Below are 72,089 nucleotides of genomic sequence, written 5' to 3'. Positions count from 1 at the left end.
ATGCCTCCATACCATGCCCCAACCACACAGACAGACCACACCTCCAGGTCACACCCAGATAACACATCAAGCCACACCTCCATACCGTGCCCGAACCCCATTGGCAGACCACACCTCCAGGTCACACCCAGATAACACATCTAGCCACGCCTCCATACCATGCCCGAACCACACAGGCAGACCACACCTCCAGGTCACACCCAGATAACACATCTAGACACGCCTCCATACCATGCTTGAACCACACAGGCAGACCACACCTCCAGGTCACACCAGATAACACATCTAGCCACACCTCCATACCATGCCCGAACCACCCAGGCAGACCACACCTCCAGGTCACACCCAGATAACACATCTAGCCATGCCTCTATACCATGCCCAAACCACACACGCAGACCACACCTCCAGGTCACACCCAGATAACACATCTAGCCATGCCTCCATACCGTGCCGAACCACATGCAGACCATACCTCCAGGTCACACCCAGATAACAAATCAAGCCACGCCTCCATACGTGCCCAAACCACACAGGCAGACCACACCTCCAGGTCACACCCAGATAACACATCAAGCCATGCCTCCATATCATGCCCGAACCACACATGCAGACCACACCCAAAATGCCAGTGTTCAGCACCTTGATGGCATCTGCTGAGACAAATGTTATAAAATATTTAGTGATTGTGTCCATTCACAGATCCTGTTTTACAAACATGTTTCATAAGTGCTGAAGTTGCAGTTATTATTTTTCTCAGTTGATAATGGTTTTAATTTGCTGTGAGATATATAAGGTACTGGAACAGTTACCACAACAACTTTATATGTTAATATGAGGAATGCCCACAGACGATAGGTAAGATAAGTGAAATGAGCTTCTATACATTTTGAAAATTAGCTCATCTAAACAACAAATCCCCTCAGCAGCCTAACAAGTGTTCATGAACCTATCCCCAGAGCCCTAATTCTCCTCAGTCTCCTCTCTGGCATACTGCCTTCCCTAACATACCTCCCTATTTCTCTGATACCCCTCCCTCTATGGTACACCTTACCCTTTTGCTATTATCCTGATGGCTTTGTGTTGAGTCACTCTGCCACACCTGAATCTGTTCCTCTCACCTGAGTCTGTTCCTCTAACCTAATTCTGTTCCTCTCACCTGAGTATGTTCCACTCACCTGAGTCTGTTCCTCTCACCTGAGTCTGTTCCTCTCACCTGAGTATGTTCCTCTCACCCGAGACTCTCTTCTGATGTCCATCTCTCACACCTCAGTATATTCCTATCTCTCTCACACCTGAGTCTGTTTCTCTCACCTGAGTCTGTTCCTCTCACCTGAGTCTGTTTCTCTAACCTGAGTCTGTTCCTCTCACCTGAATCTGTTTCTCTCACCTGAGTCTGTTCCTCTCACCTGAGTCTGTTTCTCTCATCTGAATCTATTCCTCTCACCTGAGTCTGTTCCTCTCACCTGGGTCTGTTCCTCTCACCTGTGCCTTTTTCTCTCACCTGTGTCTTTTTCTCTCACCTGTGTCTGTACCTCTCACCTGTGTCTGTTCCTCTCACCTGAGTCTGTTTCTCTCACCTGAATCTATTCCTCTCACCTATGTCTGTTCCTCTCACCTGTGTCTGTTCCTCGCACCTGTGTCTTTTTCTCACGCCTGTGTCTTTTTCTCTCACCTGTGCCTGTTCCCCTCACCTGAGTCTGTTCCTCTCACCTGAGTCTGTTCCTCTCACCTGAGTCTGTTTCTCTCACCTGAATCTATTCCTCTCACTTGAGTCTGTTCCTCTCACCTGGGTCTGTTCCTCTCACCTGTGTCTTTTTCTCACACCTGTGCCTTTTTCTCTCACCTGAGTCTGTTCCTCCCACCTGAGTCTGTTCCTCTCACCTGTGTCTGTTCCTCTCACCTGAGTCTGTTCCTCTCACCTGAATCTATTCCTCTCACCTGAATCTATTCCTCTCACCTGAATCTATTCCTCTCACCTATGTCTGTTCCTCTCACCTGTGTCTTTTTCTCACACCTGTGTCTTTTTCTCTCACCTATGTCTGTTCCCCTCACCTGAGTCTGTTCCTCTCACCTGAGTCTGTTCCTCTCACCTGGGTCTCTTTCTTCCTTACACACAGCCCGTTTCTACATATTCATGTTTATTGTGTTCTTTTTCTCACGCACCTATTCACTTTCTCTCACATATGACCTTCTCTCTTCCTTTCTCACCCATCTACTTCAGGTCTATTATCCCCACTGTGCTCTGTCTTTCCTGATCACTGACAATTCTGAGGGGTTGCTGGTGGTGATACGCACCCACATTCTTTACTCTAGCACCCCAATACCCCAAAGGTGACAGCTACCCTGTATTTGCAATGTAGTACTGTTTTAAAGGGATATTAAAGTCAAGTTGAGTGCAGTAATTTACGACTGGGAGCTAGATGAGCAAATCTGGGGAGCCAATGACAAGAGGCATATATGTGGAGCCACCAATCACCAGCTAACCCCTAGAAGTGCATTGCTGTTCCTAAGCCTACCTAGGTATACTTTTGGCAAAAGATACCAAGAGAGTGAAGTCAATTTGATAATAAAAGTAAAATGAAAAGAGACAGTAAACACCACAAATATTATTGTATTAAAAGATAGATAATCCCTTTATTTACCATTCCTCAGTTTTGCATAAACAACACTGTTATAGAAATATACTTTTTCCTCTGTGATTACCTTGTATCTAAGCTTCTGCTGACTGCCATCTTATCTCATTTCTTTTGACAGATTTGCATTTCAGGCAATTAGTGCTGGCTCTTAAATAACTTCACAGGCGTGATCACAATGTTATCTATAAACACATGAACTAATGCCCTCTAGCTGTGAAAAACTGTCAAATGCATTCAGATAAGAAGCGGCCTTCAGGGGCTTAGAAATTAGCATATGAGCCTACCTAGGTTTAACTTTCAACTAAGAATAACAAGAAAACAAATTTGATGATAAAAGTAAATTAGAAAGTTGTTTAAAAATCGCATGCCCTATCTAAACAATGAAAGTTTAATTTGGACTATCCCTTTTAAATTGTATCTCTCTCAGCTTTTAATTAAGTTTAATTTTGTCTATAATGTTGTTTTAAAGGTCCAGTGCTCTACTCAAAGCAAATTTAAGGTGAGGGACTAAATAATAAAATATAAAGGCAGGAATAATGTCTTCCACTGATACAGAGTTGCCAGGTGTCCAGTATTTAACTGGACAGCCGAGTATTTCAGCAGTCCGTCCATTAAAATCTTCACAAAAATACTGGACACTTTAAAGTCAAGTCTCATAAGATTACAGGCTATTGCCACAACACATTACAAATACGGAGCATAAAAAAGTGAGGGTCACTAAAGGGGGTAAAATCACTTATTTTGATCTGTGGTACTAGCAGCCAAAGAGGTAAAGTTATTGTTGTTGTTTTTTGTTACTGGCAGCCAAAGGGTAAAATGACTGCTCAACTGTGAAAACATTTTCATGGTGGGTTCAAAATTGATGGCTAAGGTATAGCTTTCATTGAGGCATTGTGTGATTCCACCTACTACCGTGCCCACTCACCAATAGATCATCAAGTATTTTTTTTTGAAGGGCGTCTGGCAACCCTACACCAATATGCCTTTCACCATTCATATTTAGCTTTGGGTTTTTTGCATTCCCGGATTACCCTTCCTCTCACAGACTAGTCTCTTTCCCCCCACACTCACAGTTTCCTGTTATCTCCCCAGCAAAAGTCAGATTCCTGTCTTTATATTCCTTTTGTGCCCCTCTCCCCCTTACTCCCCACCTTTTTTGTTATTTTTCCATATTTTCCCCATCCCTTCATCTCTCTCTGATCCTTCCTCCTCTAAGCCTTCTCCCCCTCGTTCTCCCCCTACGGCTCTCTCACGGGCACCTCACTGCTTTCGTCTACTGTTTGGCATTGTTACAGCCTACAGCTGGCATTCTGAGATAACAGGCTAATTAAATTGGCATTGTGTGAACGGCCCGGTGATGACAAAGTGAGCGTAACACATGCCATTCAGTGCCATGATGTGTCAGGGTATAAGGGAAACGCATAGTGCCTGCGTTGTGCCAATGAGCCGTTGTGCCCATTTCTCTTCTGCCCTGGCTCACATACCTCCTGTCATGGTAACTCCCTTTTTGTGTACTTAATAAATGAGACTTTATCATTTTATACTTGGTACTTTTATGACTAAACAAGGATGAAATGTACTTAAATACAGGGTTCACACCTTCAGCCAAATGCAGCATTAGACACATTTGAACTTTTTTTTATATTTTCCTGGATGGTGTTTGTATAGAAGCTGTACCTGGGCTTGTAAATAGAATATAATGAACATGTGGTGTCTAGTTACCTAAATGTCACTGTATGATAATTATATGAACGGTTGAACAAACTGACTATATAGATATAGGGAGAGGTTATAGGGGCAGTTAAAGGGTGGGGTTAAAGGGACAGTTATTAAAAATGTTATAGGGGGCTATAGGGGCAGTTATTAAACAGGTTAGGGAGAGGTTATAGTGGGAGTTAAGGAATTATATAGGAGCAGTTAGTGGAGGCGTTATAGGGGGAACTATTGGAGTAGTTATGGAAGGGGTTATATGGATATGCTATAGGGCAGTTATGTAATTGGTTATAAGAAGAGGGAATAGGGCAGTTTTGTGAGAGGTTATAGGGAAATACTGTAGGGGCAGTTATGGGAAGGGTTATGGAGCATTTACTGGAGAGGTTATAAATAAAGCTTTTTGGGAGGGGTTATAGGAAGATACTATAGGGGAAGTTATGAGAGGGGTTATATGAATAGGTTATAGTGGTAGTTGTGGGAGGGGCTAGGGAGATAAATTCGTTTTTTTATGGGAGAGATTATAGGGAAGGATATAGGGGTATATGGTAGGGTTTATAGGGGAGGATATAGGAGTATATAGAAGGGGTTATAGGGCAGGATATAGGAGTATATGGGAGGGGTTATAGGTAGGCTTACCAGAAGTCCCACTTTTACTGGGATTGTCCCTGTTTGGAGGTGCTGTCCCAGTGTCCCACCCGGTTGTTCATTCTGTCCCAGTAGGGTTGCCACCTCCGGGTTTCAAATCATGTGTCTGGGTTTCAGACCACCTGAAACCCGGACACATTATTCAAAATGACTGCACTGTGACTCTCCAGCATAGTTGGATGCTGGTACTTTGTTACATACAGCCCTTCTTAGCTTAACGTTCGTGTCCTTCAAAAATTACAATTAATAATACAGACTGAGTGAGCAGCATAGGTTTTTTTTTAATTTTGTAGTACTACTTGGTTTATTTTTCTAAGAAGTTAACACCCCCCCCCCGACCCCTGGTGACATCACCGGTGATACACGTTCAGGGGAATCATATGGGTATGACTAGGAAGTACAGACAGGTAGGATTTTTGGCGTGGATCTTGCTTTACTTCAGTCAGGATAGCATTTTGGCTGTAAACTTCCTGCGTTATGGTATAGCGTAGCCTCTTAAACAGCTTTAGCAGGTATGTGTTTCTTTTTGACTTATTACATTCAATGTTGTATTTATGCCTTATCAGTATTTGGTTCTGTTCCTTAAAGTGAAGGTAAACTTATCTTCATGTCTATCTCTAATATAATTCTTTGTTTAAAATCAATAGCACTTTAATTCATCAATTTTCTTAAATTGTAATGTAAATCAAGTTATCGCTGTTTTAACTCACTTTTTTAATGTCCACAAATTCAACCCGTTATTTATTTATTTTTTTCGTTCTTGATGCCAATTGAAAATCTGGCCGTTAGGCGGCTGTCACACCACGTCACCCGCCTACTTGATGTTATGCGCATGCTCTACAATTTATTTCTTATCTGGTTCCATGAGCGCTCCCGTTTCGTGCATGCGTACTTGGATCATTTAGGAAATGAGGGGCGTTCCTGTTTGCTCCGTCTACACTGCAGCTGGAGTGACCCGGAGAAACAAACAGACTGACAGCCGGAGCTATCCCGGGCGCAACATGTGCGGGGAACTAAGGAGACCGGATGAACACAGCTGAGCCAGGAGCGTGCAACACTAGAGGAAAGCTGAGCTCCCACTGCACCCGATGCTATCAGCCTGTACCCCAGCTGCTTGACCTTCCATTACACATCACTGCACCTCTGTCCTGCACACATTACTCCAGCATTGCACCCCCTCCTTGTAGGCAGTACAGCCCCCAACACTCTGTAAAAATATTTTATCTGACAGTATAGTAGGCAATAAATATAGTAATTCATTGACTACTGTCTGTCATCGGCAATTGGCGCATGCGCAGTTGGAGTCAATTTCGTGAACGCGCTTTGGAGGGACCAAAGACGTCACACTCAGGATTACAAGGAAGTAGCGGATGCAATAACTGTTAAATTAACCTTCACTTTAATTAGACACATAAAACACATATTACCCTGCAGATATTAAATTGTGGGATGTATATGCTTGTCACTATTTTATGAAAATTGATAATTATGCTTGATATTTGGCATTATTTAGAATCTGAGATTTAGATGAATGATTTATTTGTTGTGTATGGGTTGCCATGACATGTAATGGTGCCTTTTTCACTAGGGGTGGTGTTATGGTCTATTTAAACTGTGTGATTCACTTGTTGTTTGACTGAGGAAGGGTAGAGTATCCACAAAACATTACGCACATAAAAGCTACTACTTTTAAATGGACCGGTAATCGCCACTCCCCTTGACCACATCCCTGACTACACCCCCACTGGCACCGCACCAGGTGGTCCCAGTTTCACCTTTAAAAATTATGGTAAACCTAGTTATAGGGCAGGATATATGGGGTTTTATAAGAGAGATTAAAGGGCAGGATATAGGAGTATATGGGAGGGGTTATGGGGCAGGATATATGGGGTTTTATAAGAGAGATTAAAGGGGAGTATATAGGAGTATATGGGAGGGGTTATAGGGGAGGATATAGGATTTTTATGGTTGGGATTATAGGGGAGTATATAGGGCATATGGGTGGCTTCTATTCAAACATTTCATAGAAAAACTAATATGTGGTTATATTTCAATATACAGTATATGGTATATTTTCAGTGAACTTCCTTTACTCCAGTCTTATTCAAATGGCACATTCACCTGCTGTCTTCTGTTATTATTAATAGGTTAAATAAAACTCTAAACTGTCACTGTAAATCAAGAGCGTATTCATCTGGTTACATTGCTCCTAGGGCTTACAGGGTTAAAACATAAATTCCTAATGGAACCCACTTAGCACAGCAATATCATGCTCTGCTGCCCCTCAGCTGGGACCCTCTGCAGGCTCCTCACCCCCCTCAAGCTCTTATCTTATGCTCTGTCTTTGAGCGAGAGACAGATAGAAGGAGAAAGAGACTGAGACAGAGAGGGGAATGAAGAGTAGAGTGAGGAATGAAGAGCAGAGTGAGGAATGAAGAGCAGAGAGAGGAATAAAGAGTAGAGTGAGGAAAGAGCAGAGTGAGGAATGATGAGCAGAGAGAGAAATGAAGAGCAGAGTGAGGAATGAAGAGCAGAGAGAGAAATGAAGAGCAGAGGTAGGAATGAAGAGCAGAGGTAGGAATGAAGAGCAGAGGTAGGAATGAAGAGCAGAGTGAGGAATGAAGAGAAAAGAGAGGAATAAAGAGTAGAGTGAGGAATGAAGAGCAGAGTGAGGAATGAAGAGCAGAGTGAGGAATGAAGAGCAGAGCGAGGAATGAAGAGCAGAGAGAGAGATGAAGAGCAGAGAGAGGAATGAAGAGCACAGTGAGGAATGAAGAGCAGAGAGATAAAAGAAGAACAGAGAGAGGAATGAAGAGCAGTGATAGGAATGAAGAGCAGAGAGAGGAATGAAGAGAAGAGAGAGGAATAAAGAGCAGAGAGATGAATGAAGAGCTGAGTGAAGAATGAAGAGCAGAGAGAGAAATGAAGAGCAGAAAGAAGAATGAAGAGCAGAGAGAGGAATGAAGAGCAGGCAGAGGAATGAAGAACTGAGTGAGGAATGAAGAGCAGAGAGAGAAATGAAGAGCAGAGAGAGGAATGAAGAGTAGAGAGAGGAATTAAGAGCAGAGAAATGAATAAAGAGCAGAGAGAGGAATGAAGAGCAGAGAGAGAAATGAAGAGCAGAGGGAAGAATGAAGAGCAGAGAGAGGAATGAAGAGCAGACAGAGGAATGAAGAGTAGAGAGAGGAATGAAGGCTGATAGAGGAACGAAGAGCAGAGAGAGGCATGAAGAGTAGAGTGAGGAATGAAGAGTAGAGAGATGAATTAAGAGCAGAGAGAGGAATGAAGAGGAGAGAGAGGAATGAAGAGCAGAATGAGGAATGAAGAGCAGAGAGAGGAATGAAGAGTAGAGTGAGGAATGATTAGCAGAGAGAGGAATGACTAACACAGAGAGAGAGAGACTGTAACCGAGAAAGGAATGAAGACTAGAGAGAGGAAAGAAGAGCAGCAAGAGGAATGAAGAGCAGATAGCGGAATGACGAGCAGAGAGATAGAAACTGAGACAGAGAGAGGAATGAGGAGCAGAGAAAGGAATGAAGAGTAGGGAGAGGAATGATGAGCAGAGAGAGAAATGACGAGTAGAGAGAGGAATGACGAGCAGAGCGAAAGAGAATGAGACAGAGAGAGGAATGAACAGCAGAGAGAGGAATTAAGAGCAGAGAGAGATAGAGACGGAGACAGAGAGAGGAATGAAGAGCAGAGAAAGGAATGAAGAGTAGGGAGAGGAATGACGAGCAGAGAGAGGAATGATGAGCAGAGAGAGGAATGACGAGCAGAGAGAGAAATGACGAGCAGAGAGAGGAATGACGAGCAGAGAGAGAGAGAATGAGACAGAGAGAGGAATGAAGAGCAGGGAGAGGAATGAAGAGCAGAGAGAGATAGAGACTGAGACAGAGAGAGGAATAAAGAGCAGAGAGATGAATGAAGAGTAGAGAGAGGAATGATGAGCAGAGAGAGGAATGAAGAGCAGAGAGAGAATGAGACAGAGAGAGGAATGGAGAGCAGATAGAGGAATAAAGAGCAGAGAGATTAATGAAGAGTAGAGAGAAGAATGCAGAGCAGAGAGAGTAATGACGAACAGAGAGAGAGAGACTGAGAAAGAGAGAGGAATTAAGAGCAGAGGGAGGAATGAAGAGTAGAGAGAGGAATTATGAGCAGATAGAGGAATGAAGAGCAGTGAGAGAGAGAGAGAGAGAGAGAGAGAGAGAGAGAGAGACTGAGAATGAGAGAGAGGAATGAAGAGCAGAGAGAGGAATAACAAGCAGAGAGAGAGAGAAAGAGAGAGAGAGAGAGAGACTGAGACCTAAAAAGGAATGAAGAACAGATAGAGGAATACAGAGCAGAGAGAGGAATGAAGAGTAGAGAGAAGAATAACGAGCAGAGAGAGGAATGACAAGCAGAGAGAGAGAGACTGAGACAGAGAGAGGAATGAAGAGGAGAGAGAGGAATGAAGAGCAGAGTAATTAATAAAGAGCAGAGAAAGCAATGAAGAGCAGAGAGAGGAATGAAGAGAAGATAGAGGAATGAAGAACAGAGAGAGGAATGAAGAGCAGAGTGAGGAATGAAGAGTAAAGAGAGGAATGAAGAGCAAAGAGATGAATGAAGAGGAGAGAGAGGAATGAAGAGCAGAGTGAGGAATGAATAGCAGAGAGAGGAATGAAGAGTAGAGTGAGGAATGAAGAGCAGAGAGAAGAATGACTAACACAGAGAGAGATTGAGACAGAGAAAGGAATGAAGAGTAGAGAGAGGAATGACGACAAGCGAGAGGAATGAAGAGCAGTGAGAGGAATGAAGAGTAGAGAGAGGAATGACAAGCAGAAAGAGGAATGAAGAGCAGAGAGAGAGAGAGAATGAGACAGAGAGAGGAATGAAGAGCAGAGAGAGGAATGAAGAGCAGAGAGAGATAGAGACTGAGACAGATAGAGGAATAAAGAGCAGAGAGATTAATGAAGAGTAGAGAGAGGAATGATGAGTAGAGAAAGGAATGACGAGCAGAGAGAGAGAAACTGAGACAGAGAGGAATGAAGAGCAGAGAGAGGAATGACTAGCAGAGAGAGGAATGAAGAGCAGAGAGAGAATGAGACAGAGAGAGGAATGGAGAGCAGATAGAGGAATAAAGAGCAGAGAGATTAATGAAGAGTAGAGAGAAGAATGCCGAGCAGAGAGAGTAATGACGAACAGAGAGAGAGAGACTGAGAAAGAGAGAGGAATTAAGAGGAGAGGGAGGAATGAAGAGTAGAGAGAGGAATTATGAGCAGATAGAGGAATGAAGAGCAGTGAGAGAGAGAGAGAGACTGAGAATGAGAGAGAGGAATGAAGAGCAGAGAGAGGAATAACAAGCAGAGAGAGAGAGAGAGAGAGAGAGAGACCTAAAAAGGAATGAAGAACAGATAGAGGAATACAGAGCAGAGAGAGGAATGAAGAGTAGAGAGAAGAATAACGAGCAGAGAGAGGAATGACAAGCAGAGAGAGAGAGACTGAGACAGAGAGAGGAATGAAGAGGAGAGAGAGGAATGAAGAGCAGAGTAATTAATAAAGAGCAGAGAAAGCAATGAAGAGCAGAGAGAGGAATGAAGAGAAGATATAGGAATGAAGAACAGAGAGAGGAATGAAGAGCAGAGTGAGGAATGAAGAGTAAAGAGAGGAATGAAGAGCAAAGAGATGAATGAAGAGGAGAGAGAGGAATGAAGAGCAGAGTGAGGAATTAATAGCAGAGAGAGAAATGAAGAGCAAAGAGAGGAATGAAGAGGAGAGAGAGAGAGACTGAGAGAGTGAGGAATGAAGAGCAGAGAGGAATGAAGAGCAGAGAGAGGAAAGAAGAGCAGAGAGAAATGAAGAGCAGAGAGAGGAATAATGAGCAGAGAGGAATAAAGAGCAGAGAGAGGACTGAAAAACAGAAGGATGATTTAAGAACAGAGTAAGGAATGAAGAGCAGAGAGAGGAATGAAGAGCAGAGAGAGGAATGAAGTGCAGAAAGAGGAATGACGTGCAGAGAAAGGAATGAAGAGCAGAGAGAGAGAGGAATGAAGAGCAGAGAGAGAAATAAAGAGCAGAGAGAGGAATGAAGTGCCGGATGAGGAATGAAGAGCAGAGATCGAGGAATGACAAGACAGAGTCAAGAATATATAAGAATATATAAAAACTAGCTGGCAAGGAGAGAATTAATCAGCTTATTTTACTGAGCATTATATTGTAAAGTGTCTCTCCTTCACATAAAGAATATAAGTTAACTCCCTTTAATGAGATACTGTATATGGTTCCTATATTGCCTTTAAAACAATCTATGAAGAGGCCTTATAATAGAGGGAGACATAAAGAGAAAGAGAGAGAGAGAGAGAGAGAGAGAGAGAGAGAGATGAAGAGCGAGAAAGAGAGAGAGAAATAGAGAGAGAGAGAAAGAGAGAGAGAGAGAGAGAGATACAGAGAAAGGCAGAGAGAGAGAAAGAGAGAGAGAAAGAGAGAGAGAGAGAGAGAGAGAGAGAGAGAGAGAGAGAGAGAGAGAGAGAGAGAGAGAGGGAGAGAGAGAGAGAGAGAAAAAGAGAGATTCAAAGAAATACAGAGAGAGGAACACCCAATCTTCTGGGCCACACAAGGCTATAAACATCAGGGTGCAGTAAGTAGCAGTGGGCACCAGGGACGTGCACTCATAAGAGGCAGGGGAGGCAGTGCCTACCCTGCCATATGTGGCCAAAGCTTAATTAAATTTTAATTAAAACAAAAAAAAAGTAAAAAAAAAAATTCCCCCATGTAATGCTATGGAGAGGCAGGTACAGGAACGCTTCTCTCCATTGCAGTACATGGGTCAAAGGAAAAGCTGTGCTGCAGCGCCACCTGTGTTCTGCCAATATATTAGCAGCAAAAATTGGGACCAATAGGAGGCACCCCTCTTGATGCCTCCTAGCAAGTGAAGGATATATAGATTAATCAGGAGGATGCAATGAGCAGGGTCATGTGACACAACTGGAAGCTGAGGTACCCTAAGAACAGATGACACCAAGCAGAAGAGTAAAGTAGTATTCTACATCTCTTGTGATTCACAAATTGTGTTCAGATACAGCTCATTAACAGGGGGGGGGGGGGGCAGTAAGTGAGCATAACCCAATACTGACAGGAAGTCAAAGGGTCAATTCAAATTTAAATCCATAATTTAAAACCCAGAGTTAAGTGTGCAGTGTCCACATTATTTAAATTAAAGTTTTTGACATTGAATATTGCTAAGCCTTCCTTTTTCATGGTTATTTGATTTAATTAGATACAAACTCCATATATGTTATGTCTGTTCAGGCAGAGGATGCAGTATCTATTTTTATTTTTCTCTGTGTCTCCATTTATTTAAAGACTGCTGTTAACTTGTAATTCACAAATCAATTAAAAGCTGTTGCATTGTGTTTTTAATATGTGCTGCTTTAATACAAGTTTATATTAATAAAATTAGATAATGAGTCATTTAAAAAATATATTATTGCAGTTAAATGTTTTTAGAAATAATGCCACTGTAAAGTAACTGGTTAAACACATAGTCAAAGGGAGACATTTAAAATTAAACTTTCATGATTGAGGTAGAGCATGCTATTTTAATAGACTTTTCTAGTTATTTATATTTTGAGAATTAGCATCAACTGTTACTGTCCCCATGTCAGCAAATCAAATTAGTTTTTGAAAGGAACATGAAAGTCATAATTACATTTCCATCATTCAGATAGAAATCGCACACAAAAAATAAATAAATAAACATTCTATTTTACTTTTATTATTATGTAATTCATTCTTTTGGTATCATTTGGTGTCCTTTGTTGAAGAGCATACCTAAGTGGGATGTGCACATGCGTTTCTTGAACACCACATTGCAACAGCAGCTGTGTTGGCAGTATTGATAACTTGTCCTTTGTGTAAAACTTGTATGGTAAATTATTTCTATTTTTACACTAAAGTAGTGAGTAGAGAAGAGATTGTGTATCATTCTAATTGCTTAGTAACTGGCACTGTGCCACAGAATTGTGTGAGTGTGTATGTGAGCAGAGTGTGTGTGGGTGTCAGTGAGCAGAGTATTTGTGCTTTATTCTCCAGGTAATCAATACATTTCCGATGAGCTGGTGCTTTAGTGCAGTGTTTTTCAACAATGATACTCAAATACCCCCAACAGGCCAGGTTTTCATTATAGCTGAATCAGTGCACAGGTGAAGTAATCAGCTGATCAGTAACTCAGTGGTTACTAACTTGCTCTCACCCATCACCTGATTATGTCACCTGTGCACTGGTTCAGCTATCATTTAAACCTGCCCTGTTGGGGGTACTTGCAGCCCTCTGTACATGTGTTTCTCCGTCGTATCATATCTAGTGCCTCACCAGCCTCTGACCTCACTGCACGTCACTGGTGGGCACCTTATCTGCAGCCTATTTAGAGTGTGAATCTCTCGTTATCACCCTCCTGGCTCCCAGAGCACCAGGCATATATACTGTATAAGGCACTAACCTGCACATTCAAGGCAGTTGGCAGCTCTGAGGTTTGGGGTGGTCTACAGTAATGAATTGGGGTGCAAACTTCAGAAGTCCAGACACCATAGTCCTGTCCTGATAATGTACAGTCATGCAGTGAACTTGCATTAGACACCCAGCACTGCCTGAGCCTGTCCTGATAATGTGCAGTCATTAGTCACCTTACATCAGACACCCAGCACTACCTGAGCCTGTCCTGATAATGTGCAGTCAGTAGGTTACCTTACATGACCTTTTATGTTGTCACGTTCCGGCCCTTACACACAAAACACATAACTAATACTTTTAAAACAAACCAACCCCATAAATAAAAGGCAACAGACTTAGCTTTGGTGCAAATTGTCCGCAGCTCCATTATTTAATAAATAACTTTTATAAAACTTTAATAACTCAATAAATAACAGTGCAAAATAATTGTAAAAACATTTCACATAAAAAACAGCGGTGCTAGGCCATCCTGATTTCTCTGTATATAACTATGGCCGTAACTCCTGTTGCTGGACCCAACCGTGCAAGTGATTGGGCCCATCAGCGATAATACACATACGTTTCTAAGGAACCCCTTGCCCTTAGAAACCCCCCCATCTTGAATTCCCCCCATGGGAATGCAAAATACCACCACACTAACAATTGGCCATAATCTCCTGTAATTTAAGGGCTAGCACCCCTGCCACCGACTGGTTTGAAACCTCAGCCCAGTCCCGCCAACCCCTCAATTGAACACAAAGCCTCCTTAAAATTGAGGCTAAACCACTGCAGACCAAAGCCATTCAAATGCACCCCATCAGGCAAATAGAAGCCAAGTCTGGGTGATGAACCACTGCGCCACCAAGCCTCCGTACAAAGGACCCCATAAGCTTATTAACCTTTCGCCTGCTTTTGTCTAAATGCAGCGGGTCCCAAACCGCCCTCCACACCTTTTGTGGCAAAATGTCAGACCATACAATCCTCAGAGAAGGGAATAAAACCACCAGCCTCCCAATGTCCCTCTTCATGCTTCTCAAAAACTCCCTCTGTGGCATAAAACCAAGATCATTACCTCCAGCGTGGATCAACAACACAGTCGAAGGCTGTAAACGTCTGCAGTAATCCACCACCAGAGGCAACAATCTGTCCCAATGAAGCCCCCTCACACTGAACCATTTAACATCACAAGTGGCTTGGGAATACCCAACTGCAAGCCATCCACTTTCACTGAAGCCGCTCTTTGGGCTCAATAAATAAAAGAGTGGCCGACCAACCACAAATGTCCCACACCTAGAACACAGAAAAGTAACCACAACACCACATTAAAGACCCAAATCAGGACGGACATACAGGCGGAAACTACCAGATCCCCATCTACCAATGCCCTTAATCGCCGCATCACATAAACCCCTCATTGTAGCCTCAGTTGCCACCTCTATACGGAAGGAATTGGTCCCGAAATCCCCGGAATTGAAACCCAAACGACTCAAGGATTTATGAAGAACAGTCCTGAACTGAAATTGCGGCAAAGGCCTACCATCCTGGTGGACTAACAACGAACCCTCATCACAGGCCGAACACCCAAATACGACCGCAAACAAAGCCATGGACAAACCTCTGAACCGCTGGGAAAAAGGACAACCGTCCTACCCTTTCCCAACTGATCCATTTTACTCCTCCTTAAAAATATTTCAACCCAGGAATCAAACAATCACACATCTGCGAAATCCAAACCACCCATGGAAGTCAAATTTTTGCTAACCAACTCCGAAATTCGGAACGCCCCAAAAAAGCTAAAACAAAAGCCAGACAGAACAAACAGATCTCAAAATCCGATAAACATACTACCTCTAAAATACTATACATATTTCTCAGCAGCGAAAAAGTAATCGGGTGCCTCCGATCAGGAGGGGACCTTACCGAACCCTTCTTCAAACCCTTCAGAACTTGCCGTACACAAAAGCCTTTCATTAAATCTTGCACACCTAACAGCTTGAAACGCCTATCCATCCCGAAAGGTGACAAATTTTGGGACCCCCATTCCCACATCCATTCCAACAACAAACCAGTAAGATCAAATTCCCCCTCATGTATCCCTTTTGCATACAGCCTGGACTCCCACTCACACCACACTCTAGAGTAAGCTGCCCAAGTACCTGGAGCCAGCAAAGCTTTCACCAGTCCAGCCAATCCTCCACCCCAAGCCGCCACAAATAATTTGGGCACAGGCAACCGTTCACGTCCGCAAGAGGGGCCAATTCCGGAACCGCTGCCACTGAAAGCGAGAGAGGGAGTCAGCTATAGAATTATAAACACCTGGAATATGTTTAGCCTTAATGCAAACATTCATCCTCAAACATTTCAAAACAAGCAGACGCAACAATCTCAATACAGGCAAGGACGAATGTATTCAGAGCATACACAACTCCCATATTATCCATCGAAAACACCTCCAACTGATTACACAAGTCAGTCTCCCATACAAACAGGGCAACCACAATCGGGAAGAACTCCAAGAAAACCTACACCTAGATTACGAGTTTTGCGTTAGAGGCTGTGCAGTTCTAACAAGCAGTTTATGCTCACCGCTTACTTACAGACAGCGCTGGTATTACGGGTTTCTACAAATCAGCTGACCCCTTAACGCTACTTCAGTGGACCAATATGTGTGTCTAACATACGGATGCATGGAGGATCCTTTTAACCAGTATTGCTGCAAAAGAAAGTGTTTTTACGCATTGTGAATGAAATAAAGGAATATAAATGTTAACAGAGTTCCCCGGGTGAGTTCTTTCTTCTTTGGATTACTTATTGTACCTTTAATCCGGGTTGAGCTCTGCAACGTGGAGGTGTGAACAAAGTCCCGAAAGTACACAGAAGACAGGACTCGGGCCAGTGTCTCTGAGGAGGAGAGAAGCGGCGGTGAGTAACTAATCAAACTCTGATTTCTGTTTTATGCACAATTGCTAATAAGATCGTTATAATAACACCGCAAAAAGAGCTCTCTCTATGGACCGGAGCCGGTCTGCCACACTACTAGAAAAGCAAAATAAGTGCTAAGTGTGTATATAGTATGACCGTTACTGACCCGTTGTCCTGATAACAAACACTTGTATAAGAAAGGATTGTAAAGTGTACTCACAGTGAATGAAGGGACTTTATCTCAATTATATATAACATTTTGATGTGGCATATTTTGTGATATCTGGAATGCAGAAACTGATCACAGTGGGGGAAGGTTAAACTTAGTGTTGTCCCTCAGTAAGCTAACTGCCTGATCAAAAGACGCATATTTGACAGATGACAATTCTGGCCGAAGGACCAGCCTCCCTCACCAAGCTAACTGCCTAATCAAAAGAAGCATATTTGACAGATGACAATTCTGGCAGGATACCATTAACTGATCCCCCTTTGGGAAAGATAAATGATGGATTAGCCTGAACTTTCCAGGCTCCCTCTTTGGAACCACTCCAAGCGGTTATATTCTCAAATCTGCAATAGGTGGACAATCAAAAGGACCAGCCATGCACCCAACGACACCTCCTTCTGTAGTTTGTCAAGGACTACCCCAGGCCATAAGCGAGCTGACTTCAAATTACCCTGAAACACCCGACTACCCCCTTGTGACGGGATCACAAAACTGAACTGAAAACCATGGTACAATAAAGCCGCCCTCTCCCAACAACCCTGCCGCCTAGCGTACAGGGCTAGCCAAGGCTCCATCACGTCGAGCCTCACTGGAGTCACCCCCTTTTTCAGACGCATCTCCGACTTCGCCTGTCTTACCTTTACGGAAACACTTTGCATAGGGGTGGGAGCCCCCACACCCAGAGCATTCGTGCTTAAACTTGCACGCTGAACCCCACTTACAAAATTTTTCGTTAAATGCAAAGCAGTACCCCTTCTTAACTGATGCCGGAGACCCACTAGCGGAGGAGCCACCAGCTCCTGACCAAAAGGGCTACAAAGCTCTCAAAGGTGTCATTATTTTGAGCCATAACCCCATGTCATGGTCATCCCATTTCATATCTGGTTTAACCAACAGCCGTTGCCTAAACTGTTCATCGAATGACCACCAGGCCATCCCCCCATATGTCCGCTGAGCGGCCGAGATCTCATCCATGTAACAAAACAAGGCACAACCTTGATCCGGAAACCTACTGGCAAACACACTTGCATATATTACAAAGGCCTGGAACCAATTAGTAAACGTTTTAGGTAACTTCCTATAACATTTTTTCCTTTCCTCTTCCGCCTTCTTGGCCACGTCCTTTTTATAATCCTCAGGGATCTAAAAAGACTGTTCAAGTGGAAGAAGGGAGAACAATTCAATAAATTCCCTCTTATATATTTTTTCTTTTATCTCTGAAGTCAAATGCATCCCCAAAGGTCCAATGGAGCAGAGGCAAGATCGGGACATCTCCGTGTCAGCCACCTTCAGCTCTGCCCCATCAAACAGCTTAGGGCCGACACTAGGAGAAACTTCTGATGGCCCAGAACTCTGAACCGCTACAGGGACATCACCATCCTTGACCTCTTGAACCGCATCAGCGTGGACCTCAACCCTCCCCAACACCGGAACACCCGCCGTCCCAACCACCGAAACCCACACCCTCTCCACTGAGGCACCATGAGCAGGCACAACTCCTTCCAACTTCGACATCAACTCCTTCAAACCAGCAACTACCCTACCAGCCACAGAATCACTTTCACTCACTACATCATCCCTCCCTCTCACATTTATCAGCCCTGTCTCACCTGTTGAAGTGTCCTCCAACTGCTGACCACCTGGTGTACCATCAACTGATGCCTGGAACCCGCCTACGCATTGCTCTGTTCTCCTTTGTAGACCTTCCTGAATTGTGGCAGCCATCCGTCCACACTGGTCCGGCTGCCGTCGTTGTTCCTGAAAAACAGCAGCAAGTGAACACATATCCAGGGGAAGAAAACCTCTGCCCCCCGTCCCCCTTGGTGCAGGCTGGATCCCCTAGCCGTAGTAACCCCTTTACCCCTCTTAGGTGCTCCACCACCATCACCACCTGACCAGGCAGCTTCCGCCACCAGCCGTTGCCTAGATCTGCCCCTATTGACACCAACATGGCCTGTGGTTATTTATTCATTTAAACTATCTTTACTTTATACTAAATATAATTCTAATCTATGGTGAAACCACTAAAACCAACACAAATAAATTGTGAAATAAACTCTATGAGAGGGTCTCCATTATTTCCAAACATTTTATTTAGGAATCAATATATGTTAATAATAAGAGAAATATTTACAGTTATATATACAAATCTATTTTACAGCAAGCAGTCCAATATTGAATACAGGGCAACTTTAATACAAAAATCCCAATTTGTCCAATAATGCTAAAATAATCATAGGAATATACTTAGCCACATTTTCCAAGGTGTCCACCATCAGCCATCTTTCCAGGATAAGTAAGATAAGAAAAAGAGGCAGAGGTTCTGGTGTTACAGTATTTTATACCCCAATTCAAAAGGGAGTGGCCTATCAAATGCCACTCAAAGGCCATTGGGAGTGTCCCACCTAGACAGACACTAGACAAAAGAACTACTTGAATATTCAACTTTAAAACCAGCTATGTGAATTGCCAGGTATAAAATCTGTTAGCTATATTCCACCATCCTACTCGGCCATCTGTCACCCCCCCCCCCTACCACCCCGAGTGGCTGCCGTATATAACCTGGCCCCACTCTGTTCCTTGGCCATCTCCCCCACCCTGGCTGTACCACCCCGTCTCACCTTGCTACCTCCAACCGACCAAGCTTCTTGTTGCACACTGTCATCAGGCTCCAAATGAATAGAATATGTCCAGGAGCCGTGCATGCCAAAGAAATCATCCTCAAGGCTGTCAAGAGTGTCTGCCCCCGTGGATGGACCAGGCTGAGGCCCAGGCCATTACCCAGTGGGACTAGCTTCTGCAAAAGAAAAACCCACATGTGAGTCATCCACATTATCAGTCCCCACCACCCTGGAAGCAAAAGAAACCCCTGGAGGCTTACCCTCTGAAAAGGACCCCCAAAATGGCTAACCGGCTTACCAATATCCCCAGGAGAGGGGGGGACACACTCCTCATCAGACGAATTTAAAAACAACCCAACTGCCCCAGGATCCAATTCAAACTCCTCCCCCTCTTCCCCGGACCCATATTTCAAATTAACAAGGAACCCCTGAGACCTAACAACTGTATCAGCCCCCCCCCCCTGCTGGAATGACCCACCGCATGGGGCCTGGACTGTACCATGCCCTGAACAGGTTGCTCAATCCCCCCCTGTCAACACTAACAACCGGAGCCTGCGTAGGGGCCCATAAACCCTCACCCTCACTATCACTATCTAACACCACCCCCCAAAGGAAAAAGGAGGCCCACTTGGACCGGCAAGGCCAACATCACCAGCCTTCTGTACCCCATGCGGATCAGGCCCCTCCAAGCCACGGGCCACCAAAACAGTACCTCTATTAGCCTCAGTGGCCAGACCTGACCTCGCCGAAGTTGAAGCCCCGTCCACTGCCTCCAGATCAGCCGACCTCCTCACTGCACTGGAACCGGACTTCCTTACACCAGCAGACCACCGGCTCACTTCAGGACTGAGCCTTGATGGAGGCCTGGAACGCCTCGACGTCTTCTTCCTGGGAACCGGCTGCACCACAACCGGATCAGACAAGAGAGCTCCCAGCAACGACTGGACCTGAGACTCCAGCCAGGTAGGTCCTTTCAGCTCTGCAGCCTCCAAGAGCCTCTTCAACAAATCCTCTACTGCAGCCATGACGCAGGCTTAGCGGGAAAGAAATGTAGCTAGAGATGCTTCTTCCAATCTTTGTAATAAACACTGCTGGCTTTCCCGCTCAGTCCTAAACTATATAACCTCCCCCCCAGCTTCACCTCCAGCTCCTCCTATCCAGCCCCCAGGCCGCTTCCTCCGCGGTCAAAGCTCCCTCCGGCTATGCTTTGCACCGCCTACAGGAGCCACTTTAGACACCCAGCACTGCTTGAGCCTGTCCTGATAATGTTCACTCAGTAGGTCGCCTTACATCAAACACCCAGCACTGCCTGAACCTGTCCTGATAATGTGTAGTAGGTAGGTCACCTTATATTAGACACCCAGCACTGTCTGAGCCTGTCCTGATAATGTGCAGTCAGTAGTCACCTTTCATTAGACACCCAGCACTGTCTGAGCCTGTCCTGATAATGTGCAGTCAGTAGGTCACCTTACATTAGACACCCAGCACTGCCTGAGCCTGTCCTGATAATGTGCAGTCAGTAGGTCACCTTACATTAGACACCCAGCCAGCACTGTCTAAGCCTGTCCTGATAATGTGCAGTCAGTAGTCACCTTACACACCCAGCACTGCCTGCCCTGATAATGTGCTGTCAGTTGGTCACCTTACATTAGACACCCAGCACTGTCTAAGCCTGTCCTGATAATGTGAAGTCAGTAAGTCAGCTTACATGAGATAACCCTTACTGTTTGAGCCTGTCCTGATAATGTGCAGTCAGTAGGTCACCTATTATTAGACACCCAGCACTGACTGAGCCTGTCCTGATAATGTGCAGTCAGTAGGTCACCTTACATTAGACATCTAGCACTGCCTGAGCCTGTTCTGATAATGTGCAGTCAGTAGTCACCTTACATTAGAAACCCAGCACTGCTTGAGCCAGTCCTGATAATGGGCAGTCAGTAGTCACCTTACAATAGATACCCAGCACTGCCTGAGCCTGTCCTGATAATGTGCAGTCATTAGTCACCTTACATCAGACACCTAGCACTGCCTAAGCCTGGCCTTATAATGTGCACTCAGTAGGTTGCCTTACATCAAACTCCCAGCACTTCCTAAGTCTGTCCTAATAATGTGTAGTAGGTAGGTCACCTTATATTAGACACCTAGCACTGCCTGAGCCTGTCCTGATAATGTGCAGTCAGTAGTCACCTTATATTAGACACCCAGCACTGCCTGAGCCTGTCCTGATAATGTGCAGTCAGTAGTCACCTTACATTAGACACCCAGCACTGTCTGAGCCTATCCTGATAATGTGCAGTCAGTAAGTCACCTTACATTAGACACCCAGCACTGTCTGAGCCTATCCTGATAATGTGCAGTCAGTAGTCTCCTTACATTAGACACCCAGCACTGTCTGAGCCTGTCCTGATAATGTGCAGTCAGTAGTCACCTTACATTAGACACCCAGCACTGTCTGAGCCTATCCTGATAATGTGCAGTCAGTAGTCACCCTACATTAGACACCCAGCACTGCCTGAGCCTGTCCTGATAATGTGCAGTCAGTAGTCACCTTACATTAGACACCCAGCACTGTCTGAGCCTATCCTGATAATGTGCAGTCAGTAAGTCACCTTACATTAGACACCCGGCACTGTCTGAGCCTATCCTGATAATGTGCAGTCAGTAAGTCACCTTACATTAGACACCCAGCACTGCCTGAGCCTGTCCTGATAATGTGCAGTCAATAGATCACCTTACATTAGACACCCAGCACTGCCTGAGCCTGTCCTGATAATGTGCAATCAGTAGTCACCTTACATTAGACACCCAGCACTGACTGAGCCTGTCCTGATAATGTGCAGTCAGTAAGTCACCTTACATTAGACACCCAGCACTTCCTGAGCCTGTCCTGATAATGTGTAGTCAGTGTCACCTTGCATTAGACACCCAGCACTTCCTGAGCCTGTCCTGATAATGTGCAGTCAGTAAGTCACCTTACATTAGACACCCAGCACTGTCTGAGCCTATCCTGATAATGTGCAGTCAGTAGTCACCCTACATTAGACACCCAGCACTGCCTGAGCCTGTCCTGATAATGTGCAGTCAGTAGTCACCTTACATTAGACACCCAACACTGTCTGAGCCTATCCTGATAATGTGCAGTCAGTAAGTCACCTTACATTAGACACCCAGCACTGTCTGAACCTATCCTGATAATGTGCAGTCAGTAAGTCACCTTACATTAGACACCCAGCACTGCCTGAGCCTGTCCTGATAATGTGCAGTCAATAGTCACCTTACATTAGACACCCAGCACTGGCTGAGCCTGTCCTGATAATGTGCAGTCAGTAAGTCACCTTACATTAGACACCCAGCACTGCCTGAGCCTGTCCTGATAATGTGCAATCAGTAGTCACCTTACATTAGACACCCAGCACTGCCTAAGCCTGTCCTGATAATGTGCAATAAGGGTCTTTATTTTTGAAGCATATGTGAAGTTGTCCAGTCTGTAATGAACCCAGCAGACACTAAGGGGTACATTTATCAAGCTCTGTACGGAGCTTGAGGGCCCTTGTTTCTGGCGAGCCTTCAGACTCGCCAGAAACACCAGTGAAGCAGCGGTCTAAAGACCGCTGCTCCATAACCCTGTCCGCCTGCTCTGGGGAGGGGGACAGACATCGCCGCAATTCAACCCGATCCAATACGATCGAATTGATTGACACCCCCTGCTAGCGGCTGATTGGCCTCGAATCTGCAGGGGGCGGCGTTGTACCACCAGCAGTTCACAAGAGCTGCTGGTGCAATGCTGAATGCGGAGAGCGTATTGCTCTCCGCATTCAGCGAGATCTGTGAGACCTGATCCGCTGATCAGATCCTGTCCGACTGACCTTTCATAAATAGGCCCCTAAGTGATTGCAAGCTTGTGAGCCTACACAGACAGCCTTAGCATTAAACAGAGTACGAGCTGAAAGCATCATGTGCTGCTGAGTACAGAGGATGCTGCAGACTAGCTGCCTGCTTTCACCCTTTCTCCTCACTCAGATATCTGTGCATTGTACACTCTTCCCTTGTGTTCTGCGCTTTGGTACTTAGAGGTTTTAACCCTTTGGCTGTTGCAGTGCATTGCCGCCTTGATCAGCAGCCAAAGGGTTAAACCAAATGACTACTGTGGTCATGTGTTGTGCTGCTCTATAACAATTAATTAAAAATGCCTGCTCGTTCCTGGAGAAAAGTAGGTTGGTTGCAGCAGATGATAACTTGATATAAAATGCATATCAGTGGGTTATTTATATATTTTATAAGTGTCTTGTAGTGAATATTAAACTGAATACACAGGAGTGGCTGAGCAGTAGTAATTCTCCATACTGACATTATAGCTCGTACCTACAACAGCTAATATACTGTCTGCAGCTGCACAACGGAGCAGATAGATGCGTTTATCCTGTGATTATGGACTAAGAAAATAGATGTAGGAATAAAATGTTCTTAAAGGGACAGGAAAAATAAACATTTTCTTTTATGATTCAGATAGAACATACAATTTTAAGCAACTTTCCAATTTACTTCTATTATGAAATTTGCTTTATTCTCTTGCTATCCATTGCTGAAGGAACAGTATTGCACTACTGGTAGCGAGCTAAACACACCTAGTTAGCCAATCACAAGAGACAAATGTGTGCAGGCACCAATTAGCAGCAGCTCCCACTAGTGTAGGATATGTGCGTATTCTTTTTCAACAAGGGATACCAAGAGAACGAAGCACATTTGAAAATAGAAGTGAATTTAAAAAAAGTGTCTTAAAATGACCTGCTCTTTCTGAATCATGCAAGCTTAATTTGGACTTTCCTATTCCTTTAAAGGAACATAAGACAGTAAATAAATGTTAGAGATAACGATATCCTCCTTATCCTCATAATAAGTATGTAGATGTATCTTTTAATTATATGAGTTGTTTAAATATCGAAGAAATAAGTTTAAAGTTTTAGTTTCTAAGACCTAGATTTGGAGTTTGGCGGTAGCCGTGAAAACCAGCGTTAGAGGCTCCTAACGCTGGTTTTAGGCTACCGCCGGTATTTAGAGTCACTCAAAATAGGGTCTAACGCTCACTTTTCAGCCGCGACTTTTCCATACCGCAGATCCCCTTACGTCAATTGCGTATCCTATCTTTTCAATGGGATCTTCCTAACTCCGGTATTTAGAGTCGTGTCTGAAGTGAGCGTTAGACATCTAACGACAAAACTCCAGCCGCAGGAAAAAAGTCAGTAGTTAAGAGCTTTCCGGGCTAACGCCGGTTCATAAAGCTCTTAACTACTGTACTCTAAAGTACACTAACACCCATAAACTACCTATGTACCCCTAAACCGAGGTCCCCCCACATCGCCGCCACTCGATTAATTTTTATTAACCCCTAATCTGCCGACCGCCACCTACGTTATCCTTATGTACCCCTAATCTGCTGCCCCTAACACCGCCGACCCCTGTATTATATTTATTAACCCCTAATCTGCCCCCCACAACGTCGCCGCCAGCTACCTACACTTATTAACCCCTATTCTGCCGACTGCAAAGCGCCGCCAGCTACGTTATCCCTATGTACCCCTAATCTGCTGCCCCTAACACCGCCGACCCCTGTATTATATTTATTAACCCCTAACCTGCCTCCCACAACGTCTCCGCCAGCTACCTACACTTATTAACCCCTAATCTGCTGAGCGGACCTGAGCGCTACTATAATAAAGTTATTAACCCCTAATCCGCCTCACTAACCCTATAATAAATAGTATTAACCCCTAATCTGCCCTCCCTAACATCGCCGACACCTAACTTCAATTATTAACCCCTAATCTGCCGACCGGAGCTCACCGCTATTCTAATAAATGTATTAACCCCTAAAGCTAAGTCTAACCCTAACACTAACACCCCCCTAAGTTAAATATAATTTAAATCTAACTAAATAAATTAACTCTTATTAAATAAATTATTCCTATTTAAAGCTAAATACTTACTTGTAAAATAAATCCTAATATAGCTACAATATAAATTATATTTATATTATAGCTATTTTAGGATTTATATTTATTTTACAGTTAACTTTGTATTTATTTTAACCAGGTACAATAGCTATTAAATAGTTAAGAACTATTTAATAGCTAAAATAGTTAAAATAATTACAAATTTACCTGTAAAAGAAATCCTAAACTAAGTTACAATTAAAACTAACACTATACTATCAATAAATTAATTAAATAAACTACCTACAATTACCTACAATTAACCTAACACTACACTATCAATAAATTAATTAAATACAATTGCTACAAATAAATACAATTAAATAAACTTGCTAAAGTACAAAAAATAAAAAAGAACTAAGTTACAAAAAATAAAAAAATATCTACAAACATAAGAAAAATATTACAACAATTTTAAACTAATTACACCTACTCTAAGCCCCCTAATTAAACAACAAAGCCCTACCCTATTCTAAATTACTAAAGTTAAAAGCTCTTTTACCTTACCAGCCCTGAACAGGGCCCTTTGCGGGGCATGCCCCAAGAAGTTCAGCTCTTTTGCCTGTTAAAAAAAAACATACAATACCCCCCCCCCAACATTACAACCCACCACCCACATACCCCTAATCTAACCCAAACCCCCCTTAAATAAACCTAACACTAAGCCCCTGAAGATCTTCCTACCTTGTCTTCACCTCACCAGGTATCACCGATCCGTCCTGGCTCCAAAATCTTCATCCAACCCAAGCGGGGGTTGGCGATCCATCATCCGGTGCCTGAAGAGGTCCAGAAGAGGCTCCAAAGTCTTCATCCTATCCGGGAAGAAGAGGCGATCCGGACCTGCAACCATCTTGATCCAAGCGGCATCTTCTATCTTCATCCGATGACGACCGGCTCCACCCTGAAGACCTCCACCGCGGACCCATCTTCTTCCGGCGACGTCCAACTGCAGAATGACGGTTCCTTTAAGGGACGTCATCCAAGATGGCGTCCCTCGAATTCCGATTGGCTGATAGGATTCTATCAGCCAATCGGAATTAAGGTAGGAATATTCTGATTGGCTGATGGAATCAGCCAATCAGAATCAAGTTCAATCCGATTGGCTGATCCAATCAGCCAATCAGATTGAGCTTGCATTCTATTGGCTGTTCCGATCAGCCAATAGAATGCGAGCTCAATCTGATTGGCTGATTGGATCAGCCAATCGGATTGAACTTGATTCTGATTGGCTGATTCCATCAGCCAATCAGAATATTCCTACCTTAATTCCGATTGGCCATTGTTTGCACACTTTACCTGTCCTTAATTTTGTTCAGCAGATGAGGTTGAGATGATATAAGAGAAATTAAAAGGGACAGTCTACTTGAAAATTTTTATTGTTTAAAAACATAGATAATCCCTTTATTACCCATTCCCCAGTGTTACATAACCAACACTTTTATATTAATATACTTTTTACCTCTGTGATTAACTTTTATCTAAGCCTCTGTAGACTGCACTATTATCTCAGTGCTTTTTACAAACATGCATTTTAGCCAATTAGTGCTGACTCATGAATAACTCCATAGGAGTGAGCACAATGTTATCTATATGGTACACATGAACTAGCACTGTCTAACAGTGAAAAGCTAATACAATGAGATAAGAGGTGGTCTTCAGGACTTAGAAACAGGCAGAGATTTAGAGGTTTACAGGTTATAAAATATATGAATATAACAATGCTGGTTGTGCAAAGCTAAGGAATGGGTTAAAAGGCGTTTATTAGAGCTGTGCATTGGTTTTTTACAAATGCATTCGTACTGAAAATCGGATTTTCGTTTTTTGTAGATTTAAAATAAAATATCAAAAAGTTTGGATTTCAGAATAAGTTTGGATTTTGGAATTCTGGGTTTCTGGATTTGTATCTGTAATATAAAAGCTTTCTATTCACAAAGAGGTGAATTGCAGGTGAAATGTAGGTGATTTGATATCTATCATTATCTATGCATTATTAAGGGCCAAACGCAGTGAGTATCTCCTGCCAGAAGAGCTGTGTTAGCCCTGCACAATGCATAGTTAATGCTGTGTATAATTCACTTGCAATTCTCTTATTTTAGGTGAATTATAAACAGCATTAACTATACATTGTGCAGGCCTAACTCAGCTCTTCTGGCAGGAGATACTCACTGGGGTTGGCCCTTTATAATGCTTCATAATAAATGTTTTAATTCAACAGTTATTCCCCTCTTAATGAATAACACCCCAAAGTTTTTAATTTTCCTGTAATTTAAAGGGACAGTCTACCATAGAACTGTTATTGTTTTAAAAGATAGATAATCCCTTTATTACTCATTCCCCAGTTTTGCATAACCAACACAGTTATATTAATGTACTTTTTACCTCTGTGATTACCTTGTATCTAGGAACCTTCTTCCAGCCCCCTGATCACATGACTGTGACTGTTTATTATCTATTGTCTTGCAGTTAGCATTGTGTTGTGCTAGATCTTAAATAACCCCCTGTGCCTGAACACAGTGTTACCTATATGGCCCACGTGTACTTTCTGTCTCTTTGTGTTGAAAAGATATTTAAAAAGCATGTGATAAGAGGCAGCCCTCAAGGGCTTAGAAATTAGCATATGAGCCTACCTATGTTTAGTTTCAACTAAGAATACCAAGAGAAAAAAGCAAATTTGATGATAAAAGTAAATTGGAAAGTCAATTAAAATTAAAAGTCCTATCTGAATAATGAAAGTTTATTTTATACTTGTCTGTCCCTTTAACTCTGAAAATTGTTTGTTTTTATAATTCCACTGCAAGTTTATAAAGTAATGGGTGTTGCCATTAAGTTCCCCCGTATCTGTTTCCCATGCTGACGAGAATTACGGGTATATTTATTAATGAGCGAGCGCACATGATACGATGTATATGCTGTCGGCATTTATCATTGCACTAGCAGTTCTTGTGAACTGCTGGTGCAATGCCGTCCACTGCACATTCGCCGCTAGCAGGGGGTGTCAATCAACCCGATCGGATTCGATTGGCTTGATTTATGTCCGCTGCGTCAGAGCAGATGGACAAGTTATGCTTCATAACTTCTGTTTCCGGCGAGCTTGATAAATTGACCCCTTAGAGACAGATATAAAATAAGAAATCAAAGAGACTGTCCAAACAAGGCTGTGTGGAACATAGGATAATCTAAAATGGATTCCACACAGCTTTCTTTGCACAAACTGAGAAAAATAGAAAACTAGTTTAAACATGGTGGTGATGATTACTTTATAAATATATATATATATATATATATATATATTTCTTCTTCAATCAGGGACTGCACTCGCTGGGTTATGGACCCTGTACAAATTAATAAAGGTCTTTTAAACTATTATTTGGAGGCTGGAAATACTTTTGAATTTTGGAGTGTGATATTGGGACCTGGCTAATCCCCTTTTCCGTGCCCCAAAGGATTTGATGAGAGGTGCTGACTTCCCTTGAATCTATTTCAGGAACATACCCACACAAGACCTCAGATGAGACCCCTTGCCCTGCAGTCACTCTGTCAAGCACATACCCATATGAGACCTCAGAACAGACCTCTGGCGCTGCAGCCCCTGTCAGTCACATACCTCAGATAAGACCTCAATCCACATCAGACCTTTAATAAGACCTCTACCCCTGCAGTCCCTATGTCAGTCACATACCTCAGATCAGACCTCTATCCACATCAGACCTCTAATCAGACCTCTGCCCCTGCAGCCTCTCTGTCAATCACATATCCACATGAGACCTCAGATCAGACCCCTGGCCCTGCAGTCACTCTTGTCAGGCACATACCATATGAGACCTCAGAATAGACCTCTGGCGCTGCAGCCCTCTGTCAGTCACATACCCACATCAGAGTACAGGTCATATCCTGGCCTTGCAGCCACTCTGTCAGTCACATACCTGCTTCAGTCCTCAGACCAGAAACCTGACCCCACAATCTTTCTGAAAAGCAAATTAAACATGAATAAAGCTAAAGAAGTAACTAGTACTAGTGCTACAAGCCAGCAGCAGCACAAAAAATAACAACATTAAATTGTACATGTTTATTAACTGACAACAGAATCAATCAAATTATATGTAAAATCGTCATTGCATAGAGTAAGTTCTAACTTGCAGAACATTTTTAACTGCATTAATAAGTCAACTAAATTCTTTTTTTTGTTGCTTTTGTGTGTTTTTTTTTTTGCTAAACCCTCAGCTCATTTACTGTTTTCAGACAAATGCAACGAATAACAAAAATATAGTTGTTTTTTTACATTTGTCCAAATCCGAATGAGCATGTAAATTAATTATTTCTATGTCCCTTTAAGGAGACATAAAACTAAACATTCTTCTTTAGTGATTCAGATAGAGCATGACGTTTTAAACAACTTTCCAATGTATTTATATTATCAAATTTGGTTTATTTTCATAGGCCTAGATTTGGAGTTTGGCGTTAGCCGTGAAAACCAGCGTTAGAGGCTCCTAACGCTGGTTTTAGGCTACCGCCGGTATTTGGAGTCACTCAAAATAGGGTCTAACGCTCACTTTTCAGCCGCGACTTTTCCATACCGCAGATCCCCTTACGTCAATTGCGTATCCTATCTTTTCAATGGGATCTTCCTAACTCCGGTATTTAGAGTCGTGTTTGAAGTGAGCGTTAGACATCTAACGACAAAACTCCAGCCGCAGGAAAAAAGTCAGTAGTTAAGAGCTTTCTGGGCTAACGCCGGTTTATAAAGCTCTTAACTACTGTGCTCTAAAGTACACTAACACCCATAAACTACCTATGTACCCCTAAACCGAGGTCCCCCCACATCGCCGACACTCGAATACATTTTTTTAACCCCTAATCTGCCGACCGCCACCTACGTTATCCTTATGTACCCCTAATCTGCTGCCCCTAACACCGCCGACCCCTGTATTATATTTATTAACCCCTAACCTGCCCCCCACAACGTCGCCTCCACCTACCTACACTTATTAACCCCTAATCTGCCGACCGCAAAGCGCCGCCAGCTAAGTTATCCCTATGTACCCCTAATCTGCTGCCCCTAACACCGCCGACCCCTGTATTATATTTATTAACCCCTAACCTGCCCCCCACAACGTCGCCGCCAGCTACCTACAATAATTAACCCCTAATCTGCCGACCGCAAAGCGCCGCCACCTACATTATAGCTATGTACCCCTAATCTGCTGCCCCTAACACCGCCGACCCCTATATTATATGTATTAACCCCTAATCTGCCCCCCACAACGTCGCCTCCACCTGCCTACACTTATTAACCCCTAATCTGCCGAGCGGACCGCACCGCTACTATAATAAAGTTATTAACCCCTAATCCGCCTCACTAACCCTATAATAAATAGTATTAACCCCTAATCTGCCCTCCCTAACATCGCCGACACCTAACTTCAATTATTAACCCCTAATCTGCCGACCGGAGCTCACCGCTATTCTAATAAATGGATTAACCCCTAAAGCTAAGTCTAACCCTAACACTAACACCCCCCTAAATTAAATATAATTTTAATCTAACGAAATTAATTAACTCTTATTAAATAAATTATTCCTATTTAAAGCTAAATACTTACCTGTAAAATAAATCCTAATATAGCTACAATATAAATTATAATTACATTGTAGCTATTTTAGGATTAATATTTATTTTACAGGCAACTTTGTAATTATTTTAACCAGGTACAATAGCTATTAAATAGTTAAGAAATATTTAATAGTTACCTAGTTAAAATAATTACAAAATTACCTGTAAAATAAATCCTAACCTAAGTTACAATTAAACCTAACACTATACTATCATTAAATTAATTAAATAAAATACCTACAATTACCTACAATTAAACCTAACACTACACTATCAATAAATTAATTAAATACAATATGTACAAATAACTACAATGAAATAAACTAACTAAAGTACAAAAAATAAAAAAGAACTAAGTTACAAAAAATAAAAAAATATTTACAAACATAAGAAAAATATTACAACAATTTTAAACTAATTACACCTACTCTAAGCCCCCTAATAAAATAACAAAGACGCCCAAAATAACAAAATGCCCTACCCTATTCTAAATTACTAAAGTTCAAAGCTCTTTTACCTTACCAGCCCAGAACAGGGCCCTTTGCGGGGCATGCCCCAAGAAGTTCAGCTCTTTTGCCTGTAAAAAAAACATACAATACCCCCCCCCCAACATTACAACCCACCACCCACATACCCCTAATCTAACCCAAACCCCCTTAAATAAACCTAACACTAAGCCCCTGAAGATCATCCTACCTTGTCTTCACCTCACCAGGTATCACCGATCCGTCCTGGCTCCAAAATCTTCATCCAACCCAAGCGGGGGCTGGCGATCCATCATCCGGTTGGCTGAAGAGGTCCAGAAGAGGCTCCAAAGTCTTCATCCTATCCGGGAAGAAGCGTAGATCCGGACCGGCAACCATCATCTTCCAAGCGGCATCTTCTATCTTCATCCGATGAGGACCGGCTCCATCCTGAAGACCTCCGACGCGGACCCATCTTCATCCGGCGACGTCCAACTGAAGAATGAAGGTTCCTTTAAGGGACGTCATCCAAGATGGCGTCCCTCGAATTCCGATTGGCTGATAGGATTCTATCAGCCAATCGGAATTAAGGTAGGAATGTTCCGATCAGCCAATAGAATGCGAGCTCAATCTGATTGGCTGATTGGATCAGCCAATCGGATTGAACTTGATTCTGATTGGCTGATTCCATCAGCCAATCAGAATATTCCTACCTTAATTCCGATTGGCTGATAGAATCCTATCAGCCAATCGGAATTCGAGGGACGCCATCTTGGATGACGTCCCTTAAAGGAACCGTCATTCTTCAGTTGGACGTCGCCGGAAGAAGATGGGTCCGCGGTGGAGGTCTTCAGGATGGAGCCGGTCGTCATCGGATGAAGATAGAAGATGACGCTTGGATCAAGATGGTTGCCGGTCCGGATCGCCTCTTCTTCCCGGATAGGATGAAGACTTTGGAGCCTCTTCTGGACCTCTTCAGCCACCGGATGATGGATCGCCAACCCCAGCTTGGGTTGGATGAAGATTTTGGAGCCAGGACGGATCAGTGATACCTGGTGAGGTGAAGACAAGGTAGGATGATCTTCAGGGGCTTAGTGTTAGGTTTATTTAAGGGGGGTTTGGGTTAGATTAGGGGTATGTGGGTGGTGGGTTGTAATGTTGGGGGGGGGTATTGTATGGTTTTTTTTACAGGCAAAAGAGCTGAACTTCTTGGGGCATGCCCCGCAAAGGGCCCTGTTCAGGGCTGGTAAGGTAAAAGAGCTTTTAACTTTAGTAATTTAGAATAGGGTAGGGCATTTTTTATTTTGGGGGGCTTTGTTGTTTTATTAGGGGGCTTAGAGTAGGTGTAATTAGTTTAAAATTGTTGTAATATTTTTCTTATGTTTGTAGATATTTTTTTATTTTTTGTAACTTAGTTCTTTTTTATTTTTTGTACTTTAGTTAGTTTATTTCATTGTAGTTATTTGTAGATATTGTATTTAATTAATGTATTGATAGTGTAGTGTTGGGTTTAATTGTAGGTAATTGTAGGTATTTTATTTAATTAATTTAATGATAGTATAGTGTTAGGTTTAATTGTAACTTAGGTTAGGATTTATTTTACAGGTAATTTTGTAATTATTTTAACTAGGTAACTATTAAATAGTTCTTAACTATTTAATAGCTATTGTACCTGGTTAAAATAATTACAAAGTTGCCTGTAAAATAAATATTAATCCTAAAATAGCTACAATGTAATTATAATTTATATTGTAGCTATATTAGGGTTTATTTTACAGGTAAGTATTTAGCTTTAAATAGGAATAATTTATTTAATAAGAGTTAATTAATTTCGTTAGATTAAAATTATATTTAATTTAGGGGGGTGTTATTGTTAGGGTTAGACTTAGCTTTAGGGGTTAATCCATTTATTAGAATAGCGGTGAGCTCCGGTCGGCAGATTAGGGGTTAATAATTGAAGTTAGGTGTCGGCGATGTTAGGGAGGGCAGATTAGGGGTTAATACTATTTATTATAGGGTTAGTGAGGCGGATTAGGGGTTAATAACTTTATTATAGTAGCGGTGCGGTCCGCTCTGCAGATTAGGGGTTAATAAGTGTAGGCAGGTGGGGGCGACGTTGTGGGCAGCAGATTAGGGGTTAATAAATATAATATAGGGGTCGGCGGTGTTAGGGGCAGCAGATTAGGGGTACATTAGGATAATGTAAGTAGTGGCGGTTTACAGAACGGCAGATTAGGGGTTAAAAATAAAATGCAGGTGTCAGCGATAGCGGGGGCGGCAGATTAGGGGTTAATAAGTGTAAGGTTAGGGGTGTTTAGACTCGGGGTACATGTTAGAGTGTTAGGTGCAGACGTAGGAAGTGTTTCCCCATAGCAAACAATGGGGCTGCGTTAAGAGCTGAACGCCGCTATTTTGCAGGTGTTAGGTTTTTTTTCAGCTCAAACAGCCCCATTGTTTCCTATGGGGGAATCGTGCACGAGCACGTTTTTGAGGCTGGCCGCTTGCGTAAGCAACTCTGGTATTGAGAGTTGAAGCTGCGTTAAAAATGCTCTACGCTCCTTTTTTGGAGCCTAACGCAGCCTTTATGTGGACTCTCAATACCAGAGTTATTTTTATGGTGCGGCCAGAAAAAAGCCGGCGTTAGATTTTCGGGTCATTACCGACAAAACTCCAAATCTAGCCGTTAGTATCCTATACCTAGATATGTTCAGGAGAAGAAGTGCATTATGGGGAGCTAGCTGCTGATTATATATAAACATATATGCTTCTTGTCATTGGTTCAGCTGTTGTGCTCATCCAGTTTCCAGCAGTGCATGCTGCTCCTTCAACAAAAGATAACAAGAGAATTTGATAATAGAAGTGAATTGGACAGTTGTTTAAAATGATATGCTGTGTCTGAATCATAAAAAAAAAGAGAATTTGGGTTTCATGTCCCTTTAATCAATAAGATGTACAATACAGGCAAATGCTTTTTGTCTTATATAAATCCTTCTATTATCAGTTTATGACAAGCTTTTAAATAAGCACTTCACATACTTACTTCATCCCAAGCACTGTACAGCTTTCAGCTACATTACATGTACCTCAGTGCATTTCCAGGCTACTTGACAACACTGCACTGAGATACATTCTCTGCTCACAAAAAGCTGTAACAAGATACTTGAAGAAAAACAAGCATTTGGGGTTTGAAAAGCTACAAGTTAGAATGTTGTTGTTTTTTTTTCTTTTCTTGTTCTTACATATGAGCCGAGTTCCTAGTAATTACAGTGACAGTCACTCTGGCAAGGTACAGAGCACAGATGCAATTCATAACGTATTTAGATATACAAGCGCATAAATTACTGTGCATAAGTATCAACAACATTCGCTTTCCATTTTCAGTATAAAAACAGTGATAAAGCCCTTTGTGTAACATATGTTTAGTATAAAAGAGCTGATTATGATTAGAGAGCTGGTTAAAATGTGCATAATTAGGTTGTAGTTTAAAGACGACTCTATATGAACAATTAATATTCAGTATTATTCCTTGGCTGCCAGGGAGGGGCAAGAGGGGGAAAATACCCCCCACAGCATTTAGATTTTCAGTTTGCACCCCTCAGTGTGCATCTTGGGCTTAGGGGGAAAGTAAAAATTGCTCCTTCCTGCTTCTGTCCTTTCCTGACCACTTTGATTTCCCCAAAACAACATAGTAATACTAATGGATCAATCGCCTGCTCTTATATCACACATAGCTACATCCTCTTAAGATCCACACCTCTGCCTACACTAACGACCCCGCCCACAGAACAACTGTAGCTCCGCCTACAGATCTCCCTTAATCAGTCACAAGCCTCCTGGATCCAAGCATGGACTGCTTCATAAGTATTTGCACCTCCATAATTTACTTTATAGAACCAACCCTTATCCAGGCAAATGCTTTACCTGAGCTATTTTTCTACGCCAACATAGGTGTCTCGAAAGGGGGAGATGGAGCACTGTACTCACACATAACTTAATGATAGTCCCTCCCATTATAGTTATATTTTCCTACCACTGCATATATATATGTGTTTATATGTATTCCCTTACTAGGTCTTTAGCATAGGCAATTATTGCTGTCCGTGAGTCTATCTAGTATGCTTTACAACAATGGATAACAAGAGAACCCTGAAAGTTTTATTTTGATATTCAGGTCCCTTTATAATGACCGCTACAATGTTGGAACATGAAATTTAAAAGAAATGATTTGAACTAAAAAAGAAACCACATTAAACTAATCTTATGCATGCTCAGTTCACATTTTAACAAATACATTTAAATCCAAAAATTACACGCTCTAATTCATCCGAGCATGTCATTTTTGCATCACTGGTTCTAGATAACTATTTGTTCTTTAATCCCCTGCAAAAGGTTAAACACATAGGTAAAGCAGGAAACAGACAGTGATTGGTGCCTACATGTAATTGCCACTTTTGATTGGATTGGCAGCTGTGAGTTTGTGACTCCCATGTGAGATATTGCCTGTTTATTTAACCCCTTTGTATGGATTCACATAGATTACAAGTGGTGTTCTACTGCACAGGGTGCACTATGAATATTGCTGGACCGTGTTAGAATTAGTGCACAAACAGATATTACAAGTCCATGGTTAAGAAGAATTACCAGAGAATGTTTAGCGCGGCCAATATCATTTTATTGCGCTCTTTCAATAGATATCGCAGCAGCACTAAATATCTCATATTACAAATTCAAAGTTATGTATTCAGTTCAATGTCAACATATAGCACGGCTTCTCCATTCTGGCTTTATTTTGGTTAAATAAATCATGACATGGTGTAATGTGTCATGTGTCATGTGTTGTTGTTCATCTGAGGTTGTATTTACCTCATTTTAAGACCTGCTAAGAACCAGATGATTGTTATTATGTCTTGATACGTAAAACCGCAGAATTTAAAGAGGGTGTTTCACATGACTGTATATACATACAGACAATATATATTTATATATATATATATATATTAACATACGGCTAGATTACGAGTTTTGTGGTATGAGGGGTGCGGTACTAACTTGTACGTTATTGTCACCGCTCACCTTCCTACAGCGCTGGTATTACAGGTTTTCATAAACCCGGCGTTAACAGGCAAGAAGTGAGCGTAGAGCAAAATTGAGCTCCATACCGCACTACAATGGTTTTACATGCTTGTGCACGATTTCCCCATAGACATCAATGGGGAGAGCCGGCTGAAAAAAAGCCTAACACCTGCAATAAAGCAGCGTAAAGCTCCGTAACGCAGCCCCATTAATTCCTATGGGGAAACTAAATTTATGTTTACACCTAACACCCTAACATGAACCCCAAGTTAAAACACCCTTAACCTTACACTTATTAACCCCTAATCTGCCGCCCCCGACATCGCCGACACCAACATTATACTTATTAACCATTAATCTCCTGCACCCAATGTCGCCGCAATCTACCTACACTTATTAACCCTTAATCTGCCCCTCCGGACATCGCCGCCACTATAATAAACATATTAACCCCTAAACCGCCACACTCCCGCATCGCAAACACTAGTTAAATATTAACCTCCAATCTGCCGCCCCTTACATCGCCGCCACCTACCTACATTTATTAACCCCTAATCTGCTGCCCCCAATGTCGCAGTCACTATACTAAAGTTATAAACCCCTAAACCTAAATCTAACCCTAACAACCCCAAACTTAAATATAATTAATATAAATCTAAATAAAACCTACTATTAATAACTAAATCATTCCTATTTAAAACTAAATACTTACCTGTAAAATAAACCCTAAGCTAGCTACAATATAACTAATAGTTACATTGTAGCTAGCTTAGGGTTTATTTTTATTTCACAGGCAAGTTTGTATTTATTTTAACTAGGTAGAATAGTTACTAAATAGTTATTAACTATTTACTAACCACCTAGTTAAAATAAATACAAATTTACCTGTAAAATAAAACCTAACCTGTCTTACACTAACACCTAACATTACACTACAATTAAATACATTAAATTATTTAAATACAATTACCTAAATTATATAAAAAAAAACCCCACTAAATTACACAAAGTAAAAAAATAAATTATCAGATATTTAAACTAATTACACCTAATCTAATAACCCTATCAAAATAAAAAAGCCCCCGCCCAAAATAAAATGCCCTCTAGCCTAAACTAAACTACCAATAGCCCTTAAAATGGCCTTTTGCAGGGCATTGCCCCAAATAAATCAGCTCTTTTACCTGTAAAAAAAAAATACAAACACCCCCCCAACAGTAAAACCCACCACCCACACAACCAACACCCCAAATAAAATCCTAACTAAAAAAACCTAAGCTCTCCATTGCCCTGAAAAGGGCATTTGTATGGGCATTGCCCTTAAAAGGGCATTTAGCTCTTTTTCAATTGCCCAAACCCTAATCTAAAACTAAAACCCAGCCACTAACCCCTGAAGATCCACTTACAGTTTTGAAGAGCCGAAATCCATCCTCAATGAAGCCAGGAGAAGTTCTCAGCGAAGCGGCAAGAAGTCCTCAACGAAGATGGGAGAAGTCTTCATCCAAGCCGGCAGAAGTGGTCCTCCTGACGGGCAGAAGTCTTCATCCAGACGACATCTTCTATCTTCATCCATCTGGCGCGGAGCGGCTCCATCTTCAAGACATCTGGTGCGGGGCATCCTCTTCTTCCGACGACTAAAGACAAATGAAAGTTCCTTTAAATGTTGTCATCCAAGATGGCATCCCTTTAATTCCGATTGGCAGATAGAATTCTAACAGCCAATCGGAATTAAAGGTGAAAAAATCCTATTAGCTGATGCAATCAGCCAATAGGATTGAGCTTAACTCCTATTGACTGATCCGATCAGCCAATAGGATTGAGCTCGCATTCTATTGGCTGATTGGAACAGCCTATTGGCTGATAGGCTGCAGCGATGTTAAGGACAGCAGATTAGGGGTTAATAATATTAAACTATTGTTTGCGATGCGGGAGTGCAGCGGTTTAGGGGTTAATATGATTATCGGGAACGGCAGATTAAAGGTTAATAATTTTATTTTAGTGTTTGCAATGCGGGAGGGCCTCGATTTAGGGGTTAATAGATAGTTTATGGGTGTTAGTGTACTTTTTAGCACTTTAGTTATGAGTTTTATGCTACAGCTTTGTAGTGTAAAACTCATAATTACTGACTTTAGAATGCGTTACGAATCTTGCGGGATAGGCTGTACCGCTCACTTTTTGGCCTCCCAGAAAAAGCTTGTAATATCGGCACTATGGGAGTAGGGTGACCACGTGTCCCGTATTGCCCGGGACAGTCCCGCATTTTTAAGGTCTGTCCCAGGTCCCGGGTACCTTCATACATTGTCCCGGACTCCCGCAATGTACTGAAACTAACAGCACACTGACACTCTGACTCTCACTGTCTCACAGCACTTTTACTCATAATGCAAAACTCGTAATCTAGCCGATAGATAGATATGACTATAGATAGATATTATATATATACATTTTCTTCTAAATGAAGGCCTAGCACACATTTGGGTTAGCGCTTGAGTAAAAACCAGAAGAAGCTTTAGTAGCACGCCCCATAAGGCACTTAGTGCAGCCACTCTATCCGACCTCCAGATGTTAGTGCAATTGTGAGCTTTTCAGTTCCTGTTAGAAATGGAAGTGCAGAACACGGTTATATACCACACAGCCATTGGCTGCACACTCTAGTGACCTATTTATAACTGTCTCTAATTGGCCACAGCAGAGAAGGCAACTTAAGTTACAACATGGCAGCTCCCATTGTTTTATAGACACCAAGGGGCCGATTTATCAAGCTCCATATGGAGCTTGATGCCCCTGTTTCCGGAAACAGAAGTTATGAAGCAGCGGTCTAAAGATCGAATATGATCGGGTTGATTGACACCCCCTGCAGGGGGCGGCATTGCACCAGAATTTCACAAGAACTGCTTGTGTAATGATAAATGCCGACTGCGTATGCTGTCGGCATTTATGGATGTGCATTGGACATGATACGCTACATCGTATCATGTACGCTCGCAATATGATAAATCTACCCCCAAAACTTTGCACTTACGTTGTCAGTTTTTAAACTGGTAATGAAACTTTAAAAATACATCTACATGTTATTCTCAGACTAATATCTTTTTATAATGCATTATTCTGTCTAGCATTTATTTAGCGCTTAAAGTGCCATAAAACAGGTTGAGATCTGTGCATATAAGGACTAATTCATTTAAAATTGTTTGCATAAAAAAATAGTTTAAAAATTGCTGGCAAGTATTTTAAAATAATTTTCAAAAATAAGCAAAATGAATTACATAGCTAAGCTGCCTGGAGCATCCAACTCCACCCCTCTTATCAGTGTTTAGACACAGGCATTGTATTTCAACTGAGTTCACAGCTTCTAGACATGCTCCAGCAGATAATCTCTATTCACTTTTGCATTCTACCAAAACAATAATATATATAGATAAAGCCATAGAAGGAATTGTGTGGGGGGAGTTAGAGCTGTACAATTCAGAAACTAAAAAGAAAGGGTTAATGGCGAGGCACTGCAGAATAAATTTGCAGGTAAAGTAATTAAAGTACATATTATATTTTGTCTCTATCCCAACGTGTTTTATGTCCCTTTAATGTCCCTTTAAACTCTCATAACATTTAATAAAGTATATTACACTTGATTTTGGGGGCATTTGGGGCACATTTATAAAATCAACCAGAGATCTGATCTCTGGTTAATTTTATAAGCGCTAATTGCTACCGCGAGTTCGCAGTAGCAATAACCAGCCACTTATGGTTATTTATCGCGCACCCACAAACGGGCGATAAATTGGCGCTCCACTTGTAAACTAGCCCATTGTTTATAAATGTTATTTATTTATTTTTTAACTTTAAAATATATAGTCAGAGATTTTAAGTCCTGTACTTGTCACCTGTTCACTCTCTATAGCTAGGTCTTAAAACTTATTTATAGCACTTATCAAGTAAAATGGTTAGAAACAGATATTCATGTGTAATTTTATACCTAACACTTGCTATAATTAGTTTTAAAGCCAATAATAGCAAGTCTGCAGGTGACAAGAACCCAAATCCCTGACTTTATCTTGAAATTTGCATTAAACAGAAAATAAAAGGCTAGATATATTGATGTATAAAACACAGATTAGCCTGAGAATAGTATCTAGATGTATTTCTTTTAAAGTTTTTTTAATATTGAAAAAATACGAATAAAGTTCTATTTTTTTGTAATTTACTTTGGTGCAAATAAAGTTAAATGTCTTCAAATGTAGTCAACAATCATCAAGCGCTTTCCAGGGTACTGAACCAAAAATGGTCCAGATCCTTAGCTTCATTCCTGCTTTTCAAATAAAGATACCAAGAGAATGAAGACAAATTGATCATAGGAGTACATTGGAAAATTGCTTAAATGTCTGCTCTATCTGAATCATAATGGGTTTAGTGTTCCTTTAAAGGGCCATAATACCCAAATGTTTAAACACTTGAAAGTGATGCAGCATAGCTGTAAAAAGCTGACTACAAAATATCTCCTGAACATCTCTATGTAAAAAAGAAAGGTATTTTACCTCAAAGTTCCTCAGTAGCCACCTCCCATTGTAAAGGATTTCAAAGCAGCATTTTAGTGTGTCTGTCCTGGGACATCTTAGGGGATGAGCCCTGTGAACTCTCACATCAGGTAAAGGAAGCTTACTATGAAATCTCATGAGAGTTAAGTCAAATCTCATGAGATCACAGTAAGAGTTCATGACCTCAGCACTGCTGATGCTGATTGGCTGCTGTTCATTTCTTCATTTTTTATTTTTTTTACCTGCAGCTGGGAGCAGGTGAAGTATAACTTTTTACACAGAACTTACTCTGCTGAGCTGAGGAGATTGTGAGGTAAAATATCTTCCTTTTTTATATAGAGATGCTCAGGTGATATTTTCCTGTCAGCCTTTTACAGTTATACTGCATCAGTTTCAAGTGATTTAGCATATGAGTATTATGTCCCTTTAAATAATAAAAGGGTAATGCTAAATGGGTAAATGTTTTTACTACACATAAATGTCCCTGGATGGATTTGACATGTTACTTTTTTGTGGGTAATTGACTTGGTAGCAAGTAAGTTAGTTTTTGTAATAACTGATTTGAGCCAACCAATGAAATGCACTTTGTTTACACAGCTTGACTTTACAACTGACTTGAACTGACTTGAGCATTTTTCTACAAATCAGGTTTTGTTCTTCAATTTGCTTTAAAGGGACAATCTACTGGAAAATTAAAATAATCTATTTTTGTTGGAATGGTCTATTTTTAAACAAATTCCATTTTACTTTCGTTTTGAAGGGACATACAAGTAAGAAAAGGAAGATTCTCTAGTTTGTTAGAATATGTTATTATTCCACTGTTGCTTGCATGTAAATATGTGCACATCTGGTGAGCCAATTGCAAGGGGCATATGTCTGCAGCCACCAATCAGCAGCTGCTTCTGAGCATATCTAGGTATGCTTTTCAACAAATTAAAGAAGTACACTTGATATTAGATGTGAATTTAAAATTCACTCAAAATTGCTGCATTATGAAAGTTTAATATTGACTTTCAAATCCCTTTAACATGTTCAAATGGGTTATGTTCAAATGGTTATGTTCAAATGGGTTAAACTTGTAGAACAAATTAAATTCCTGGAACAACCCCAATCTGCTTCAGATGAAGGTATAACCAATCATTAGAGCTTACAAGAGTATGCCTGCTTCCTAAATGGCACATATTAATAGAAATGAATTTGTTCACAAATAAATTACAGAATTTAAGTTTTATACAAAAATGTCAAACCAAAGGATTTGTGAATATTTGCTCCACTACAAATAAACCCTATGGGGCCGATTTATCATCGGTCTGTCCGACATGATCCGCTTAGCGGCATTGCGCTGTCGGCATACGCTGTCGGCATTTATCATTGCACATGCAGTTCTTGTGAACTGCTTGTGCAATGCCGCCCCCTGCAGATTCGCGGATACAGTATATTCATACATACATTAATAAATACATACATACACACATACGTAGACAAATACATACATACGTACATACATACAGACATATATATACTGTACATACATGCACACATATATATATATATATATATATACATACCTACATATACATACGTACATAGATACATACATACATACACTTATATATACTGTACATACATGCACATATATATATACATACCTACATATACATACATACGTACATAGATACATACATACATACACTTATATATACTGTACATACATGCACATATATATATATATATACATACCTACATATACATACATATGTACATAGATACATACATACATACACTTATATATACTGTACATACATGCACATATATATATATATATACATACCTACATATACATACATACGTACATAGATACATACATACACACATGTATACATACATACACAATATGATATGATAATACAATTTTAAAAATGTTTTGCTGCAAATACTGTGGCATCTCATGATAAAAATATTGGGCACCTCTCGATGCAGACACACAGCTCTAACGCATATTATCTCAGGGATTTATTTTGAGGGCAACTAGGCAGCAGTATGTGAGGGACAGGCCATTTTGTGTCTGGTTGTCAGAAATATATGAGGCAAACATCCTGAAGTATGCAATATGTATTTCACACTGGTTTCAACTTGCATACGTACAAAAATATTTGATCATTTATGTTATATGCATTGTAAAATAAATGTCTAATTTCCATTTGCCTACACTGTTTTTTTTTTTTATATATAATTCCATTCCTTTAAATAAATGTTGTTTAAATAACTGTTGACTAGTCTAGCAGCTAAAAATTGGTTTAGAACTGAAAGGCATTGTACAGCAAGGGCTGTTTTCTATATCAGATGTGGCAGGTATACAGGCAATTTGCCATGCATTTATCTGGGGAAGTTCACAATCTCTAGAATCAAACGAGTGTAGAGAAAAAAATCAAATACCTAAGCTGCAGAATTTCAGTCTATACCATTATACTTTGTGTCAAAGCTCTCTCCTATCCATTGGCGCAGAACGAGGAAAATATCCTAAAATATTGAACGCATTGAAATAGTCCATGAATTCTGGCACATGCCTTGAGTTTATGCTGGCTGCAAATCGCTTCTGTTGAATATCTTCCAATGCTTTATTTCTTCTCTTCGTTCCCTCTTTATCTTTGAACTTGCTGTCTTTGAATTCTGCTCTATCTCTTGCTAATCTCCCTCCCTGTCTCAGCATTGTTGTGATGGTTATGTGCATATTTATCACTTTTTTTCCAGTTTGTCTACTCCTCTCTTGTTATCTCTCTTCACCTTGTATTTCAACTCATTGCTCCCTGTCTTTTATCTCTGTCACTCATATTCCATGCCCTTTTTTTTCTTCTTCTTCTACCTCTGAGCATCGGCCTGTTTCCCCTATTGGTTTCCCAACAAACCTTCGTGTCGTCCCCCTCCTCCTTGCCCCCCTTCCTCCATCCTCTGCTGACGTTTCCTTGTCTCTTTTTTTCTTTCAGATTCTGGTGGCAGCTGGATACAGACAGACACAGAGAAGGATTCATCTTTTGAAATCTGCATCCCGAGGGCACAGTGGCGGCTGGCACAAACACACATAAACTCTCTCGCTCTTGGTATCCTTATCCGTCCATCGTCAATTGCTTTGATTTTAAAGAAGGATTGACAAGACAAATAAGCAACTGTTGAATCTAAAAAAAAAGGTGCAAACTAACCATTTGTATATTATGAGGTCTGGATTTTGAAGTCTTTTATACTCATATCCTGTTCTACAGGACACAATGTGCAGAATTTTGTATAGGACTGTTACACATGGACTTTACTAAGTTGGGGCACCGAATCCCTTGGAGTAAAACTCATCTCTTTGTTTGCACTTACCACCCTGTTCTTGGTGGCACCATGTCATGCTGGTGGCTCTATGTGACAATGGTCTTGCTATTCTGGCATCTCCCACCAGAGGTACAAGGTGACTGCTGGTTGATTGAAGGTGACAAAGGCTATGTATGGTTGGCCATCTGCAGCCAAAATCAACCTCCTTATGAGACCATTCCTCAGCATATCAACAGCACAGTACACGATCTCCGACTTAATGAGAATAAGTTAAAGGTAATAGCGTATTCATCATTGTCCCGCTTTGGAAATCTGACAGATCTTAACCTGACCAAGAATGAGATCTCTGTCATCGAGGAAGGAGCATTTCTTGGACAGTCTAACCTACAAATTCTTCAACTGGGCTACAATAAGTTGACTAATCTGTCAGAAGGAATGCTTAGGGGGATGCCTAGGCTACAATACCTCTTCATCCAGCACAATCTGATAGCGGTAGTGACACCTAACGCCTTTTCTGACTGTCCAAGCCTAATAAACATTGATCTATCTTCCAACCGACTTACCAAGCTTGACAGTACTACCTTTATTGGTCTCCAGGCCCTGGGCTCTTGTGAACTGGCTGGAAACCCTTTCCACTGTGGCTGTGAACTTCATGGCTTCCTTGACTGGCTGGTCATGTTCAACAATGTAACTCGTAACTATGACCGCCTTCAGTGTGAAAGTCCAGGTGAATTTTATGGATACCCTTTGCTCAGTCCCAGGCCTCATCATAGCCGAAATGCCATAACAGTTCTTCAGGCTCATTGCAGGAATGGTGGATACTTGTCCTTGCCACGAGAGAGACCAACTCCATTCAATAAAGATCCGCAAGGCGATCTGAGTGAGAACTCTGGCGTTAACCCTGATGACTTCATATTTGAGTCCACTGCCACCTCCACTCCCGACCCTTCAGTTAGCCCCACCATTGATATTCATCATATGACAGGGAACTCTGCAACTTTGATTGTCACTATACCATATCCCTATAAAAAGATGTACGTTCTGGTTCAATATAATAACAGTTTAGTATCTGATGTAACTACCTTGAAGCATAAGAAAGAATACATTACTTTAGACAAGCTGAAAGCTCATGTCAACTATACCTTCTGTGTGACCTCAATTCGCAATTCAAAACACTACAATCACACTTGTCTCTTTCTAGCCACTAGATCAAGAGATAAAGAGGACTTGGCTCCTAGCACTTCTACTACCACACACTATATCATGACTATACTGGGCTGCTTGTTTGGCATGGTCATTATACTGGGTGTGGTCTATTACTGTTTAAGGAAAAGGAGGATGCAGGAGGAAAAAAAGAAATCACTCAATGTCAAAAAGACAATTTTGGAGATGAGGTATGGCTCAGATGTTGACCCATGTCTTGGATCACATGCATCACAGAAACTAACGGAGCATCCTATCCCAATATCTCGCATATCCTCTTTGCCAACTTCAGTTGCTGGGCTGGGAGGTGGAGGGGAGAAAGGGATTTCTTCAAAATCAATGAATTCTCAGTTGGGAACGCCAAAAGGTCCAAAAGGCACAAATTACATGGAGGTGCGAAGTGGAGAAGGGTTAGATAGAAACCAGAGGAGTATGTCGGGAGAAGATGATGAAGAGGACTTTCGGGAACTTGACAATGGTGACGGATCAGCAGCTGAGATATCTACTATTGCCAAGGAAGTGGACAAGGTGAACCAGATTATAAATAATTGTATTGATGCCCTAAAGTTGGACACGGCTTCTTTTTTAGGAGGGGGGGACCCGGAACTGGGCTACGACTGCCAGTCGATTCCAGCCAGTTCGTCGGGTCATTTGGAAAGGTTGAGCTTCCTCTCTCCTTCTTACAAGGAGGGTGTACATCCCCTTCAACGTCAACTGAGTGCAGACGCAGCTACAGTCACCAAAAAACGATGCAGCATTTCGTCTAGTGGTTCCATCAAAAGTGCCAGAGTTTTCAGCCTTGATGTCCCTGATCAATCTCTTAAATGTGACTCCAAGTACATTGAGAAGAACAGCCCATTAAATAGTCCCCTGGACCGCCTTCCTCTAGTGTCCTCTGCAGGTGTCCATCACTTGGATGTCAAGCCTTCCTACCACTGCAGTGAACATCGCCACTCCTTCCCAGCCCTCTATTATGAGGAAAGTGCTGATACCCTAAGCCAGAGGGTCAGCTTTCTGAAGCCCCTTTCTCGTTCCAAGAGAGACTCAAGTTACTCGCAACTCTCTCCCAGACAACATTTTTCCGGATACTCTTCCAGCCCTGAATACTCCACTGAAAATACCCACAAGATCTGGGAGCGCTTCCGTCCATATAAAAAACACACCCGGGAGGAGGTCTATATTGCAGCGGGCCATGCTTTACGCAAAAAGGTCCAGTTTGCCAAGGGAGAGGACTTACATGATATTTTGGATTACTGGAAAGGTGTATCTGCTCAACAAAAACTGTGACTGGCTACCAGATAACCCAAGGCTTTGAATGGGTTCCTGTTGAGAATAGCAGCGTTAAAGCACTGTAGTTTGCAATTAAAGTTTACATTGGAGGTGGGGAGGTGTACCCTCATAAGGAGGGGGTGGAGAAAGGCTTGATATTTTGTTGGCTTTGGATAAGGTGTGTTTATGGCACATACCTTCCCATCTCCCTCTTGTTCTGACCTCCCCCCTCTTCACCACACACTGTACCTGTGGCTTTTTCTCTGTTTATACATTTCTGTTTTTGGGTTTCATTTCCTTGATTAATCTAAACACTTGTTTTTTGCTGTATATCACAAGCTGAATTCACATGGTAATAAGGCACTTCTGAACTGTCATTTCCATAAAGTGATATTTTTCTACTAAAATAGAAACCATTCGCACTACATCAAAGTGCTAATTATGTTCATAATTAATGACATACTTGTATTTAACTGTCTTCTGCGTCTGCTCTTTATAGGGACACAAGCAAATTAAATAAACACAGTTTAGTGAAGGAGTTAACTGTTATTTTAACAGTCCTTTGTGCAATTTTCATAAGTTCAGAAATGAAGCAAAATTATAGCCTTTTTTTTTTAAGTATTCTGAACAAAAAAATATAATGACTGGATTTTACATGATCTGAAATAAAATATTAGTCTAATTTTGCAAATTCATAATATCAGCACTGGACAGCACTTTCTCAACAGTAATAGCATATAACATAAATATTCCACAACTGATTACCATCCTATGAGATAGGAAAACAACCTGTGTCAACAACTGTATCTCTTCAATTAACTATTTCACTGCATTGCTATTTTAATCACATGATTTTCTAGTAAGAAGCAGTGTCCCCTTTACAATTGATTCCATAAGAGAAACAGTTGGCATTTTATTAGTAAAGATATATTTTTTATTCAGAACAGATCTATTCCTTTTGTGACACAGACACATTTGGGACACATTTTCCTTGTTACCAATATGTAAATGGCAAATGTGCATTGATCCTAACTAGACACAAACCCTAAAATAAAATGAAATTGATTAATAAAGCAACGTGAAAATATGACAGGATTAATCACATTGATTTGTAGTATGCAACAGTAGTAAATCAAACAGATGTTTAATGTTATCTTAGTATATTTTTCTATAAACCATTGCACACGTTGGAAGTAGCACGCATATTACGAGTTGAAAGTAAACACGTTCACTTAGCGCAATTGAATTTAATGCTGGTTTGCAAACTTTTTACTTTCAACTTGTCATACAAGCACAACCAGATGGGTGCATGAAGCTTCCATCCAGCGCTGTTTACGCTTAAGCGGGAACGATAAATAGCGCTCCACTCGAAATCTAGCCCTATATCTGCCACTATCATCTCAATATCCAAATGTATAAAGCCAATAATAACTCTCATTACTACCCATTTATAGAATGGAAATGAATGTTGTACAGCTAGATTAAACTTGTATACCATGATACGGGTAATTTTTGTTTAATGATGACTACCGATTAGGAAGTTAGTGGTGGCCAAATATGAAATGGGATATTTGTAGCCACAGGAATTTCTTTAGGTTCATTTGTTATGAAATGCAATTTTTCCATCATACCACTGAGAAGCATTTATTTTGTGCCAGATAAAAACATATACTTGCACCAGAGTAAGTGAGCACTATATTATCAAAGAGGTTGCACATCATTAGCCACTTTCAGACCCCACCCAAGAAAATATGTATATTTTGTAAAAAAAATAATATATATATATATATATATATATATATATACACAGTATATATATATATATATATATATATATATATATATATATATATATATATATATATATATATATATATAGTATTTATAGTTCCTGTTTTAAAATTGTGTCAAATGTTTTTGATACTATGGGTCATACACACAAGGCTATCCAAAAAATTATTTAGGAAGACTATAAAGTCAACACAAAACTTTTATGATTCAGCGAGCATGTGATTTAAAAAAAGCAAGTTATGAATTTACTTCTGTTATCATAGCAGCTTCGTTCTCTTGGTATCCTTTATCAAAGAGTATACCTACTCCTAGGCCAGAGCACCCTATGGCAGAACTGTTTGCAATGTTTGAAGCAATGTGGTACATTGTTGCAAGCACTGTTGCCCTATAATGCTAACGGTATGTGCATCCTCCTGTGCCTAACTAGGTTTACTCTTCAACAAATAATACAAAGAGAACAAAGTAAATTTGATAAAAGAAGTAAATTAGAGAGTTTATTTAAATTAAATGCTCTACCTGAATAATGAAAGTTTCATGTCGACTTTACTGTCCACATAAGCTTACAGATTGGGCAGATTCTGTGGAACCTGTTGGTTTATATCTACTGTCACAATCTTTGGCCGGGCAGCCTGAGGGTGTGGACTGGTGTTTGGAAGTTGTTTCTTTAGGGATTTCCCGGTTTCATTATAGCGAATGTAAAGTGACGGAATGGACACAACTGGGAACACAGCTGGAACTGTTTTAATTTGGTCCAATATCAGCAAAGTCCAGATGTTTTTGGATAGTAGATAGGGATGCCAATAGCTCTGTATGCCAACACTTTAGTCCCTAAATGCTGGTTGCTATGTTCCTAAACACAATGCAACAGGCAAGACAACAATATGCAACTGAACAGGAAGACAACTGCTGTAATATTTTTATATATAAAAGGCAGGAACACAACCTAACATAGTCACGCAACATCCCTTTAATTACTTTAACTGCAAATTTATACAGCAGTGCCTCGCCATTAACCCTTCCTTTTTAGTTTCCGGATTGTAAAGCTCTAACTCCCCCCACAAATTTTCTTCTATGGCTGTATCTATATCTATTGTTGTTTTGGTAGAATGTAAAAATGCATAGGGATTATCTGCTGGAGCACACCTAGAAGCTGTGAACTCATTGAAATACAATGCCGGTGTCTAAACACTGATAAGGTGGTGGAGTTGGCTGCTCCAGGCAGCTTAGCTATGTAATTCATTTTGCTTGTTTTTGAAGATTATTTTAAAATGCTTGCCAGCAATTTTTAACAATTTTTTTTATGCAAACTATTTTTCATGAATTAGCCCTTTTAGGATATGCACAGATCTCAACCTGTTGTATGTCCCTTTAAAGCCAGGAGAGGTGCAGTTGGGTCTGTTCCAGCAGATGAGCCATTCAAACTACTTCACATGGAGGTTTTCAAATTCAACGCTGCTCAAATACAACATGATTCTTTTTAGTACTTTGTTTTGTAAAACATTTTAGAACTTTAGGCAAAATAAGGCTCTTGGTGACTTTGGGCAAGATATGAAATTGAAACCTTCCTTCCTGTCACCTTTACTTTATAAACCTACTAAGGGTGTCAGGTGCCCAATGTTGAGTTGGACAGTTCAGAATTTCAACTGCCTAGCCAGTAAATTCCTTACCAAAAAAGGGTACACTTAAATGTCCATTTTTTTTAAAAAGTCTCCTAAATGGCAGTATTTAAAGGCCACTAATACCATGATCCTTTACAAATATGTTAGCCCACATATCAAGCCACATACCTAAGAAGGGGATAGCCACTGCTTTGTATCAGTAGCAACCAGTGGTTTATTTTTTTACTGACAGCAATGGAGTCTATGGTATAACTTTTGGTAAAGTTTTTGGAGGACTCCAGACCTACATCTCCCTTGGTTAATCAAAGGTTGCCCAGGTTTTTTTTGTTTTTTTTTGAATGACAGTTTACAATGCTAAAGTTTACACACAATTATACATTCTTACAAGCGTTTGCCTCACTGTTACTGCGTTACTGAGAACAAAGGGATTGGTTTTAGTCTGCACGGTTACATTTCATGTGATGTGGTTGGCCTGAACAATGCACTGAATGTGTTGGTGAGTGGGTGGACACGACACAATGTGCTGTGCATTATTGAGCAGGTGTTTTTGCTGTATCTGGGACCATAACAATGTCAGCTGGATATTGCTTTTCATCTGTGTTAGTTGTACAGAATGTTTTAAGGTTGAGAACGCTGAATTCATACACTGCTTCTTGAAGACGAATGTTTTGTGGCATTAGATGGTAGCGTAATCTTGTTACATCATGTAATCAAGAGTCTCACACACATATCCAAAATACTTTGTCACACACATTATTTAAGCTAAAACATTTTAGAGTTCATGTAGTTGTCGATTATACATGTAATTATATTTTGCTATTTCTGCAGTCTGAAGTGCCTTATTGCCTTGATAAAAACTACACTGTATTTTTGCTTAGATGCCCCTGGGCACATAAAAGTGTTGTATAGTGATACCTCAGGAAAATGAATTCTAACAATTCCAAAGTGATCTTGGGCTACAGCCCTATGAACAACTCAACAGCCCCTAACAAACTCCACAGTTTTTGACTTTGCCCTTATTTCCCAGACAGACAGGCACTATGGGTAAATTGTCTATATAGAGTTAAAGCCCATATAATCCTATATTAGGTAGTAATTACGTACCATGTAATCGCTCATGTGGGCAGCAGTATACACCATGTAATCGCTCATGTGGGCAGCAGTATACAACATGTAATCTCACGCAAAGACTAGAAATGCTTGGTGGTAACACTTACTCTTTGTATATTGTGCTGACGTTAATTCCTGAAGGCATCAGCTCCTGCTAACTAAATTATAGCCGGAGTCAAGGCTCATGAGTGTTGCACCTCTTCAGTGCTGTCTTCTTAAAACAATATTGAGGTGTCATGGCGGATAAAAAAAAAATCAACATCCTGTGAGAGATTTGCCCCTTATTTTAAGGGACATGAAACCCAAAATTTCCTTTCATAATTCAGACAGAGCATTCAGTTTTAAACAACTTTCCAATTAGAGGCATCTATGTGTGCCACCAATCAGGAGCTAGAACTGAGCCTACCTAGGTATGCTTTTCAACAAAGGATGAAACATTTTGAATGCTCTATTTGAATCATGAAAGAAAATAAATGATTTTTATTTCTTTTTAATTTCCACATCTTTTATTATAATGTTCACAATCAGTGAAGCTAAATAAGCACCCAAAAACCTTTTTCTGATCTTTAATGAGTGAATTCAGCTTGCGTTCTCTCTCATTAATTCATATGTGCATGGAAATAACCCTGTGACTTCTGTGTTGCCCGGTCGTATATCGAGAATGAAGTCCTTCATACCGATGCTTTTGCAAGTCTATAAGACATGGTTGGGCTTAACAGTTTATGTGGCAATTCGAGGGTTAACGTCTTGTTTCCTTTGATGTTCTGTTGTCTGAACTTTTTATTTTTTACTTTTCTCTTTTGGTTGGGATGGGGTGGGAGATTAGTGTGTGAGGGGGGTTGGGGACCTGTACAAAAGCCTTTTGGTCAATAATGTTCAAGAGAGGAAATGGGAGCTGTATTTTTTGCATGCATTAGTGTAAAAAACAAAAAAGAACAAAAAACACAAAAGAACAAAAAAAAAAAGAAGCTTGCAAAGCTCACATTTTAAAGAGATCTGGCTGTAAAATCTGGAAAAAAAATGTTTTCTGCTTTCTAACTGGTTTCTGAAGGGTCTGGTTTATCTTGTATGTCTTCCTGTTTCTCTGTACAAAAAAGTCCCCTAAAGATACCTGTTGCACCATAAAACCTTCACTAGTGTTTATATTGGTCTATATGTCCCTCAGTATAACTCCTTCTATTGCTCCATATACCTTCCCTATAACTCCTACTATTGCACCATATAACCCTCCCTATAACTCATCCTATTGCACCATATAACCTTCCCTATAACTCCTCCTATTGCACCATATACCCCTCCCTATAACTCCTCCTATTGCACCATATAACCTTCCCTATAACTCCTCCTATTGCACCATATAACCCTCCCTATAACTCCTCCTATTGCACCATATAACCCTCCTTATAACTCCTCTATTGCACCATATAACCCTCTCTATAACTCCTCTATTGCACCATATAACCCTCTCTATAACTCCTCCTATTGCACCATATAACCTTCCCTATAACTCCTACTATTGCACCATATAACCCTCCCTATAACTCCTACTATTGCACCATATAACCCTCCCTATAACTCCTACTATTGCACCATATAACCCTCCCTATAACTCCTCCTATTGCACCATATAACCCTCCCTATAACTCCTCCTATTGCACCATATAACCCTCCCTATAACTCCTCCTATTGCACCATATAACCCTCCCTATAACTCCTCCTATTGTACCATATAACCCTCCCTATAACTCCTACTATTACACCATATAACCCTCCCTATAACTCCTCCTATTGTACCATATAACCCTCCCTATAACTCCTCCTATTGCACTGTATAACCCTCCCTATAACTCCTCCTATTGCACCATATAACCCTCCCTATATCTCCTCCTACTGCACCATATAACCCTCCCTATAACTCCTCCTATTGCACCATATAACCCTCCCTATAACTCCTCCTATTGTACTGTATAACCCTCCCTATAACTCCTCCTATTGCACCATATAACCCTCCCTATAACTCCTCCTATTGCACCATATAACCCTCCCTATATCTCCTCCTACTGCACCATAAAACCCTCCCTATAACTCCTACTATTGCAACATATAACCCTCCCTATAACTCCTCCTATTGCACCATATAACCCTCCCTATAACTCCTCCTATTGCACCATATAACCCTCTCTATAACTCCTACTATTGCACCATATAACCCTCTCTATAACTCCTCCTATTGCACCATATAACCCTCCCTATAACTCCTACTATTGCACCATATAACCCTCCCTATAACTCCTACTATTAACCATATAACCCTCCCTATAACTCTTCCTATTGCACCATATAACCCTCCCTATAACTCCTCTTACTGCACCATATAACCTTCCCTATAACTCCTCCTATTGCACCATATAACCCTCCCTATAACTCACCATATAACCCTCCCTATAACTCCTAATATTGCATCATATAACCCTCCCTATAACTCCTCTTACTGCACCATATAACCCTCCCTATAACTCCTACTATTGCATCATATAACCCTCCCTATAACTCCTCCTATTGCACCATATAACCCTCCCTATAACTCCTCATATTGCACCATATAACCCTCTCTATAACTCATCCTATTGCACCATAAAACCCTCCCTATGATTCCTCCTATTGCATCATATACCCAGGGATAGGCAAGGTGGTCGTACACGGACACTGGTGTCCGTGACTGGCCCTTGCAGTATCCGCCGCCCATTTTGCTGTGGGGAGGGATGAGTAAGACAGATGAATACTGGTCCTGACTCCTCCTTAACACACGCAGCGTCACATTTTGCAGGGTTGTGGCCACTCCCACATGATGCCGTTTAGTACCAGAAAATGAACCTGAGTGAGACAGAGAGAGAGGGAAGATTCAAGAAGCAAGATGCCACTGTGTCCCTGGAGCTTTATATGCAAAGGTAAAGCACTTTAACCAGCACCTGAGGTTTATTATAAGTAGTATTTAAATAGAAAGAAAAGATATAGTAAGGTTGTGAATCATAACCTTAGTATATCTTTTCTTTCTGATTAAATAATAGGAAAGGGAAAATATTTAGTGTGAATAAAATTAGTGGCTTGTCAAGAGACTGCTAGCAGTATTGGGTGATAAGTTATGGAATAAATAAAGCCTGAGTGAAATACTGGATGTGTATCTTCTGCATCTGTATAATAACACCCAGCTCTATACAAAGACACAGAAGTGACACTGGCACATGTGTATAGCCAGACAAGGGCTGGTTATAGGATCAGTGGTATCTGCATCAGTATAATGAAATTCAGCACTATAAAATAATAGTTTTCATTGTAAATGTACCTTGGTGTCCTTCACTAAAGGTCTTTACTTAAGAAAATGTCCACCACAGCCTTGGCTCGTGCCTATCCCTGCATATACCCCTCCCTATAACTCCTCCTATTGCACCATATAACCCTCCCTATAACTCCTATTGCACCATATAACCCTTCCTATAACTCCTCCTATTGCACCATATAACCCTCCCTATAACTCCTCCTATTACACCATATAACCCTCCCTATAACTCCTCCTATTGCACCATATAACCCTTCCTATAACTCCTCCTATTGCACCATATAATCCTCCCTATAACTCCTCCTATTGTACCATGTAACCCTCCCTATAACTCCTATTGCACCATATAACCCTCCCTATAACTCCTCCTATTGCATCATATACCCCTCCCTATAACCCCACCTATTGCATCATATAACCCTCCCTATAACTCCTCCTATTACACCATATACACCTCCCTATAACTCGTACTATTACACCATATAACCCTCCCTATGACTCCTCCTACTGCACCATATGACCCTCCCTATAACCCCACCTATTGCATCATATACCCCTCCCTATAACTCCTCCTATTGCACCATATAACCCTCCCTATAACCCTCCCTATAACTCCACCTATTGCATGATATACCCCCTCCCTAGAACTCCTCCTATTGCACCATATAAAACTCCCTATAACTCCACCTATTACATCATATACCCCTCCCTATAACTGCTCCTATTACACCATATAACCCTCCCTATGACTCCTCCTACTGCACCATATGACCCTATATATATATATATATATATATATATATATATATATATATATATATATATATATATATAAATAAAATGAATGGATCGTGCAGTGAAATTCAACTCTCTCCTGCAGTACAGCTTTGCAAGGACTTAAAACACCTTGTAATTATAGGAATCTTGTTGCAGTCTTGTAATAAATTAACATACTTAACAAGTGTGAAGACATTCTGAATACATTAACACCTTATTTGGTACATTTGGTTTCAATAGCCAAACTCTCATTGCCACTTTCCATATCTGGAGAAGCTAATCCCCTTTGTTGCTGCTGTAGATAAGGCTAGCCACTGACATTTTGTTAGCATTGTTTCGCATTTATAATTTATATGAGGGATATATATATATGAATGATTGTATACAGTGATTACGTAGGAGCGTTAGACTTGTAAAGTCTGCAGTGTGCGCTTTCATTTCTCAGAAATGGAAAACCCACAAATGTGAGAGTTAATTTACAACTTAAGGGACAATATAAATAATGAAATTAGATTACAAAGTTGTTTTTTACTACTCAATTAAAAATTGTACATTATAATCTCATAGTGTTATTTGTCCCTTTAAGGAAATTATTATAATGCTTAAAAAATGTCTCAGAACACTAAATAGAAAGCTAAATACTTGCAGAAATCCTTCACATTTATTTATGTTACAATAATCACTCAACTAAGATAAATTATCACAAAATGTTATTTTTTTTTTTGCTATATTTGTATCTGACACTGATTTCCAGACCCTGAAAGTACCAGTGTAAGCAGTTGCGCCCCCATGTTCGGAGGACAATGAGGAAGCGTAAAGTCCTCTGGTTTGCTGTCTTTCCATATTTTGTTTTAAAGGCACGTAATTGTTTCTGATAAATTAATTTAAAAAAAGAATCGGTGGATGGAAAAAAAAATCTATTTCTATATTTGCAATAAATTTCATATGAAATCTAAGACTTTTTTTTTAATGTTTTGTACTTGTGATATGAATGGAGCCTGTTGTATATTGTCTGAGCAGTAATTGTATGTAATATAAACTACCTTAAATATATGTAAGCTCAGATATATTGCAAAACAGCTATTTTTTATATATGTACACTGTTACACACATATACTGCAGTATAGTCACACTACTGGTCTCTCTATATACATATATACTGCAGGAAAGTCACACTACTGGTCTCTCTATACACACATATACTGCAGAACAGTCACACTATTGGTCTCTCTATACACATGTATACTGCAGGACAGTCATACTACTGGCCTCTATATACACATATATACTGCAGGACAGTCACACTACTGGTCTCTCTATACACATATATACAGCAGAACAGTCACATTACTGGTCTCTCTATACACATATATACTGCAGAACAGTCACACTACTGGTCTCTCTATACACATATATACTACAGGACAGTCACACTACTAGTCTCTCTATACATATATATACTGCAGGACAGTCACACTACTGGTCTCTCTATATACATATATACTGCGGGACAGTCACACTACTGGTCTCTCTATACACATATATACTGCAGAACAGTCACACTACTAGTCTCTCTATACACATATATACTGCAGGACAGTCACACTTCTGTTTTTTCTTTACACATATATACTGAGAAGGACAGTCACACTACTGGTCTCTCTATACACATATATACTGCAAGACAGTCACACTACTGGTCTATCTATACACATATATACTGCAGGACAGTCACACTACTGGTCTCTCTATACACATATACTGCAGAACAGTCACACTACTGGTCTCTCTATACACATATATACTGCAGGACAGTCACACTACTGGTCTCTCTATATACATATACTGAAGAACAGTCACACTACTAGTCTCTCTATACACATATATACTGCAGTACAGTCACACTACTGGTCTCTCTATACACATATACTGCAGTACAGTCACACTACTAGTCTCTCTATACACATATACTGCAGAACAGTCACACTACTGGTCTCTATTTACACATATATAATGCAGGACAGTCACACTACTGGTCTCTCTATACACATATATACTGCAGGACAGTCACACTACTGGCCTCTCTATACACATATATACTACAGGACAGTCACACAGCTGGCCTCTCTATACACATATATACTGCAGGACAGTCACACTTCTGGTCTCTCTATACACATATATACAGCAGAACAGTCACACTACTGGTCTCTCTATACACATATACTGTATACTGCAGGACAGTCACACTACTGGTCTCTCTATACACATGTATACTGCAGAACAGTCACACTACTGGTCTCTCTATACACATATATACTGCAGAACAGTCACACTCTATGAGGGGTGCAGTGAGAGGGCATATGATCAGTAAGGGGTGATGATCTATGAAGGGTGCAAGGAGAGAGTGTATAACCAGTAAAGGGTGATCATCTATGGGTGGTACAAGGAGAGGGTGTATGATTAGTAAGGGGTGATGATCTATGACGGTTGCAAGGAGAGGGTGTATGATCCATAAGGGATGATGTTCTATGAAGAGTGCAGGGAGAGGGGGTGTGATCAGTAAGGGGTGATGATCTATGAGGGGTGCAGGGAGAAGGTATATTATCTGTAAGGGGTGATAATCTGTCAGGGGTGCAGGGAGAGGGTGTATTATCTGTATGGGTGATGATCTATGTGGGGTGCAGGGAGAGAGTGTATGATCAGTAATTGGTAATGATCTATGTGGGGTGCAGAGAGAGAGTGTATGATCAGTAATTGGTGATGATCTATGTGGGGTGCAGTGAGAGGGTGTATGGTCAGTGAAGGCTGATGATCTATAAGGGGTGCAGGGAAAGTGTCTAAAATCAATAAGAAGATGGTGTATAACCAGTAAGGGGTGTCAATCTATGAGGGGTGCAGTGAGAGGGTGTATGATCAGTAAGGGGTGATGATCTATGAAGGGTGCAAGGAGAGAGTGTATAACCAGTAAGGGGTGATCATCTATGAGTGGTGCAAGGAGAGGGTGTATTATTAGTAAGGAGTGATGATCTATGAGGGGCGTAATCAGTAATGGGTGATTATCTTTGAGGGGTGCAGGGAGAAGGTATATTATCTGTAAGGGGTGATAATCTGCCAGGGGTGCAGGGAGATGGTGTATTATCTGTATGGGTGATGATATGTGAGGGGTGCAGAGAGAGAGTGTATGATCAGTAATTGGTGATGATCTATGTGGGGTGCAGCGAGAGGGGGTATGGTCAGTAAGGGCTGATGATCTATGAGGGGTGCAGGGAAAGATCAGCATGAAGAGGGTGTATAACAAGTAAGGGGTGTGTGTCAGGGGTGTATGATCTGTGAGGGGTGCAGAGAGAAAGAGTATGATCAGTAAGGGGTGATGATCTATGAGGGGTACAGGGAGAGGGTGTATGATCTTTAAGGGTAATGATCTATGAGGGGTGCAAGGAGAGGGTGTATGAACAGTGAGGGGTGATGATCTATGAGGGGTGCAGGGAGAGGGTATATGATTAGTAAGAGGTGATCATATATGAGGGGTGCAGGGAGAGGGTGCATGATCTGTAAGGGGTGAAAATCTATGAATAGGTGAAGGGAAGAAATGAAGCAATCTGTGGAGGAGGTATAAAGAATAATGTAGGTTAGTAGTAGGCTCACCATAGCCTTGTCTGTCCCTGGGTAAAGGACAAACACCAAAACACATAACCTTGAAAAGAAACAGGTGCATAAAGTGTTAACAAAAATGTCAATACATTTTTTAAGAGCTGCCTCAAGACTCTTATTGAACTCTGCTCATAACCAGCTCCAGATTATTATCATATTGCTGTTCCTTCCGACACAGTTATACACCTTTCGTCTTGTGCGCTCAATATTATTGAACCAAAAGTGTAAAATGAAAACAACGAAATACATTTCAAGATTGAAAATGTATTAATGTAAATATGTTTTAGTTCTGACATATTTCTTTGATGGTTTATTTTTGTGCTGTTGAGTTGAGGTTATCAGTGTGTTTAGACTGAATTATATATAGAAGGACAAGGGGTGTTACCCTAACATTTGGGGGCTTTCAAGGTTAAGATGAAAAGCAGATTGTACAAATATTTTTTCTATATATTTACATTTTTAATCCCCCTAATTCTTCCTTTTATAATAACCGTGGGTGTCCCCTAGTGTATCTGTTATGGGTAAACTAAGATATCCGGGTAATCCTAGGATTACCCGGGTAAAATGGACATTACCCAAGCAGCTGTGGGTAAAGCCCGATGTACTGTAATTCCCCCCATTTACTAATTTTTTTTTAATTTCGCCTGGGGGTTCAAGGGAGACACCCGGCCGATCCTCTGGCATCCACCCCAAGTGATCCTTGGGGAATGAAGTTTACAAGTTGGGCTTCGTCCAACATTTTTAATTAAAGGGACAGTAAAAAAAAAAAATATAAATAAATAACGGATAGATTACGAGTTGTGCGTTACGATTTTAACGCTGAAAAAATTGCCATTTCAGCGAAAAAAAACAGTAACGCAGCCATTACGAGTCGTGTCGGTATAGCTATACCGCAAGCATTGTAGCCTGTAACGCTACAACGCCGTAACATAAAACTCATAACTAAAGTGCTAAAAAGTACACTAACATCCATAAACTACCTATTAACCCCTAAACCGCCGCACTCCTGCATCTTAAACACTAGTTAAATATTATTAACCCCTAATCTGCCGCCCGACCTCGCCGCCACCTACATTATACTTATTAACCCCTAATCTGCCGCCCCCAATGTCGCCGCCACATACATTAAAGTTATTAACCCCTAATCTGCTACCCGCGACACCGCCACCACCTACATTATACTTATTAACCCCCTAATATGCCGCTCCTAACATCGCCGCCACCTACCTACATTAATTAACCCCTAATATTCCGCCCCCAACGTCGCCGCCACTATACTAACGTTATTAACCCCTAAATCTAACCCTAACCCTAACACCCACTAACTTTAATGTAATTAAAATAAATCTAAATAAAACCTACTATTAATAACTAAATAATTCCTATTTAAAACTAAATACTTACCTGTAAAATAAACCCTAAGCTAGCTACAATATAACTAATATTTACATTGTATCTAGCTTAGGTTTTATTTTTATTTCACAGCTAAGTTTGTATTTATTTTAACTAGGTAGACTAGTTAAGAAATAGTTATTAACTATTTACTAACTACCTAGCTAAAATAAATACAAATTTACCTGTAAAATAAAACCTAACCTGAGTTACACTAACACCTAACCTTACACTACAATTAAATAAATTACATTTATTAAATACAATTAACTAAATTATAAAAAAAACAAACAAACACTAAATTACACAAAATAAAAAAGAAATTATCAAATATTTAAACTAATTACACCTAATCTAATAGCCCTATCAAAATAAAAAGCCCCCCCCCAAAAAAAAAAAAACAAAACCTAGCCTAAACAAAACTGCCAATAGCCCTTAAAAGGGCCTTTTGCAGGGCATTGCCCCAAAGAAGTCAGCTCTTTTACCTGTAAAAAAAATACAAACACCCCCCCAACAGTAAAACCCACCACCCACACAACAAAACCCCCCAATTAAATACTAACTAAAAAAACCTAAGCTCCCCATTACCGAGAAAAGATGGACATTGCCCTTAAAAGGGCATTTAGCTCTTTTTCCGCCCAAAGTCCCTAAGCTAAAAATAAAACCCACACAATAAACCCAATAACCCCTGAAGATCCACTTACAGTTTTTGAAGACCTGACATCCATCCTCAACGAATCCTGGGAGAATGGACATTACCCAAGCAGCTGTGGGTAAAGCCCGATGTACTGTAATTCCCCCCCATTTACTCATTTATTTTTTTTTCGCCTGGGGGTTCAAGGGAGACACCCGGCCGATCCTCTGGCATCCACCCCAAGTGATCCTTGGGGAATGAAGTTTACAAGTTGGGCTTCGTCCAACATTTTTAATTAAAGGGACAGTAAAAAAATATATATAAATAAATAACGGATAGATTACGAGTTGTGCGTTACGATTTTAACGCTGAAAAAGTTGCCATTTCAGCGAAAAAAACAGTAACGCAGCCATTACGAGTCGTATCGGTATAGCTATACCGCAATTATTGTAGCCTGTAACTCAACGTCAATCCCGCACTCAAAAAAATGAAGTTTTTGCGTGGGATTTCCATAGCGCCGGTATTACAGGTTGTGTGGTGAGTCTAAAATGCTTGAGTTACAGCCTATACCGAGACGATCCATTCCGCCATCTGAAAGCAGTAGTAATGGATTTTGCGCCGTACACTGAATCTTCAATGCAAATGAACTGTTTCAAAATGGTGTCCCTTGCATTCCTATTGGCTGATTTAATTCTTGAAATTCAAATCAGCCAATATTAGGGATGAGAGCTACTGAAATCCTATTGGCTGTTCAAATCAGCCAACAGGATGAGAGCTACTGAAATTCTATTGGCTGATTTGAATAGCCAATAGAATTTAATTAGCTCTCATCCTATTGGCTGTTTTGAACAGCCAATAGGATTTCAGTAGCTCTCATCCTATAGGCTGTTTTGAATTTCAAGAATTAAATCAGCCAATAGGAATGCAAAGGATGCCATTTTGAAACGGCTCCCTTGCATTGAAGATTCAGTGTATGGCGGTGACCATATGAAGAGGACGCTCCACGTGGGATGTCTTCAAGGATGGATCTGCTCTGCGCCGCCGGGATGAAGATAGAAGACGCCGCCAGGATGAAGATAGAAGATGCCACCTGGATGAAAATAGTAGATGCCGCTTGGATGAAGACTTCTCGCCGCCTGGATGTCAGGTCTTCAGAAACTGTAAGTGGATCTTCAGTGTTAGTTTTGTTTGTTTTTTAGATTAGGGATTGGACTTTTTTAAAAGAGCTGAATGCCCTCTTCAGGGCAATGTAAAAGAGCTGAATGCCCTTTTAATTCAATGCCCATACAAATGCCCTTTTCAGGGCAATAGGTAGCTTAGGTTTTTGTTAGAGTTAGTTTTTTAACCCCTAAACCCCCGCACTCCCGCATCGTAAACACTAGTTAAATATTATTAACCCCTAATCTGCCGCCCAACCTCGCCGCCACCTACATTATACTTATTAACCCCTAATCTGCCGCTCCCAATGTCGCCGCCACATACATTAAAGTTATTAACCCCTAATCTGCTACCCGCGACACCGCCACCACCTACATTATACTTATTAACCCCCTAATATGCCGCCCCTAACATCGCCGCTACCTACCTACATTAATTAACCCCTAATATTCCGCCCCCAACGTCGCCGCCACTATACTAACGTTATTAACCCCTAACCCTAAATCTAACCCTAACACCCACTAACTTTAATGTAATTAAAATAAATCTAAATAAAACCTACTATTAATAACTAAATAATTCCTATTTAAAACTAAATACTTACCTGTAAAATAAACCCTAAGCTAGCTACAATATAACTAATATTTACATTGTATCTAGCTTAGGTTTTATTTTTATTTCACAGCTAAGTTTGTATTTATTTTAACTAGGTAGACTAGTAAGTAAATAGTTATTAACTATTTACTAACTACCTAGCTAAAATAAATACAAATTTACCTGTAAAATAAAACCTAACCTGAGTTACACTAACACCTAACCTTACACTACAATTAAATAAATTACATTTATTAAATACAATTAACTAAATTATAAAAAAACAAACAAACACTAAATTAGACAAAATAAAAAAGAAATTATCAAATATTTAAACTAATTACACCTAATCTAATAGCCCTATCAAAATAAAAAGCCCCCCCCCCCCAAAAAAAAAAAAAACCTAGCCTAAACAAAACTGCCAATAGCCCTTAAAAGGGCCTTTTGCAGGGCATTGCCCCAAAGAAGTCAGCTCTTTTACCTGTAAAAAAAATACAAACCCCCCCCCAACAGTAAAACCCACCACCCACACAACAAAACCCCCCAATTAAATACTAACTAAAAAAACCTAAGCTCCCCATTGCCGAGAAAAGATGGACATTGCCCTTAAAAGGGCATTTAGCTCTTTTTCCGCCCAAAGTCCCTAAGCTAAAAATAAAACCCACCCAATAAACCCTTAAAAAACCTAACACTAACCCCTGAAGATCCACTTACAGTTTTTGAAGACCTGATATCCATCCTCAACGAATCCTGGGAGAAGTCTTCATCCAAACGGCAAGAAGTCCTCAACAAAGCCGGGAGAAGTCTTCATCCAAGCGGCAAGAAGTGGTCCTCCAGACGGGCAGAAGTCTTCATCCAGACGGCATCTTCTATCTTCATCCAGACGGCATCTTCTATCTTCATCCATCCGGCGCAGAGCAGCTCCATCTTCAAGACATCCGGCGCGGAGCATCCTCTTCAATCGACGGCTAACGAAGAATGAAGGTTCCTTTAAAGGGACAGTACACTGTAAAATAGTTTTTCCATAAATGTATTTTAAATGACTTGTTATACCAACTGCATAGTATAAAATATTTGAGAAATTGCATTTTCGGGTTTATTTGTGTATCTGAAGTAGCTGGTTTTGTGCTTTGAAACCACAGCCTATTACAATGGGTTGAGCTTCAGGTAATATCAGATCTCATTATATTATCACTTTTATGTACACAGACTTGCTTCCTTATCTTATATTTGTCTGGAACACCAAAGCTCAATACATAGAGAGAACAATGGAAAATTATCATTTTATTACTTAACTATCATGCCCCCACTGAGGGTGTAATCTCTTCTGCTGGCTGTGTTTACTTAGGCTTGTCAATAGCATATATGCCAGTATCAAAACTTTCAGTATAGCTTGGGAAACCACAAGCTAAATCAGCTATTTCAAATGCTGAAATATGAGTAAAGGAGCTACTTGCAACCAATTTAATACACTCTAGCAGGTAAAAAGGATAATTGGGAATAATTTAAAGGGGAGAAAGTTTTTGGGTGAACTGTCCCTTTAAGGGACGTCATCCAAGATGGCGTCCCTTGAATTCCAATTGGCTGATAGAATTCTATCAGACAATCGGAATTAAAGGCGAAAAAATCCTATTGGCTGATGCAATCAGCCAATAGGATTGTGCTTCAATCCTATTGGCTGATCCAATCAGCCAATAGGATTGAGCTCGCATTCTATTGGCTGATTGGACTTCTTGCCGCTTGGATGAAGACTTCACCCAGATTTGTTGAAGATGGATGTCGGGTCTTCAAAAACTGTAAGTGGATCTTCAGGGTTAGTGTTAGTTTTTTTTAAGGGTTTATTGGGTGGGTTTTATTTTTAGCTATGGGTCTGGGCGGAAAAAGAGCTGAATACCCTTTTAAGAGCAATGCCCATACAAATGCCCTTTTCAGGGCAATGGGGATCTTAGTTTTTTTTAGTTAGGATTTTATTTGGGGGGTTTTGTTGTGTGGGTGGTGGGTTTTACTGTTGGGGGGATGTTTGTATTTTTTTTTTCTTCAGGTAAAAGAGCTGATTGCTTTGGGGCAATGCCCTGCAAAAGCTCCTGTTAAGGGCTATTGGCAGTTTAGTTTAGGCTAGGGCTTTTTATTTTGATAGTGCTATTAGATTATGTGTAATTAGTTTAAATATTTGATAATTTCTTTTTTAATTTGTGTAATTTAGTGGGGTTTTTTTTTAATTTAGTTAATTGTATTTAATAAATGTAATGTATTTAATTGTAGTGTAAGGTTAGGTGTTAGTGTAACTCAGGTTAGGTTTTATTTTACAGGTAAATTTGTATTTATTTTAGCTAGGTAGCTAGTAAATAGTTAATAACTATTTACTAACTAGTCTACCTAGTTAAAATAAATACAAACTTACCTGTAAAATAAAAATAAAACCTAAGATAGCTACAATGTAACTATTAGTTATATTGTAGCTAACTTAGGCCTAGATTTGGAGTTTGGCGTTAGCCGTGAAAACCAGCGTTAGAGGCTCCTAACGCTGGTTTTAGGCTACCGCCGGTATTTGGAGTCAGTGATTAAAGGATCTAACGCTCACTTTTCAGCCGCGACTTTTCCATACCGCAGATCCCCTTACGTCAATTGCGTATCCTATCTTTTCAATGGGATCTTTCTAACGCCGGTATTTAGAGTCGTTTCTGAAGTGAGCGTTAGAGCTCTAACGACAAAACTCCAGCCGCCGGAAAAAAGCAGGAGTTAAGAGCTTTCTGGGCTAACGCCGGTTCATAAAGCTCTTAACTACTGTACCCTAAAGTACACTAACACCCATAAACTACCTATGTACCCCTAAACCGAGGTCCCCCCACATCGCCGCCACTCGATTAAAATTTTTTAACCCCTAATCTGCCGACCGCCACCTACGTTATACTTATGTACCCCTAATCTGCTGCCCCTAACCCCGCCGACCCCTGTATTAGATTTATTAACCCCTAACCTGCCCCCCACAACGTCGCCGCCAGCTACTTACAATAATTAACCCCTAATCTGCCGACCGCAAAGCGCCGTCACCTACCTTATCCTTATGTACCCCTAATCTGCTGCCCCTAACACCGCCGACCCCTATATTATATTTATTAACCCCTAATCTGCCCCCCCTCAACGTCGCCGACACCTGCCTACACTTATTAACCCCTAATCTGCCGAGCGGACCTGAGCGCTACTATAATAAAGTTATTAACCCCTAATCCGCCTCACTAACCCTATCATAAATAGTATTAACCCCTAATCTGCCCTCCCTAACATCGCCGACACCTAACTTCAATTATTAACCCCTAATCTGACGACCGGAGCTCACCGCTACTATAATAAATGGATTAACCCCTAAAGCTAAGTCTAACCCTAACACTAACACCCCCCTAACTTAAATATAATTTAAATCTAACGAAATTAATTAACTCTTATTAAATAAATTATTCCTATTTAAAGCTAAATACTTACCTGTAAAATACATCCTAATATAGCTACAATATAAATTATAATTATATTGTAGCTATTTTAGGATTAATATTTATTTTACAGGCAACTTGGTAATTATTTTAACCAGGTACAATAGCTATTAAATAGTTAAGAACTATTTAATAGTTACCTAGTTAAAATAATAACAAAATTACCTGTAAAATAAGTCCTAACCTAAGTTATAATTAAACCTAACACTACACTATCAATAAATAAATTAAATACAATTTCTACAAATAACTACAATTACATAAACTAACTAAAGTACAAAAAATAAAAAAGAACTAAGTTACAAAAAATAAAAAAATATTTACAAACATAAGAAAAATATTACAACAATTTTAAACTAATTACACCTACTCTAAGCCCCCTAATAAAATAACAAAGACCCCCAAAATAAAAAATTCCCTACCCTATTCTAAATTAATAAATGTAAAAGCTCTTTTACCTTACCAGCCCTGAACAGGGCCCTTTGCGGGGCATGCCCCAAGAAAATCAGCTCTTTTGCCTGTAAAAAAAAACATACAATACCCCCCCCCAACATTACAACCCACCACCCACATACCCCTAATCTAACCCAAACCCCCCTTAAATAAACCTAACACTAAGCCCCTGAAGATCTTCCTACCTTGTCTTCACCATCCAGGTATCACCGATCCGTCCTGGCATCCGGTGCTGAAGAGTTCCAGAAGAGGCTCCAAAGTCTTCCTCCTATCCGGCAAGAAGAGGACATCCGGACCGGCAAACATCTTCTCCAAGCGGCAACTTCGATCTTCTTCCATCCGGTGCGGAGCGGGTCCATCTTGAATCAGCCGACGCGGATCCATCCTCTTCTTCCGGCGTCTCCCGACGAATGACGGTTCCTTTAAGGGACGTCATCCAAGATGGCGTCCCTCGAATTCCGATTGGCTGATAGGATTCTATCAGCCAATCGGAATTAAGGTAGGAATATTCTGATTGGCTGATGGAATCAGCCAATCAGAATCAAGTTCAATCCGATTGGCTGATCCAATCAGCCAATCAGATTGAGCTTGCATTCTATTGGCTTATCGGAACAGCCAATAGAATGCGAGCTCAATCTGATTGGCTGATTGGATCAGCCAATCGGATTGAACTTGATTCTGATTGGCTGATTCCATCAGCCAATCAGAATATTCCTACCTTAATTCCGATTGGCTGATAGAATCCTATCAGCCAATCGGAATTCGAGGGACGCCATCTTGGATGACATCCCTTAAAGGAACCGTCATTCGTCGGGAGACGCCGGAAGAAGAGGATGGATCCGCGTCGGCTGATTCAAGATGGACCCGCTCCGCACCGGATGGAAGAAGATCGAAGATGCCGCTTGGAGAAGATGTTTGCCGGTCCGGATGTCCTCTTCTTGCCGGATAGGAGGAAGACTTTGGAGCCTCTTCTGGACCTCTTCAGCACCGGATGCCAGGACGGATCGGTGATACCTGGATGGTGAAGACAAGGTAGGAAGATCTTCAGGGGCTTAGTGTTAGGTTTATTTAAGGGGGGTTTGGGTTAGATTAGGGGTATGTGGGTGGTGGGTTGTAATGTTGGGGGGGGGGGGTATTGTATGTTTTTTTTTACAGGCAAAAGAGCTGATTTTCTTGGGGCATGCCCCGCAAAGGGCCCTGTTCAGGGCTGGTAAGGTAAAAGAGCTTTTACATTTATTAATTTAGAATAGGGTAGGGAATTTTTTATTTTGGGGGTCTTTGTTATTTTATTAGGGGGCTTAGAGTAGGTGTAATTAGTTTAAAATTGTTGTAATATTTTTCTTATGTTTGTAAATATTTTTTTATTTTTTGTAACTTAGTTCTTTTTTATTTTTTGTACTTTAGTTAGTTTATGTAATTGTAGTTATTTGTAGAAATTGTATTTAATTTATTTATTGATAGTGTAGTGTTAGGTTTTATTGTAGGTAATTGTAGGTATTTTATTTAATTAATTTATTGATAGGGTAGTGTTAGGTTTAATTATAACTTAGGTTAGGACTTATTTTACAGGTAATTTTGTTATTATTTTAACTAGGTAACTATTAAATAGTTCTTAACTATTTAATAGCTATTGTACCTGGTTAAAATAATTACAAAGTTGCCTGTAAAATAAATATTAATCCTAAAATAGCTACAATGTAATTATAATTTATATTGTAGCTATATTAGGATTTATTTTACAGGTAAGTATTTAGCTTTAAATAGGAATAATTTATTTAATAAGAGTTAATTAATTTCGTTAGATGTAAATTATATTTAAGTTAGGGGGGTGTTAGTGTTAGGGTTAGACTTAGCTTTAGGGGTTAATCCATTTATTATAGTAGCGATGAGCTCCGGTCGTCAGATTAGGGGTTAATAATTGAAGTTAGGTGTCGGCGATGTTAGGGAGGGCAGATTAGGGGTTAATACTATTTATGATAGGGTTAGTGAGGCGGGTTAGGGGTTAATAACTTTATTATAGTAGCGCTCAGGTCCGCTCGGCAGATTAGGGGTTAATAAGTGTAGGCAGGTGTCGGCGACGTTGAGGGGGGCAGATTAGGGGTTAATAAATATAATATAGGGGTCGGCGGTGTTAGGGGCAGCAGATTAGGGGTACATAGGGATAACGTAGGTTGCGGTGGTGTACGGAGCGGAAGATTAGGGGTTAAAAATAATATGCAGGGGTCAGCGATAGCGGGGGCGGCAGATTAGGGGTTAATAAGTGTAAGGTTAGGGGTGTTTAGACTCGGGGTACATGTTAGAGTGTTAGGTGCAGACGTAGGAAGTGTTTCCCCATAGGAAACAATGGGGCTGCGTTAGGAGCTGAACGCTGCTTTTTTGCAGGTGTTAGGTTTTTTTTCAGCTCAAACAGCCCCATTGTTTCCTATGGGAGAATCGTGCACGAGCACGTTTTTGAGGCTGGCCGCGTCCGTAAGCAACTCTGGTATCGAGAGTTGCATTTGCGGTAAAAATGCTCTACGCTCCTTTTTTGGAGCCTAACGCAGCATTTTTTTGAACTCTCGATACCAGAGTTAATTTTATGGTGCGGCCAGAAAAAAGCCCGCGGAGCGTTAACAGCCCATCTACCGCCAAACTCCAAATCTAGGCCTTAGGGTTTATTTTACAGATAAGTATTTAGTTTTAAATAGGAATTATTTAGTTAATTATAGTAATTTTTATTTAGATTTATTTTAATTACATTAAAGTTAGTGGGTGTTAGGGTTAGGGGTTAATAACTTTAGTATAGTGGCAGCGACGTTGGGGTGGAAGATTAGGTGTTAATAAATGTAGGTAGGTGGCGGTGATGTTAGGGGCGGCAGATTAGGGGTTATTAAGTGTAGGTAGGTGTCAGTGACATTGAGGGCGGCAGATGAAGGGTTAATAAGTGTAAGTTAGGTGATGGCAACATTGGTGGCGGCAGATTAGGGGTTAATAAGTGTAATGTAGGTGTCAGCGATGTAGGGGGTGGCAGATTAGGGGTTAATAAGTGTAGTGTAGGTGACATTGGGGGCAGCAGATTAGGGGTTAATAAGTGTAGGTAGGTGGCGGCGACATTGGGGGCGGCAGATTAGGGGTTAATAAGTATAGGTAGGTGGCGGCGGTGGCAGAGACGGCAGATTAGGGGTTAATAAGTGTAATGTATGTGTCAGCGATGTTGGGGGCTGCAGATTAGGGGTGTTTAGACTCGGGTTCATGTTAGGGTGTTAGGTGTAAACATAAATTTAGTTTCCCCATAGGAATCAATGGGGCTGCGTTACGGAGCCTTACGCTCCTTTATTGCAGGTGTTAGACTTTTTTTCAGCTGGCTCTCCCCATTGATGTCTATGGGGAAATCGTGCACGAGCACGTAAAACCAGCTCACCGCAGCGCTGGTATTGGAGTGCGGTATGGAGCTCAATTTTGCTTTACGCTACAATATTGCCTGCTAACGCCGGGTTTTTGAAACCTGTAATACCAGTGCTGTAGGTCAGTGAGCGGTGACAATAACTTGCAAGTTAGTACCCAGCAGCTCTTACCGCAAAACTCATAATCTAGCCGTTAGTTTATTTTTCATAATTTAGTATTTTTTTATTTTTTGTAATTTTAGACTAACATTTTTTTAGTAGTGTTAGTTTTTTTTTAATGTGTAATTTAGTTTTTTAATTAGTTATTTTAATTTTAGTATAATAGTTTAGTATAATAGTTATGTTAGGTTAATTGTTAGTTTAAACATAGTTTTTTTTTTAATTTCACAGGTAAGTTTTTATTTATTTTAAGATTGGGATATTGTAATTTTAATATAAAGTTAGGGGGTTGTTAGGTTTAGGGGTTAATAGTTTAATTTAGTGTTTTGTGATGTGGGGGGCTGGTGGTTTAGGGGTTAATAGTTTTATTTAGTGGCAGTGATGTGGGATCCGATATAGATCGCAGTTTGCGGCGCAAGCGAGGGAACCCGCGTCGCCCGCAGTTTCAGCTTGCAACTCGAGCTATCCCATATATGTCGCCGTCAGATGCTAACGTGCCGTAAGTCTGACAAACCAGCGATGTCCAGAAATATGCGCAAGTACAAATTTCTGGCGTCGCCAGTGACTTGCGGCACGTTAGAAACTGCCGGCGCCTACAAAACCTGACTAAAGTCTAAATCACCCGCACTGTCTAACACGCCTCCCTAACATAGCCCGACACGTCTAACACGCCTCCCTAACATAGCCCGACACGTCTAACCCTCTATCCGCTATCCCCCCTCACTATCCTAACAATAAAATATGTATTAACCCCTAAACCGCCGCTACCTAATAAAGTTATTAACCCCTAAACCGCTGCCAGCTATATTAAATCTATAACCCCCTAAAGTGAGCCCCTAACACCGCCGCCATCTACCTTACCTACCCCCTAAAGTGAGCCCCTACCCCGCCGCTATTTTAAAATTATTAACCCCTAATCTAATCCCCCTACCCCGCCGCCATCTATATTAAATTATTTAACCCCTAAAATACTAAACTATCCCTACCACTAAACCTAAGTCTAACCCTACAAATAGCCCTGAAAAGGGCTTTTTGCGTGGCATTGCCCCAAAGTAACAGCTCTTTTGCCAGCCCTTAAAAGGGCTTTTTGCGGGGCATGCCCCAAAGTAACAGCTCTTTTGCCAGCCCTTAAAAGGGCTTTTGGTGGGGCTTTGTCACAAAGTAAACTGCTCTTTTGCCTACAATCTACATCCCCCTATACCGCGGCCACCTATAATAAATGTATTAACCCCTAATCTAATCCCCCTACACCGCCGCCAGCTATATTAACCCTAATTATATTAGGGTTAATATAGTTAATATAGTTATTATATTATATATATTAACTATATTAACCCTAATTATATTAGGGTTAATATAGTTAATATCGTTATTATATATATATATTAAGTATAATAACCCTATCTAACTCTAACATCCTAACTAAACTCTTATTAAAATAAATCTAATATTAATATTATTAATTGAAATATTCCTATTTAAATCTAAATACTTACCTATAAAATAAACCCTAAGATAGCTACAATGTAATTAATAATTACATTATAGCTATGTTAGGGTTTATATTTATTTTACAGGTAAATTGTTAATTATTTTAACTAGGTATAATAGCTATTAAATAGTTATTAACTATTTAATAGCTACCTAGTTAAAATAATTACCCAATTACCTGTAAAATAAATCCTAACCTAAGTTACAAATACACCTACACTATCAATAAATTAAATAACTACAAATATCTATCTAAAAATACAATTAAATAAACTAAACTAAATTACAAAAAAAAAAACACTAAATTAAAAAAAATAAAAAAAAGATTACAAGATTTTTAAGCTAATTACACCTATTCTAAGCCCCCTA

At 40.6% G+C, this 72,089-nt stretch overlaps 1 protein-coding gene across 1 annotated transcript; it reads left to right on the top strand.

The window, feature by feature from the left end:
* Nucleotides 1–44,277: 44,277 nt before the first annotated feature.
* ELFN2 (extracellular leucine rich repeat and fibronectin type III domain containing 2) lies at nt 44,278–46,698 on the top strand. The gene has a single exon (XM_053689041.1). The coding sequence runs from the start codon at nt 44,278–44,280 to the stop codon at nt 46,696–46,698; it is 2,421 nt and encodes an 806-aa protein (XP_053545016.1).
* Nucleotides 46,699–72,089: the final 25,391 nt, after the last annotated feature.

The sequence above is a fragment of the Bombina bombina genome, chromosome 7 (genome assembly GCF_027579735.1).
Source record: "Bombina bombina isolate aBomBom1 chromosome 7, aBomBom1.pri, whole genome shotgun sequence".
In the NCBI taxonomy this organism is placed as follows: Eukaryota; Metazoa; Chordata; class Amphibia; order Anura; family Bombinatoridae; genus Bombina; species Bombina bombina.
Note: the sequence above shows the minus strand (reverse complement) of the source record. Positions and strands in the feature narration are given on the sequence as shown.

Excerpts from the sequence above, each read along its gene's own strand:
- ELFN2 (XM_053689041.1), top strand. The coding sequence starts at position 44,278 with ATGTCATGCTGGTGGCTCTATGTGACAATGGTCTTGCTATTCTGGCAT.